The sequence below is a fragment of the Silene latifolia genome, chromosome X, assembly GCF_048544455.1.
Source record: "Silene latifolia isolate original U9 population chromosome X, ASM4854445v1, whole genome shotgun sequence".
In the NCBI taxonomy this organism is placed as follows: Eukaryota; Viridiplantae; Streptophyta; class Magnoliopsida; order Caryophyllales; family Caryophyllaceae; genus Silene; species Silene latifolia.
The window spans coordinates 188,852,072-188,924,160 of NC_133537.1; the positions used below are offsets into that span (position 1 = coordinate 188,852,072).

General features: G+C 39.6%; 1 protein-coding gene across 1 annotated transcript; it reads right to left on the bottom strand.

The window, feature by feature from the left end:
- Positions 1-37,137: 37,137 nt before the first annotated feature.
- On the bottom strand, positions 37,138-38,746 carry LOC141618948 (uncharacterized). Its single transcript, XM_074436000.1, has 2 exons — positions 38,597-38,746; positions 37,138-37,767 (listed from the first exon to the last, which is right to left on the bottom strand). Exons 1-2 carry the CDS (start codon positions 38,744-38,746, stop codon positions 37,138-37,140), a joined length of 780 nt encoding a protein of 259 aa, XP_074292101.1.
- Between the last annotated feature and the right edge of the window lie 33,343 nt (positions 38,747-72,089).

Genomic DNA, 72,089 nt, shown 5'->3' on the forward strand with positions numbered 1-72,089 from the left:
AACCGGGACAGGTATAAACCACACGTTCCTTTGAGTCCAGCGCAAAGCCCACTCACGGCAAGTCTCAGACATATGCGCCAAAGCCACCCGTGGAACATTGTCAAGTTTCGGGATTTTATGCCTCATGCCAATCTGCCTCATTAGCTTCTCGGGGAAAATATGGACCATGAACTCCAGGCCTGGGATACGGACGGATCGAGTAGGATCCAGGGATGATACTCCTGTCAATGCCCTGAGATGCCACCAAGGGACAACCCATCTAATCAGCGGACCTCCTTCATTCTTTAGTTTGTTCACCCAGTAGTTGCAAACTCGAGTGAAATCAACCATGTATAACCTCATCCTCATCACGATCGATCGTGATTGATATCCAGGCACGCCAACTGGGGGCTCGATCAATCGCAGCCTTTCCATCAGCCAAATCTGCAAAAGGAGACAAGTATTAATGTCTTCGTCTCTAAAAAAACAGAAAAGTGAACGAAAAAGAGAGAAAAGACGGGAGCGTTTTACTTGTAAAATGATAGGACTTCCAAGATACGGGAGCTCACGATTAGCCTTCCGATTATCCAATCCTAAGGAAGTCTCTCCTAATACCAGGCCAGCTGGGCTCTTACGCAGTTCCATTTGCTCGATAATACCCAAAAACCGCGGGTCGCCGCTCATTTACGCCTCAACATGGCCCTTTAAGACAAAACAATGAATAAGGCAAAACCCGAAGGCTCTGCGCCTCACAGCATAATAAATAGAAGGGTCCTCCCTATCTATGAAGCGGTCCATAAAATCGAAAATCCGTACACCCTTGGAAGTTACAAGACGATCAACTTCAGCTTTGGTCAATCAAAGAAGATCCCTAAATTTATTCTTATACCCTTGGGACCTAGATGGTAAAGCCGGAAGACTTTATGTATCCCATCCTCTAATTGCTGAAATTTTTTCGGGAAAAGGACAAATTTCACCTCCAGGAAAGGCAAAAACATGATACTACGGATTCCAATATTCAAGACAAGCATCAAGAAACGGTCTTACCACTTTCACCTGTTTAAAGCAGATAACGAATACAAAAACACCCATGTCATACTTCTCCGCGCTTGAAAACTCATTGGTCCATTCCTTGAGTCGGGATTCGAAAGCATCCATATTTTTCTTGAAAATCTTTTTTTAAGAGAAATATTATATTTGATGAATTGTGGAGTAATAAAAGGGAAAATTGTGAGAATAGAAGCTAACCCGAGGCTTCTATTTATACTATTCGGCCTTTCCAAAAATCGCTCAGGAAGGGAACACTTGGGGAGAAAACGCAGTAAATATTGCGCCCTTTGGAAACGCCGCAGCTCATGTTGTGCCTCTTCCCCAGCTCGATTTCCTGCAATTTCCGTGAGGATCTTTCCTAAATCCGGATTTGGTTTAAACTTTCCTATTACTATAGGAATATGTTTTTTTCTAATATACGAATTTTTTTTATTTTCTTACTTTTTATTCCGAATTCGTTGCGGAATCCTATTTCAACGCGGGTTCGCTTTTCGAGACGATATCGTCATTTCACATTTCGTCAAATGGACACTTACCCTTTTTTTTCTTTTTTTTTTTTAATTTTGGGGAATAATTTCAATCCCTCACTCGTCTCAAAATTTTATAAACTCATTTTCTTTTATTTCTTTTTTAGGGGGAAGCGCTCCCATTATCCGTCACGCGTCAAGTCTTTTTTTTTGCTCACTAAAATGGGGCACTCTTTTTGTTCTTTTCTTCTTTTTCAGCTTGATCAAGTTACATTTTGTGCTATTTAAAGCCAAATTCTTGTGCTATATGTGCTATGTTTGATTTTTCTATATGAATTTCGGCATCATGACGGCGTAAACCGTCAAAATGCCAAACCTGTTTCCAAGCTAACCTGCAGGTACCAAAATACTTCACACCCAGCAGCAACGAATGGCTCGCATGCCATGACATATATACAACAAAATTCGAGCTCATGCCCGAAAGCATAAAATGTACAAAATACAAAACTAGCCGCGGCGATCAGCTAGACGATCGCTCAACTCAACTCCCTCGACAAGCGAGCCGTGTGCTCACGTGACTCCTCGAGCTCGCGCTCCGGCTCACGCTCCCTCTGAAAGGAAGGAAGTTTATAAATAACAAAGCGAAAGAAGCCAAGTACTCCGAAAGTGCTTCAAATGTTCATACATATCAAGAAAGAGAAAAGAGAGGTTCATACCTGCCAACTCGGGCCACCCGAAAGGGCCTCCACAGCCATCGCTCGCAGCCGGTTGGCCATCCGCCATAGTTCCGCGTGCCTCGACGGTGCCACCCGTATTTCAATAATAAGACAAGGATTAAAACCGTGTTCTTACACAATTATTTCAAAAAGGGAGAACAAGCCTAAACTGAGGGCTTACCCTCCTCACGACGTGCTGGCACTCGTCGAGTCCAGCCTCTGTCACCGCCTTAGTAAAAGACGGAATCTCCATCAACACCGTTGTACCAGCCGGCCCAGAGTACTCAAGTGTCTTGGGAAAAGCTGGGGGCTCGGCGCCCGCCACCTCGATCTCCTGCCGAGATAAAATTATCATCTCCAAGCTATATTCGAGTAAGTCATTTAAAATAGTCAAAACAAGGCATACTCACCACGATCGGCCAGTACGCCAGGCTCCTCCGTGCAAACTCCGAGTACTCAAGCTTGGGAAGGAAGAAAGTGTCACCACTCGCTCCTGCGAGGTCAGCCGTCCTCTCAGCCTCTGAAGGCTCTGAAGGCTCCCTAAACATTATCCGTGCAGGATCGATAGGACCCACAAAAGTGACACAGAGGCACTGTCGAGCCAACCGCTCACCCAGGTACCACACAGGTCCCAGGGGCGTCGCTAGAAGCAACCTACTCGAACTCATAGGTCGGAGAACATCGGCTACGAAGGCTGGAGCGCCAGTGTAGTCCTCCCAAGGTCTCGACACCCACTGAAATGGATACCAGGGGGTCATTCCTAAGATCAGTATTATTTAAAAGCAAGTAAAAATCAAGAGTAAGAAAAAATGTGTACACTGTCAAGCTGCACGACATTGACACCCCTCCTACAGGTGTCGTAAGAAGACCGCTGGCTCTTCTGCTGGCACATGATCCAGTCTCTAACTACGGGTTACTCTCTCGGCACGTCTGCAACCCTCTTGGGAGCGAAGCCAGGGAAGTACGAGTATAACCTTGCCTGAAACGCAGAAATGATTACATAATCCTTTATTCAATTTCAAAATTTCATTTAAATTCCTATTTCAAATCAAACAAAATGATATATAAAATCAAAACGATCCATCGTTTTTATCTCTACTTGGTGTATCAATTCAAATTCAATTAGACTCCAAACATCAATTTCTAATTCAAATCAAGAATTAATAGTTCAATTCAAAATTCAATTCAAAAATTTCAAATCAATTCAAATTCAAGTCAAATTTCTACTTCAAATCAATTCAAAATTTAATTCAAAAATTCCAACTTCGATTCAAAATTCAAATTCAAAATTCCAAAATCAATTTCCAATTTAAAATCAAAATATTCGAGCTAAAAAATTCCAAATTCAAAATTCAAAAATTCCAAATTCAATTCAAGTTCAATTCAAAATTTCAAATCAATTCAGATTCAAGTTAAAAATCTCAAGTTCAATTCAATTCAATTCAAATTCAATTCAATTCAAGTCAAGTCAAGTCAAATCTCCAATCCAAATCAATTCAAAATAATCCCCCAGTCCAATTTAGTTCAATTCATCTTGTTTCATGATTCTAAATGATCTTTCATTTATTAGCAGTTCTATCATTTCTAGGAATTAAAAGCAAAGATAAAGGAAGGTTCATACCTCCAAAATGAGACCCGGAGCGACAGTAGCAGGAGAAGTCCCCTTGTCCATCAGTTCGCGACGAACCATGGCCCTCATGTACCGTATGAGGACCGCAAAAGTAGGGGTAACCTAGTCCCAACGACCTAGGCTACTGAGGTTAGTGTGGAAGGGAAGAACCGTCGTCGACAACCTCTCCCCCTTGTCTCCGAAGTAAATCGAAAACAGAAACTACCAAAGGCACAGTCGGGCTCGCAGCTCGGCTGTACATGGTGGGGGAGGCACCATCTCACCACCTGAAGTCATCTGCACTCTCGCCGGAGTCTTACCGTCAAAGTATTCTTTGACGTAAGAACTCGGGACTAGGCCGGGTACCCTAGCCTCAGCCTTGGCTAGGTTCCAGCAGATCAAACCTCTAGCCTTGGCTGAATCTGCTCTCATGGCCGTCGAAGGCCAAACTATCAGCTCATCTCTGCAAGGCATGTAATCCTACGTATTTATGAGTCTCTAGGTACTCTATCGAGTAGGCCTTACTCTGTCGAGTAAGGGCGAGTTGCAGATTAAAATAGTTTCTGACCTGTTGGGTACTCGATCGAGTAACGTGGATACTCGATCGAGTAAGGGGGTACTCGATCGAGTACCTTAGCTACTCGATCGAGTAAGCCTAGGTTTCTGGGGATGATTTCTCGGGATTTGTTAATAACGCGATTAAGTATATAATAATTTCCGTCATTGTTCTTAAACACTTTTTAAAACCTAAATTACTGTCAAGAGAGAAAACAAAGTACGTCATTCGCTTTAATCGCATTATTGGCAAATCCTGGAGCTTGGAAGGTCGGATTTCACCTTTCTTTATACCGTTGTGATCCTTGCGTCGAGGGTAAGACCTATATACCATTTTTATGATGTTTCTTTAAAGTTGGTTAAACCCTAATTTGGGGATTTGGGGGTTTTGTTGTTTGTATGATTGGTAGTGATTATATGTTTGTATGATAGGAGGAGGATTTGTAGAAGAGGCTTTTTGATACAGCTGTTGAGACCGTCTGATAGTTGTGCTTTCCAGGTAGGGTTTCCCTACTCAGATTACTTACATAATGTGTGGTGATTGTCTTTAGTTAGTGTTGTTGATTGATTGACGGTTGTGATATTGTATTGTGATTGTGATTGTTTGTCTCTGGTTCTCGAGATGCGTTCTCGGTGAGTGGAGTAATCATGGGAGTGGCTTCACGCCATAGTTTTGCCCTTCCCGGAACCCGCCACGGAAGGGATGTGCACATTAATGGGATAGGGTTATCGCTCCGTATGATGAGCGGGGATTTGGTGGGTACGTGCCGCGGTCCCCCCGCGCGGTGGTCCGTGGGACGATCGGTGACGGAGATGGAGTGGAGTAGATGATTGTGTATGACTGTTTGAGCTGTATTGGTTACTGTATTGTTGGTTATGTAGATTATGTAAATAGTATTGACCCCGTTTATTGTTTTAAAACCTGCGGTGATCCATTCGGGATGGTGAGCAGATATTGAGCAGGTATGAGTTGAGTACTGGGATAGCTGGGATGTGCCATGGTCTGATGATAGAAGTCTTCCGCTGTAGCTAGTAGTTTTCATAAACATTTCAGTTAAATCAGTAGACAGTCAGTTTGAGAACATGTACTCGTACTTTTGGTTTTGGTTGAGATTGTAACCTTCCACTAAAGTATTTCTATTTAAACGTTGTTTCATTATTTTTTATTTGATTATCATTGCCTCGGGTAACCGAGATGGTAACATCCTTATACCTAGGTGGTCCTGGTAAGGCACTTGGAGTATGGGGGTGTTACAAAATGGTATCAGAGCGGCGATCCTGAAACCTGTAACCAATGAACCTAATGAATATAAGGAGTCAATTAAAATGAACCCGGGGTAAAGGTTGTAGGAGCTAATGCAAAGGCTTGGGAGACGTCCTAAAGTCGCGAAATCGCCCTACAATTTTGAACCGGTCACATGGGGGTGTATGTCAAGTCGTATGTGTTGTTTGTTCGCTTGTGTGTGGATGTGATGAAGTATGTTGTAATTGTTGGATGTTTGGAGTAGAAGGTTGAGAATATGAATGAAAGATTGATGAGACATATAGAACTGTTGTTGGAATAAGGAGCATGTTGGATGTTTACTATGTGGCGTTTGATAGCATGATATAGTTGTTTCGTTAATTATATGAAGAGTTGAGTAGCATAGTATGCTTAACTATGATATAATGTTGTGTTTATAAAGTTGTTTTATATGTTGGGATATGATATAGTATGCGGGTAGCATATTCGAGTTAGCATGACTCGATCGAGTGGGTCTGACTCGATCGAGTGGGTATTTGACGATTTTGAAACCAGAATCGAGTTTTTGGGAAATCGATCGAGTACCTCGCGCACTCGATCGAGTAGGGGGTCACTCGATCGAGTAGCCTGGCTACTCGGTCGAGTATGTTAGAGATCAGAAGGTCTGTTTGGGGTCTGATGTCGAGGCACTCGATCGAGTATAGTGGGCCCTCGATCGAGTAGCCTCTTACTCGATCGAGTAGGTTTAGGCACTCGATCGAGTGTGTGCTGGGCAGTCCGCTTTCGTGTTTTGAAGTTTTAGTGCGTATGTTTATATCTACCCTTTCTTATATAGTCTCAAGATGTCGCCCAAGAGAAACGCTTACTATGCGAGAGCTGAGACCATGAACATAGATAATGTTGTTAAGATGTTGGAGCACCAAGATGCTCTCACTGAGGCTTTAAAGAAAGTGAATAAGGATAAGGATAAGGAGGTTGATCACTCTAAGATCAGTCTCTATATAGCGAGGTTTAACCCAAAAGAGTACACGGGAACCGGGGAACCAAACCTTCTTGACAACTGGCATCATGAGATGGAGAATATACTAGACCTGGTTCACTGTCCTGATCAGATAAGAGTAGAACAAGCTGCGTTCTACCCGAGGGAAGCAGCTGGCAAGTGGTGGGATACGGTGAAGGTGAGTGCTAGGGAGATATATGCGAACCAGGGCTTACCTGCTATACCTTGGGAAGAGTTTCGGAGGGCTATGAGGAAAGAGTTTGTACCAGAGCATGTGAGGAGTAAGCTGAGGGAGGAGTTTGATGGGTTTAAGATGACATCTGATATGTCAGTTGCTGAGTACTACAAGTAGTTTAATGAGAAGTCTAGGTATGCTGAGGATATAGGTTTGAGTGAGGAGAACTTGGCGCTGAGGTTCGAGAGAGGGTTGACACCCAAGATTATGGATAAGTTACCCGTGGGAGTCCTTACCGATGTTAAGGAAGCTTATGAGAGGGCTGGGAGAGCTGAGAGGCTGGTTGAGATGGCTCAGGAGAGAGTGAGTGAGAAGAGAAAGGCTAAGAGTGAGGGTGGAGGCCAATCTAGTCACAAGAAAGGCAACCACAATAAAGTTAAGGGGTTTTCTTCTGGGTCAGGATTCAGTGCTGGGGCTTCCTTTGGGCGTGGCCGTGTGAGTGGTAGTGGTAGTTGGGGGATGACTTGTTATGGCTGTGGTGGTGTAGGCCACAAGAGACATGAGTGCACGAGTGCACCGGGAGCTTTTCAGGGATCGGCTCGGGGGAGCTATTCTCAGGGACCTGCATAGAGTTATGCGAGTAACAGACCAGGTGGGTCATGGTCTAACCGGGGAAGTCAGAGCTATCAGGGTGGAGGTAACCGCAATGGCGGTAATTCTTATTAGAAACCAGCTACGAACAACAACAACAATCAGGGGTCGGGTGCTAAGCCGACCACATCAGCCAGTACTGTCCAGGGAGGTAGACAGAAGACCAGTGGAAAGCTGTTCATGATGGACAAGAAAGCAGCAGAGGAGGATGCACATGTTATCACGGGTACCTTTCTTGTTAACGGTATTCATACCTTTGGTTTGTTTGATTCGGGGGCGTCTCAGTCGTTTGTATCTTCGAGTCATGTTAAATGGTTGGGTTTGAGGGTATATGAGTCTGTAAGTGAGAAAGTTTTTATACCTTCGGGTGAGTCTGTATCATGTGGGAGGTTGTTTAGAGATGTATCTATGATAGTTGGGCAAGTTGATCTACCTGTAGACTTGCTAGAGTTTTCTTTTGACGGTTTTGAATGATAGTTGGGATGGATTGGTTAGGAAAGTATAAAGCTAAGATAGACTCTCATCAAAAGAAAGTGTCTTTGAGAGGGCCTAAGGGTGTTAGTGTGTCTTATCGTGGGTTTCTAGTCAAACCCAAAGTTAAGTTGATTGCAACTGTCACCTTGAAGTCTTATCTGAGGAAGGGATGTCCTTTGATCTTGTGCCATGTGAGAGATGACCGGATAGATAGTCCGACGAGTTGATCGATACGGTGGTGGGAGAGTTCGCAGATGTTTTTCAGAGGAGATTAGGGGTTGCCACCGAAGAGGGAGATAGATTTCACCGTTGAGTTGAAACAGGGGACGGGGCCAATCTCTAAGGCACCGTACCGGATGGGTCCTAAAGAGATGGAGGAGCTCAGGAAACAGATTAGATGATCGATAGAGAAGGGATACATTAGACCTAGTGTATCGTGGGGAGCACAGATTCTTTTCGTGAAGAAGAACGATGGGAGTTTGAGGTTGTGCATAGATTACGAGAGTCGAACCGAGTGACGGTGAAGAACAAATATCCTTTGCCAAGGATAGATGACCTGTTTGATCAGTTGAGTGGTGTATCAGTCTTTTCTAAGATTGATTTGAGGTCGGGGTACCATCAGGTGAAGATTAGAGAGATGGACATACCAAAGACAGCTTTCACGTCGAGGTATGGTCATTATGAGTACGTGGTGATGCCGTTTGGGTTATCTAATGCACCGGCTGTGTTTATGGAATTGATGAACAGAATCTTCAGACAGTTTTTAGACAAGTTTGTGGTGGTGTTTATCGATGACATCTTAGTCTACTCTAAGACTAAGGAGGAGCATGAGGAGCATCTGAGGATTGTGTTGCAGACTCTGAGGGAGCATGAGTTGTATGCTAAGATGTGCAAGTGTGAGTTCTGGTTAGAGAAAGTTGCTTTTCTGAGGCATGTGATCTCTAAGGAGGGAGTAGGTGTGGATCCGGCGAAGATTGAGGCAGTGACAAAGTGGGAAGCACCAAAGAATGTTGCTGAGATCAGGAGTTTCTTGGGTTTAACTGGATACTACAGACGGTTCGTGAAAGATTTCTCCAAGATAGGTAGACCTATGACAGCGTTGATGAGGAAAGAGAACAGGTTTCGTTGGGATGAGAGTTGTGAGAAGGCGTTCCAAACATTAAAGGAGCGTTTGACCACAGCTCCTATCTTAGCATTGCCTGAAGGGATCGAGAACTTTGAGGTTTATACAGATGCCTCAAAGAATGGGTTGGGATGTGTGTTGATGCAGAACGGTAAGGTGATTGCCTATGCTTCTAGGCAATTGAAGCCGTATGAGGAGAATTATCCTACGCATGATCTAGAGTTAAGTGCAGTGGTGTTTGCTCTCAAGATTTGGAGACATTACCTTTATTGGGCGACCTTTAAGGTATTTTCAGATCACAAGAGTCTCAAGTACATCTTCACTCAAAAGGAATTGAACATGAGACAGAGGAGGTGGATGGAGCTGATTGGCGATTATGACATGGATATTATCTACCATGAAGGGAAAGCCAATGTTGTTACAGATGCTTTGAGTAGGAAGAGTGTACACTCCTTGTGTACAGCTCTATCTTTGATGAGGTTGAGAGATGAGGTGGGGAAGTTTGGGATACATATGATGCAGAGAGGGGATGTTGTGGGAGATTTGACAGTGCAGCCTGATCTTTTTGATGATATTCGAGGTAAACAAGCTTTGGATCCTAAGATGCTTGAGTGGAAAGCTGGAGTAGAGAAAGGGACAGTGTCTCGATTCTCTATTTATACAGATGGTAGTTTGAGGTTTGATGGTAGGTGGTGTGTCCCTAATGATGAGGAGCTGAAAAAGACAATCATGACAGAGGCACACTGTACACCGTATTCAGTACATCCAGGTGGTGACAAGCTATACAAGGATTTGAAGAACACGTTTTGGTGGCCTGGGATGAAGAAAGAAACAGCTGAGTTTGTGGCCCGTTGTTTGACATGCCAGAGAGTTAAAGGGGAACAACGACGACCACAAGGTAAGATTCAGTCTTTAGAGGTACCTGAGTGGAAGTAGGAATCCATTTCTATGGATTTTATCGTGGGTTTGCCAAAGAGTCAACAGGGTAATAATATGATATGGGTAATAGTGGATCGACTGACCAAGTCAGCTCACTTTGTGCCAATGAAAGAACATGGACTAAAGCATAATTGGCTATGGCTTATAAAAAGAATGTGCTTAAGTTACATGGAGTCCCTAAGGACATAGTATCTGACAGAGATGCGAGATTTATCTCAAGGTTTTTGGAAAGAGTTGCAGGAATCTTTGGGAACAACTTTGAAGATGAGTACAGCTTTTTATCCTGCAACTGACGGTCAGACTGAGAGAACGATCAAAACTCTTGAGGATATGTTGCGATCTTGTGTGATGGACTTTGGTGGTAGCTGGGAACAAAGGTTGGATTTGATAGAGTTTTCTTACAACAACAGCTATCACACTAGTATTGGCATGGCACCGTTTGAGGCCTTATATGGGAGGAGATGCAGGAGTCCGATTTGTTGGGACGACAGTGCTGAGGCAGTGGTTCTAGGACCAGATATGGTACATGAAATGGTTGAACAGGTAAAGATGATCAGGGAACAGATGAGAGCAGCTCAGGATAGGCAAAACAGTTATGCAGATCTACATCGCCGGGATATAGAGTTTCAGGTTGGGGACAAGGTTCTTCTGAAAGTTTCTCCTATGCGTGGGGTTATGAGATTTGGGAAGAAGGGCAAGCTGAGTCAGAAGTTCATCGGACCTTATGAGATCTTAAAGCGAGTTGGGGAAGTTGCATATCGTCTGGCTTTACCCGCTGCGTTAGAGAGAGTGCATAATGTGTTTCATGTATCGCAGCTGCGGAAGTATGTGAGTGACCCGTCACATGTGTTAGAGGCAGAGAGCTTAGAGCTAGAGGAGTCCTTATCATATCTTGAGGTACCTAAGCAGATTCTTGACCGGAAGGTTAGGAAGACTAGGAGTGGTGAGACAGTTTTGCTTAATATCCTTTGGTCTAACCACGAGACTGAGGAAGCTACATGGGAGGCAGAGGATGCCATGAGAGAGCGTTACCCTTTCCTTTTTTATCAGGTATGTATGGTTACGGGGATGTAACCTTGTTTTTTTTAGGGGGGTAGGAGATGATCGCAAAGAGTTTTTACACCCTTTTTATGTTATGTCGGTATAGTTGTTGTCGTTGAGTCGGGTTGAGTTTGAGTTAGTAACATGTTTTATGTTGAGTTTTGTTTTGGTTGTTGAGTCGGGAGTGCGTAGTGTGTGTCTTTGTTTCGTTGTGGTTTGAACTTCGGGGACGAAGTTCTTTTTAAGGAGGGAAGACTGTAATACTACGTATTTATGAGTCTCTGGGTACTCTATCGAGTAGGCCTTACTCTGTCGAGTAAGGGCGAGTTGCAAATTAAAATAGTTTCTGACATGTTGGGTACTCGATCGAGTAACGTGGATACTCGATCGAGTAAGGGGGTACTCGATCGAGTACCTTAGCTACTCGATCGAGTAGCCGGTTTACGGGGGATGGTTTCTCGGGTTTTGTTAATAACGCGATTAAGTATATAATAATTTCCGTCATTGTTCTTAAACACTTTTTAAAACCTAAATTACTGTCAAGAGAGAAAACAAAGTACGTCATTCGCTTTAATCGCATTATTGGCAAATCCCGAAGCTTGGAAGGTCGGATTTCACCTTTCTTTATACCGTTGTGATCCTTGCGTCGAGGGTAAGACCTATATACCATTTTTATGATGTTTCTTTAAAGTTGGTTAAACCCTAATTTGGGGATTTGGGGGTTTTGTTGTTTGTATGATTGGTAGTGATTATATGTTTATATGATAGGAGGAGGATTTGTAGAAGAGGCTTTTTGATACAGCTGTTGAGACCGTCTGATAGTTGTGCTTTCCAGGTAGGGTTTCCCTACTCAGTATTACTTACGTAATGTGTGGTGATTGTGCTGTAGTTAGTGTTGTTGATTCATTTAGACGGTTGTGATATTGTATTGTGATTGCGATTGTTTGTCTCTGGTTCTCGAGATGCGTTCTCGGCTGAGTGGAGTCACTTGCGGGAGTGGATTCACGCCCTAGTTTCGCCCTTCGTGGAACCCACCACGGAAGGGGATGTGCACATTAATGGGACAGGGTTATCGCTCGGTATGATGAGCGGGGATTTGGTGGGTACGGCTGCGGTCCCTCATCTGGCGTGGTGGTCCGGTGGACGATCGGTGACGGAGATGGAGTGGAGTGGATGATTGTGTATGATTGTTTGAAATTTGTATTAGTTCTTGTATTGTTGGTTATGTAGATTATGTAAATAATATCGACCCGTTTATTGTTTTAAAACCTGCGGTGATCCATTCGGGATGGTGAGCGAGATATTGAGCGGTGGTATGAGTTGAGTCTTGGGATAGGGATGTGCCACGGTCTCATGATAGAAGTCTTCCGCTGTAGCTAGTAGTTTTCATAAACATTTCAGTTAAATCAGTAGACAGTCAGTTTGAGAACATGTACTCGTACTTTTGGTTTTAGGTTGAGATTGTAACCTTCCACTAAAGTATTTCTATTTAAACGTTGTTTCATTATTGTTTATTTGATTATCATTGCCTCGGGTAATCGAGATGGTAACATCCTTATACCTGGGTGGTCCTGGTAAGGCACTTGGAGTATGGGAGTGTTACAAGGCAAGCCGGAGATCATGCCATAATCCTCCAAACTGACCCTGATCTCCCCAAAAGGCATATGGAAAGTCGAGGTTGTGTCCCAGAAGCGATCTAGGAAAGCTCGAATCAGGCACATGTTGGCCCGAATCTTCTTTTCTTTGATCTCTCGCTAGCCCCTCACCAAGGATCCCAAGGATCCACGCTCGATGATTGCCTTCTCCTCCTCTGATAGCTTTTCGTAGGCCTCCATCATGGTCGTGTACCCGGAAAAGTACCTCTTGTTCCCGCCCTCCTACATTTTTAACAAGTTTTATTAGCTTCGTAGCTAAGTAAAGCAGGTAATATAAAAAGATCTAGGACGACGCAAGACGGGATTAAAGTTTACCATGCTCCTTGTCGCGCGATACGACAAGTGACTCTCCACTGTCCAAATGAGATGTCAGCCATCCCATTTATCTACCCACTGAGGCGCAGGCACAAGCTGACGCCCTCTCCTTCTCACGTTGACCCTACAGGCCACCTCTTCCTCCTCCTTCATATTCTCCTCGTGAACTACCAGGGTCGAAAGGGGATCAATGTCCACCTCCATGGGGTCTCGCTCCGAGGTAGAAGGCATGTCCTCTGCAAAATAAAACAAATGAAACATTTAAAAGCCGCTTTTCAAGTAATTTCTCAAGCCCTCCCATCAAACAAGTCGACAAAGTGATAAAACTACGTTCCTACGTAGCTAAACTAAGCTTAGTTATGGTCACGAGCTGAAAATTCGGCAGGACTTCGCTACTATAAGCCTAAACCCATACGAAAGTGTCCCTGAAGATCTGTTACAAATCAAAATTTCAACATGGTAGAAAGTTTACCCATCATCCAAGGATTCCAAAACATCAAGTTTCACAAAAAATCGATAAGTTTTAAGCTATTTTCGAGCCCTTTGAAGAGGTTTAACAAAATCGTCTTATTTTCGTATCATTTCACCAAAAAACAACGAAAATTCTAAGTGAATACATGGTTATGCTCCTATCATGTTCAATTACGCATTTCTAATGTCAATTTCAAGGGACAGACTCATTTGGGACAGAATCCCCAAATTTTTCGACTAATTTGGGTATTAAAACCCTAATTTTTCTATTTTATTCAAGCTACAAATGCAAATTAAAGAAAGAACATGATACATACCTGGATTTGTCATGATTAATGGCAGATTTTGATCAAATGTTTGTAAAATTTGGTTGGCTTTTTGGTGTTTGTCGAGTGCAAGAAGAAGAAGAAAGGTTTTGGTTTAAATGAACAGAACTCGCGCTGAGTTCTGTTTTACTCAGGCACGGATGAACCCGGGTCTGTTGTCTGCTGCGCCTATTCTCCAGTAGGTTTTGCAGCAGCTTTCCTTTCAAGACGTTATAAATTCATTATGGGTGGACCTAAGCCCTATATTTTCCCGCCTTTGGATATTTCCACTAGTGGTACGGGTATTTTTACTCCCTATATTTTCTACGGGCATATTTTTCACCCATTTGGTCTACATTCCCCCCAGTAGTTGCAATATTTTATTCCCCAGCGAGAGTTCATTACCGCTATACAGCCCATGTATTTCTTTAAATACGAGGTCTATGCAAATTAATTATTCACGATTCTCGGAAAGTCTCGTCCTCTATAAATGAATCTCAAACACCTGGTTCTCGGAAAGATCCACGTCCTTCAAGTCAATTATTCGTCAGCGTTTCTCGGAAAGTCTCGCCTTCTACTCAAGTCAATTATTCTCTAGCAGTTCTCCGAAAGTCTCGCCCTTCTACTCAAATCAAGTCTCGTCAGCGTTTCTCGGAAAGTCTTGCCTTCTACTCAAGTCAATTATTCTTCGGAACTTATCGGAAATTTACGCCTTCAAAATTATCGGTTAGCTGCTCTCAGAAAGTTTCGTTGCTTCAAGCGTTCTCAGAAAGTCTCGCTCTTCTAAGACGTCAAGTTTGCTCAGCAGTTCTCAGAAAGTCCTGCTCTTTGTCTCAGGTATGATTTCGTCTTGTGGCTGACGAGCCTCCTTACGTAGTCTAGTATACTTTAAATGACCCTCCCCGATAGTCGACATACTCTAAAATGTTCCCAACGACAGGTGTTTGGCTCAGACTCCTTGAGACGCCTCGCGTCGCCGTAGTCTTTAGGTTGTAATCTTTGATTGACCTGGAGGCTATACTTTGACTTTTGCCTTGTCCAAGGCTCACTCAAAGGGGGGGCTCTGTAGACACCTCATTTCTGCACCTCCCGCCAACCACCCAATGATGATTGGGACGCATGTCTGATTATGCGGAGCAATTTATGACATTTCATAAGTTCCTCGACACGTGATAGCTCAAACAGTCAAGTCAACCTCATGGTCGTCATCACGCACCGATATGGTCGTTTTGACTGTAATTAGAGTTCATTTGGAGTCCGGGTAAAAAACCGCTTCCATTTTCTAAACCGTCTTAAACCTGAGTCGGAATTTTTTAGAATTTTCCGGGGTAATATTCCTAAATTTTGTCTATTATCACGAAAATATCTACCTTGCGGAATAAGGAAGCCTACATCTTCCTTAATTCCTAAAATCAACCGCGGAAATCTTTCTTGCTGAGGAGGAAACTGCCCAAGAGAAAATGCAGCAGGTACTGCGCCTCCTGGAAGGGTCGCAGTTCCTGCTGCGCCTCTTCCTGGGTTGCTTTTTCTCCAGTTTCCAGATTTCCTCCGGATTTCTTTCCTATTCCTATATTTACCATAATTCCTCCGTGCGATTAGTATAAATAGAGGCCTCCGCCTCACATATTCTTCACGCGAGTGTCCGCCCTTCTCTTCTCCCTTTGAATTCTTAGACCGCGCTCTTGCTTTTCGACGCCTGCATGTTTGCTCCATGCGACCACGTAAGCCAAGATCATTCTGGGTACCAGTCACGTTTGCATGACCGACCAATTTGACCACTACACTTTAATCAACTCAATCAACTTGTTCTCAATCCTTTTTCAAGGGCACTTTCATATTACATCGAGTCGAGCAATCACAAATACGACAACTTAGTTAATCTCTCTTCATCAAATATGTAAGTCTGAGGGTATAAATCCTAATTTATTTATTGTATTTTATTTTGTATCCATTAATGTACGAGTTTACGTCATAAGTATGCTCAAAACTGTTTTCAAAATCGCGTTTTAAAACCTTTTTAACGGAACAGCAGAGTGGCACCATCGAGAAGAAACACAACAGCTGTTGTGCCTCCTGGAATAGTCGCAACACTTTCTGCCCCTATTCCAGAGGCTGCTTAGCCGATGTTGCTCTTCTTCTTATTCCTCGTGTTTCTTCATTGTTTCATTTGAAGGTCTTCTTCCGTCTTATTCCTTATACCTTTCAAGTTTTCTTATATTTTCCAGTTTACAAATTTGTTTTATAAAATACTTTTCAACAATTCCGACTTAAATTCCTTATAATCGATATTTGCGGGTTTTCGTCATTAAATTCGAACCCGGATTTAAGAGGCTCGATTTATTCATATCAAGTCCCTTGAATTCGTCCCTGATATATGATTTTAATTCTATTCCTTCATCAATTTTTATCTTCTAATTTCCACCTCTAATTTAAGGTTCGTATATAAACCCGCTTCCGACATCGTAAATAATAATTAACTTGTAATACTTCGTTTCAATTCGTTTTTATTGCTTTACAACGGTTCCCGACGCATATAATTTGACTAAATCACCATCACTCGAGTTGTAAATCAATAATCCATGCAAATCAAACAACCAACGATAACAATTAACGAGTCTGACTTTTACAGTCAGAACCCAACTCAAGAACAGTCGCATGAACTAATGCGCCTCTTCTAAAGGACGCATCAGATGTTGCGCTTGTTTTGAGGTGGTTTCTGCCTCTCAACTCATCTTGTTTTGACGTAGGCCATTTAATTAGGTTTTAATCGGTTATTACCCTTATTATCACTACTAATTTGACGTATTTTACAATCTTCTAATTCTTTTATTTTCTTTTCAAATCTCTTTTTCAAGCGTACTTGTGACGAAATTCAATTATTCATTGTAATTCCATTGTAATTTATTTCCTTTGCAATTTATTTATCTTGTATGATTTACTTACTTGGAAATTCACATGTAATGAATCTAACCTCCTACTTCGATTCAATTGATTTCTAAATTGTTTGTGAAACCGACTTAGTTAATATTCACATGCTAAGATTAATATGTTGGATGTTGCATTGCATATATACAATCGACGACATATCAAGTATAAACAATTTCCCTGATCATTATGAAAGGCCGCTATCGAGGCGGGCGGGATTAGGTGTTCAAATAAATGAGCTTCCTAATACGTACCCTCACCCCTTACTCAAGATCTCTGTGAACATCCGTGTTCATTAGCATCACGAGAGTCATTGTAGACATAGAATGTTAAGGCTAACGAATTTCTTAGTGTTCATGTCACTACTTTGTGTCTTGACATGACACGAAATATTCGAACGGTTCCAATTTTCCATAAAAATTGGTGGCGACTCCACAAATGTGGGCTTGTCAAACCTTTCACCGGTTTCAATGCCTTTCAAATAGGTAATGACCCATGACGTGCTACGGCCCTCGCGCCAGTGTTCCGTGGGAGAAGTGTCGCCACCTAAAAACCAATGCGCGGGTGCGCGCGGCGCGGGTGGCTGTGTCCATATAACCAAGGGTGATTTCCATTATGGTCAAGACAAGGATGAAAATAAAATAAAATAAAGAGAAACATTTTAATTGAACTAAATATGTTAAGTTCATTTGTTCGTAATTAGTCAACATTTATAATCGTACTCGGATTAAACCGACATGTTATAAAGAACCAAGGATGATTATGAATATGACTAAAATACTCGCAAATATGAATAAGTGAGGAAAAATGCTAAGTAAAAGAAAAGGGGTGTTAAAATACCCGCTAATTTATAATTAACCAATAATATTATGATGTTTACATCCTTAAACTTACATGTTATGATGTTTGCGAGGTAGACGACTTTATAGACGGTTTTCTCGTTATGCGACTACTCGGTATCAAAAGAAGTTTAAAAGAGTGCCTTAAAAAAGGATTTTGTTTTGAAAATTTGTTGAAAATATGTTGTTGAAAAACATATTGATTAATGTATTGAGTTGGTCGAATGGGTCGGTCGAATGCATGACGGCGGTACCAAACAAATGTGTAAGGCTTGTGATTTCAATCGGTAGGTCGAAAACACGTGTCGATTTGTGACTTAGGAAGTCGAGTCTAGAATTTTAAGGGAGAAAGAGAAGGAGGACGCTCGCGTAAGTATTAAGGTGTGTGAAGGTGGGTATTTATAAAGAAATGTGGGGTGGTAGGTCGGTTGAGTTTGCTTGGAAGTTAAGGAGGAGGCCTAAAGAGGTACGAGCCACCTAGTGCCTCAAGGGGGTGTCCTGTCCTTTTTAATTTGGACGTGGCCTTTGTTCTAACCAATGCTTATTTTATTGGTTGTGATTTGTGATTTTATGTGATTTTTTAGCCATGTGAGCTTGCTATTGGGTGTTATTTGGGGTAGGTATTTTGTGTGCTCGACTCGAGTTTGACCCGTGTTGAGACGGGATTTGAATTTTGAGTCGGTTTATGGCCCGGGGTCGATTTTGACTCTAATTAGTGTCATTTTAATGTAAATGGCATGATAAAATCATTTATGGCATTATTTTTGACATTCGAGACTCGGGTTGACTTGGGTTTACTCAGATTGACTCGGGTTGCGGGTTTATGAGTTGGGTTTGGGTTCGAAGACGGCTTTAACTCTAAATAGTGTTGTTTTAATGCAAATGAAGTTAGAAAACCATTTTTAAAATAATTTTTCATATTCTAGTAATGCATTAAACCGTCTCATGAATAGCCAATCCACTCACGTATATCAAAAACATGTTATAGTCTGATCATCATCGGGTGGTTTTTGGAAGGTGCAGATATTGGGTATCTACAGAGCCCCCACTTTGACTGAGGCTTGGACGGGGCGAAAGTCAAAGTATAGCCTCCAGGTTAATCGAAGATTACAACCTGAAGACTATTGCGACGTCGAGGCGACTCAAAAGGGTTTGAGCCAAGGACCTGCCGTCGGGAAGGACGACGTTGAGGCGAGTTGGGGATTCGAGGCAAGGACCTGTCGTCGGGAATAGTTTAGAGACTGTCGACTACTGATGCGGGTCATTTAAAGTCTATTAGACTACGTATAAAGGCATGCCAGCCATAAGAAGGGGTCATACTTGAGGCTTCTTCGGGATATGTCCTTCAATTGCTTCTTGTTCGTGAGAGGCTTGCTAGCTATTGAAGGTGGCTGATTCGGTTGAAACTTTGTCGTCTAAGCATACCAATCAAAACTATATTTATAATCTCAACAAACTACTCTTAGTAGAGCGGTATGTAAAGATAGGATCCCAAGGGACGGGTATCGTATTAATTTATCGGTTATAGAGAGCTATGTCTTTGGTGTCACAATTTGGGTTGAGTTTGAGGTTTGCAATCTAAACTACTTAACAAAGGAAAGGTAAACAAATGAAATTAAAACAAAACAAGTAAATGGGGTTTGTAAACAATTGATTAAGGCACTAGGGTATCATGGGTTCATAGGGGAATCATGTTGAGATCACATAAACAAGTTTCATAGATACAAGCAAATTATTGTTGTAGTGGAATCGAGTTAGTGTATATCTTATAATTCCTAGGAAGTTTTGGGTCTCGGAGCCGAGTCGGTCAAGACTTTACAACACCTACAAGTCGACTTAATTCTTCCTATTCAACTATATGCATGGTCTAACAAGCCTTGAGTTGGTTTATGTCTTACAAGTCTTGTTGAATTGATAAGAGATCCATGCTAGGTTGCCAATCAAGCATTTCATCAAGCATAACATGTGCATGAGTTGAAACTACAACAAGCAAGCAATCATATGAACTTATTAAGTAAAGATATACCCCATGATTAACTTCCCTAACCCCCCATTAACCCTAGTTAGGAGACTACTCACTCATGATCATGGAAAACATGCTAACAAGGGTGTCAATCATATTAACAAGGCTAAACATGATGGATGAGCAAAACAATAAACAAGGATTAAGTAAACAGTAGAGAAATTGTACCAACTTAGGATGACCAAATAGAAAGCAAAGAATAATAGAAGAAAACTTGACTGATTGATGAAGAGTTGTCAATTCTCCAATAATAACCCAGTAATCTTTAAATTACCCAACTAAATCTAAGAATACTTGAACAATAATTAAAGAGGGTTTAATGTGTAATTAATCTAATGTAGTGTAATAACTTGATTAAAGCTTCCCCCTAATCTCTTAATACAATGGATTATTTATACTAAGTACTAGTATTAGGGTAACTAAGGGCTTAAATGACGATTATCAAGTCCTTAAAATGAAGATTAACGCCTTGTAAGTCCCTCAAAGAGACACTCGACCTGCCCCTGTTGGACGCTTATGCTGTAAAGGAAAATGCCAGTCTTGCTTATGGGACGCTCGGGCCGAGTCTTGGGATCCCGTCTTTCTCATCAGGACGCTCGGGCTGAACATGGGATGCTCGTCTCATAGGTCAGTTTAGCTTCTTCAATTGGCTGCCTCATGATCCTTGGGGGTCCTTCATTGTGGTTGATCTTGCTTGGTGGATTGTCTTGATATTGGATTCTCTAGTGGATAATATACTAGCGAGACGGAGCTAGCGGCATTGGTGGAACGTATTCGGTAGTGTATGGAGTTAGTGTCGAGAGGCTATAATGTAGTTGATATGATATCGTGAGCCATGTTGTGGAGGTAGGCATAGTTGGTGGAGTTAGTGTTAGGAGTTCATGTTTTATAGGCTGGGTTTGAACTTCGGGGAAGAAGTTCGTTTTTAAGGAGGGAAGACTGTAATACTACGGTTTTATGTACTATTGGGTACTCTAGCGAGTAAGGCTTACTCTGTCGAGTAAGAGAGTTTTGGTTTCGTAACAGTTTTCTATCTGATGGGTAATCACTCCACTTGGGGTCACTCGATCGAGTAAGTGACTTACTCGATCGAGTAAGCCGGTTTTATGGGTTATTTTGCCGTGTCTTGTTAGCAATGCGAGAAAGATATATAAACACCATTCGTCAGTTTCTTTTTCACTTTTACCTTTTTCTAAACCTTCTCAAGAGTTAAACAAGTTACGTTGCTTTCTTCTTCGCATTGCTATCAAATCCTAGAGGCTAGAGTCGTCGGATCATTATGTTCTTTATGCCGTTGAGACCGTCACATCATGAGTAAGATTCTAGTATGATTTTTATATCATTTCAGTGTTTTTGATTGAAACCCTAATTGGGTATTTTGGGGGATTTTGGGAGTTTGGTGATTGTTAGATAGTAATGATATGATATTGTGATTATAGGAGGTCGTTTCGTAGAGGAGCAGTTTTGAATAGCTGATTTGTGACGATCTTGGTGATTTGCCTTTCCAGGTAGGGTTTGTTGGAACTTGTGTCCTCCACAAATTAGTGTGATAACATTTGTAAATCTCTTACAGGTTCACAAGGGTATACTTCGTATTTTAATCAGTTGATTAACGATTACCAAATAACGGTTGGCTTGCTAGAAAGTTTGACGTTATTATCATACAGATGGCGGTGATCAACTGGTCCCTAAAGGTCACACCTATAGGATGTGTTTGAGAGATGTGGTTATAGAAATATAATCACTTTGATGCCTTATATGACTAAACAGTTAGTCAATGTGTTGATGAGACAATTATTTAATGAAGATTAAATAATATTAGTTGAGACGAATTAACTGTCAATTCGTAAATTGAATATAATAAGTTATATTTAATTAAATGTATGTAATGTTAGCTTGGACGAATTAATCTGTTAATTCGTAATTAAATGTAATCGGTTATATTTAATATCAACAAGATGAATGTGTCATAGTGGTAATAGTGAGGGTACTCAAACCAAGAGGTCATGGGTTCGATCCTCACTAGATGACAATTTATATTTAACACATTTTTACATTTTTGGAAACCAAAAATAAGGAATTAAAACTCCTTATTGTTTCGGTAATTGGGCCGGAAATTAGAGGATGAAAAATCCACCCTAATCTACCCTTATACACGGTTTAAGAGGGTGAGATGGGGGAATTGATTCTAACCTAATTTTTGCCCTAACTAAACCTTGCCTCCTCTCATCGAAAAAAACACAAAAAAACCTAAAAATTAATCAGTTAATTTTTGGATTGATTCTAGCAAAATCAAAGGGCATTTCTCATATCGTCTTGGGTGCAACTGATAGGAGAATATCATTGCGATATTGTTCATAGGCCATAAAAGCTAGGACCGAAGGTTATTTCTTAATCCTTTACGTTTTGTTTATGCATTTTAGTTTTATGACCCGTAATCATCACTTTATAATTCGTTATAATCCTTAAAAATAAAAGGATGCATACAGATAAATCCCACAAGTGGTATCAGAGGAAAGGCCACCTTTTTTTTCTTTCTTTCGGTTTCTCCTGAAAAACCGATTAGTTTTTTGCGGCTGTTTTTGTTTATGCCGATTTGAAAAGCATCCGGGAAAAGAATTTTTTTTTCCTGTTACTGTTCACTTGGTTACTGTTCACAGAGGTCAGATTTAAAAAAAAAAAAAAAATTGTCTTGTTTCGGTTTTTACAGATAAAACCGTGTACAAAATAAGGAAAGTTGTTGTCTGTTTTTAGTTTAGCCGTGCTGAAATTATAAAAAAAAAAAAATTGTTTTTTTTTACTGTTCAGCCGAGACCAAAAAGATAAAAAAAAAGGATTTTGTTATTTTTGTTTTGGCCAATTTTGTTTATACATTAAATTTATAATGTATGATAATTTTTGTGAAGCGGTTCACAAAATTTAAAGATACCTAATTATTTTAAAGCAGTTTAAAATATTGATGGATTAAATTCATATTACAAGTTTAATATGAATCAAGATTAAAATTAATGTGATTAATTGAGGAATTATCACTTAATTTGTTAATTTAAATAGGTGGTTTGGATAAATTAATCAACATAATTAAGGAATTGTGTCATGTATGTTTAATTTATTTTAGTTGATGCATTTTTTTTGTTGAATGAATCGTTGAATGAATTTATTTACGTATTTTTTTTGCAATCGGTTGTAATTTGTAATACTTAGTGTGGCCTTAGTCAAATTATGTTTTCGTAATGAAGGAAACATAATTTTTTATGTAATTATGAGATCTCGTATCTCCTTTTATTTTTCTTTAGTTTTGGGTTTTGAAATTAGAATGTAATAAATAGGTTAATTATGTAATTTATTTATTGTAATTTCAAAGAAGACTAAAGATGGAGATTGGAGCTCACTCCCGCTACATGGATCAAGATGGAACATCGAGACAAGCTTCTCGGGTCCAAGGATGGATTCCAAACTTGTATTTAATGTTCATTTTGATAGGATAGGCCACACTAGGACTTTATTATTGTTTTTACGTTTTCATTCCTATTGCTTTTCATTCACATGATAGTTTATGCATCATATTCCGCCTAAACCAAACCACCTACTACTAAAATGCATGAAAATTGACACATATAGGTTGTATGTTAGTTTTCATAGACATACAGATGTCACATGTTTATTAAGCCATCACCTTAGTTTATTCATTCACGCATGCTACATATTAGTTCACTTAAAATGAATTAAAATTAAGTTGATGGGATCTTCCTCTAAAACGGAAATTGAGATTAGTCTTTATAAGGGCAAACAACTATGAATCCCTTCTTCGTCGGTAGGCATAATATGACCCCTTCTACGTTGGGTAAGTAGTTTGTGTTGACTTAGTTTATCTCAACATTATAGTCCGAAGAGTTTCTCGTGATTATGATGGACTAAAGATAGAATTTACAGAAATTTATCGACCAAGAATTCTAACGGTAGAATTAGCTAAAAGGTTAGCTTATCAATTTACAGATAATTGAGTCTTGGGATCATTTATATAATTCTTGAGGAAGGTCAATTGTATAAATGTTTTGAGACTTCGCGTTATGACACTAGTTCATTAGACTTAAATTAAAATCGATGCACATGCTTATTATTTATTCTTCTTTTCGCAGTGTAGAACACGTTTTTTTACTGTTACAACATAATGTCTGGAAATAACGCAATCCAAATGCCTAGTGCCACACTTGGACGCGAGTCCTGGCTGAAAATATTCATGGACCAAATGAATCAGTTCACACGTCTGAAAAACGACGGGTCCAACTTTGCGGACTGGGAGGCGGCACTACGGAATGTTGTCATTGCTGACGGTAAGCTCAGGTACTTAATTGAGCCGATACCGGTAAACCCAGGCCCCAATGCAGGAATCAACGAGTCACTCGCTTATAGTGACTTCGTTATGGAAGCGGGTGCGATAAAGAACGTACTCATCTTTGCAATGGAAACCAATTTGCAGAGACGCTTCATTGCCCTAGGTGCGAACAAGATTTTCACCACGCTCACTAACGAGTTCTCGAAAGCACCGAGGATCGTTACTTATGAGCATACATGTCGCTTCTTTGATGCGAAACTCCAAAAGGGCCAACCGGTTAGCCCACACATTCTTAACATGATTGAGAATGTCGAGAAGTTGGAGGCACTTGATTGCAAAATCAGTGAGAGCATGGTCATTGACCGAATGCTTCATTCTCTTCACGATGGTTTTGCCCTTTTCAGGGCGAACTACTACATGAATGACTTGAAAAAGAGTCCTCATGAGCTACACTCCCTTCTTGTACAGACCGAGAAAGATATGAAATTGAGTGAGAGCATGAAGCAGGATGTTCTCACGATTTCCAACAAGGGTAAAGGTAAGGGCAAGGCTCATGGCGACCTAGCTGTAGGTAAGCCAAAGTTTAAAAAGCCAGGAAACGGTAAGAGTGGGCCTAGTGAGACTAGTGGCTCACAAGGCAAGGCAAAGAGTAAGGGCGGTGACATTGAGTGCCACCATTGTCACAAGACTGGACATTGGAGGAGGAATTGTCCCGTGTACCGTGAGGACATTAAAGCAGGCCGCGTCGTTCCTGTTGGTATGTCATCTTATATTCATATGATTGAGATTAACCATACAAGTTTCGGAACTTGGGTACTTGATACTGGTTGTGGTTCTCATCTGTGTAATAATTTGCAGGACCTAAAGAACATCATACCTCTCGAAAAGGGTGATGTGGACCTGCGAGTCGGGAATGGAGCACGAGTTGCTGCAGTCTCGAAGGGAACATATGTAATCCAACTCCCTAGTGGTTTTGAGTTATTTTATATAACCGTTACTATGTACCCAGTTTATCTAAGAACATTATTTCTATTTCCGTACTCGATATAGACGGTTTTGCATTTTCAATAAAGGATAATACCTGTATTTTCTTTTTAATGAAATGATTTATGGCAAAGCAGTTTCCATGAATGGAATTTACATCTTAGATCAAACCACGGAAGTATTACACGTGAATAGTAAGAAATTAAAGGTTGGTGACAAAGATCAAACCTATCTATGGCATTGTCGAATGGGACACATAAATGAGAAACGCGTGAAGAAACTCGTCGATAGCGGGACTATTCCCGCATTCGAATTTTCTACAGATGGCACATGTGAATCATGTCTCATTGGCAAAATGACTCGAATTTCCTTCAAAGGTGTTGGAATGCGCGCTAGTGACCTATTAGGACTCATACATACTGATGTTTGTGGACCTATGTCAATTACCGCTAGAGATGGCTATAGATATTTTATCACTTTCACGGACGATTTGAGTAGATACAGATATGTCTACTTAATGAAGCATAAAAGTGAGTCCTTTGAGAAATTCAAGGAATACCAGAACAGGGTTGAAAACCAACTGGGTAGAAAGGTTAAAGCACTCCGTTCAGATCGGGGTGGCGAATATCTTTCAAATGAGTTTGATCAACACCTTAAAGACTGTGGAATCGTTTTGCAGTTAACTCCACCTGGAACACCTCAATTAAATGGTGTGTCCGAACGGAGAAATCGAACCTTACTTGATATGGTTCGATCCATGATGAGTCACACGGTAGTGCCTGATTCATTATGGGGGTTTGCTCTTTTGTCAGCTGCTCTTATACTTAACCCAAGTCCGACTAAAGCTGTCGACAAGACTCCATATGAAATGTGGAAGGGAACGGTCCCTAACTTGTCCTTTATTCGGGTTTGGGGCTGCGAGGCTTATGTCAAGTGGAGACACGAGGATAAGCTCGGCCCGCGATCGGTCAAGACATACTTTATAGGTTATCCAAAAGGAACATTTGGTCATTACTTCTATTCGCCTACCGAACATCGAGTTTTTGTTGCGGCTAGTGCGACGTTCTTAGAGAAAGAATTTCTCGAGAACAAGACAAGTAATAGAACCTTCGAGCTGTCGGAGATTCCAGAACCAACAACCGGGGAATAGATGGTGGAAGTTGTTCCTCCAACTGATGATACGGTTAATATTCCTGAGGAACCTAGGAGGTCGGGTAGAGTCTCTAATCCTCCGGACAGATACATTGGTATGGTCGAGGAGAATTACGTTTTACTCCTTGAGAGTAATGAACCCGCTACCTATAAAGGTGTTATGGCCTGTTCCGACTCAAAGCTATGGCTCGAAGCCATGCAATCCGAGATGGACTCCATGTATGAGAATAACGTATGGGATCTAGTTGATTTACGTAATAAGGTAAAACCTCTAAAGTGTAAATGGCTTTACAAAATAAAGCATTCTGTAGACGCGCAACCAGATACCTATAAGGCACGACTTGTGGCAAAAGGTTTCACTCAAGTGCACGGATTGCATTATGATGAAATTTTTGCACCCGTAGTCATGTTACGTTCCATTCGGATAATCTTAGCGATTGCCGCATTTCATGACTATGAAATTTGGCAAATGGATGTGAAAACCGCCTTCTTAAACGCTTATTTGGAGGAAGAGTTGTACATGGTGCAACCCGAAGGTTTCATAGATCCTAAACATCCTAAGAAAGTATGCAAGCTTAAGCGTTCCATTTATGGACTTAAGCAAGCTTCTCGGAGTTGGAATCATCGTTTCGACCAGGTGATAAAAGAGTATGGTTTCACTCGATCGGTCGAAGAACCATGCTTATATATCAAGTCGAGTGGGAGCAAGATTGTATTCTTGATATTGTATGTTGATGACATACTCTTGATTGGGAATGACATTCCTTTCCTATCTTCGGTTAAAGAATGGTTGAAGAACCATTTCTAGATGAAAGATCTGGGTGAGGCACAACGCATTTTGGGAATCCGTATCTACCGAGATAGATCACGACGGACGTTATCACTAAGTCAGGAGTCTTATTTGGATAAGATTCTTGAGAGGTTCAGCATGACCAACTCCAAGAAGGGGAACCTTCCAATGACGTCTGGGATGCAGTTGAGCAAGTCTCAGTCATCCACGACGCCTGAAGGGATTGATCGCATGAGTCGTGTTCCTTATGCATCTGCAATAGGATCAATCATGTATGCCATGATATGCACACATCCAGACGTGTCATATGCATTGAGTATGACGAGCCGGTACCAAAAGAATCCAGGTGAAACACACTGGATAGCAGTTAAAAATATCCTCAAGTACCTACGGAGGACTAAGGATAGGGTATTGACTTATGGAGGCGATACTAAGCTATGCGCAATCGGTTACGCAGATGCTAGCTTCCAAACGGATCGAGATGATTAGAAATCTCAGTCTAGATTCGTTTTTACTCTTAATGGTGCTGCGGTCAGGTGGAATAGTTCCAAACAGGAAGTTGTAGCAGATTCTACTACCGAGCCATTGAAATATGATAGGCATGGAGGGCACGTTATTTTCATGAGAATTAAACGTGTACCTGAGTTATAGCAGTTGATTATGAATTCGATACGTTATCTTTTTCATATACTATTTATAACTTCATCGTTTTAATATAATATTTTGTTTTTCATGTGGATTGTACTGACAACATTGAACGCCACAAAGTGAACTGACTTACATTATATTTTGTTTGGTCCGTAATCGCCTAAAGAGCTGATAACTCTGGCTATTATATTGTGAAGTCGATTGATGGTGGGTTCAACGAGCCATAAGTCAAACGGTTGACTAATCGTTCACAAATACGAGATTATAACGATACCTAATAACGGTTGGCTTGCTAGAAATTTTGACGTTATTATCATACAGATGGCGGTGATCAACTGGTCCTTAAAGGTCACACCTATAGGATGTGTTTGAGAGATGTGGTTATAGAAATATAATCACATTGATGCCTTATATGACTAAATAGTTAGTCAATGTGTTGATGAGACAATTATTTAATGAAGATTAAATAATATTAGTTGAGACGAACTAACTGTCAATTCGTAAATTGAATATAATAAGTTATATTTAATTAAATGTATGTAATGTTAGCTTGGACGAATTAATCTGTTAATTCGTAATTAAATGTAATCGGTTATATTTAATATCAACAAGATGAATGTGTCATATTGGTAATAGTGAGGGTACTCAAACCAAGAGGTCATGGGTTCGATCCTCACTAGATGACAATTTATATTTAACACATTTTTACATTTTTGGAAACCGAAAAAAAGGAATTAAAACTCCTTATTGTTTCGGTAATTGGGCCGGAAATTAGAGGATGAAAAATTCACCCTAATCTACCCTTATACACGGTTTAAGAGGGTGAGATGGGGGAATTGATTCTAACCTAATTTTTGCCCTAACTCAACCTTGCCTCCTCTCATCGAAAAAAAAACGCAAAAAAACCTAAAAATTAATCAGTTAATTTTTGGATTGATTCTAGCAAAATCAAAGGGCATTTCTCATATCGTCTTGGGTGCAACTGATAGGAGAATATCATTGTGATATTGTTCATAGGCCATAAAAGCTAGGACCGAAGGTTATTTCTTAATCCTTTACGTTTTGTTTATGCATTTTAGTTTTATGACTCGTAATCATCACTTTATAATTCGTTATAATCCTTAAAAATAAAAGGATGCATACAGATAAATCCCATAGGGTTTCCCTACTCGGTTATTGATTACATAGTATTTGATGGTTGTTTGGTGATGGTTGTGATTGTTGTTGATCTTTATCATATTGGTATTGTAATTGGTAATTGTTGTTGTATAGTTGGTTGGATGTGTTTGTCTGTGGTTCGCGAGGTGCGTCCTCGGCTGAGTGGAGTCACTTGCAGGAGTGGCTTCACGCCCTTGATTCGCCCTATGTGGAACCCGCCACAGGAGGGGATGTGCACATTAAGGAACTTTGGTTTTCGCTCGGAATAGATGAGCGGGGATTTGATGGGTACGGCTGTGGTCCCCCACTGGCGGTGTGGAATATCTGTTACGATGGATATTCTGTCAAGACTTCACACTTTAGTGTGTAGTCAGCCGTGTGGAGATGCGACAGAGTTGGATGATCATGTGTATTGTTATTCTGTTTATCTTGTATTGTGTAACCAGTAACTGACCCCGGTAATTGTTTTAAAAATTGTGGTGATCCATTCGGGGATGGTGAGCAGTTATTGAGCAGGTATGAGATGGATTGCGCAAGGGATAGCCGGGATGGAGTCATCACGTGTCATTAGAGTCTTCCGCTGTGTCTTGAACTTATATTTACATTTAGTAGGTTTTGGATTTGGAACATTTCTATTTTTCTTTAGACAGTTTTTGTTTTGGATATGTAATCAGTTAAACTCATTTATTTAATTATGTTCTTTCATGGTCAATTTGATATACATTGCCTCAGGTAACCGAGATGGTAGCACTTCCATGCAGTATGTGGTCTTGGTAAGGCACCTTGGTGTATGGGGGTGTTACAAAGTGGTATCAGAGAGAAGATTTTGGAACCTGTAACTAATGAACCTAATCTATCTATGGAGTCAAAATAAAATGAAACCGGGTAGGAGTTATTAGGAGCTCATGCAAAGACTTGGGAGACGTCCTAAAGTCGCGAACTCGCCCTACAACTTTGAACCGGTCACTATGGGATGTCATGGGATTGCTATGTGTTTATTAATGTTATATTGCGTAAGTTGGATGATATGTTGTATAACAATGTTGGATGAATGATTGTGGCGGATTGGTGAATGTGGTGGAAAAAGATGAAGAAGATGTATATAGTAATATGTTGTGGATGATCATGTTGTATGGTGGAACTGATTTATAATGTGGCAATCTTAGTAACATGTGATTAGGGGATGTGATATCTTATACTAATTTGTTATGACGGAAGTTATAGAATAAAAGCATGCGGGCATTACATGTGGTAAGTTGAATACTATATGATCATGATGGATATATTTGTTTGGCTTTTGTAGATAGTAACATGTGGTTAGGGACACTAGTAGAAAAAACCCCTACGGTGGCGGTTATAAATGACCTTTTGTGGCGGTTTTTAGAGATTTAGGATCCGTCGTTTATCACGGCGTCGTATAAACTTTATGACGGTTTTTGGTGGTTGTTCAACCACCACTATAGCTCTCCTATAATGGCGGTTGTTATACAAAACCGCCATTATAAACTTATATAATACGACGGTTGTTAGACAAGATCCGTCACTGTAATTCAGTTATTTTGTGGAAACCGCCACCATGGGTATTTCAATAATAATTTTGTACCACAACCCGCTACTACAGGTTCCCTATAACGTCGGTTGTTGTTAAAGAACCGCCACTAAAGGTAATTATGACGTCGGTTGTTATTAAAGAACTGCCCCTATAGGTGAATGAATAGTGGCGTTTCATACATAAGAAACGCCGCCATAGATAGCTATTTTTTTTAAAAAAAAAATATTTGCTACAAAACTTTGGCAGCAATATCGTATAGATTTAACAAACCAAATAGCGAAATAAACAAACAATATATACAAAAGAATACCGACCAACGAACTTGCATATCATCTAACAAAACAATAATGTCGATGTTCAAAATTATAGATCCAAGTGTATAAATAATCACATACACGTCTTAGTTAATAAACTAATCAACATTTCATGTTCTCTAAACATATAATAGCCCACACCTCTTTAACATCTCCAACATGCTTTGTTGTAACAAATAATCACACAAATTGTTTTGTTTCAACTCCATGAAGAGTTGTTACGATAAACGCACAAGAGCTTGAATGGAACAATCAGCAATGTCTGCACAAATCCCTACAAGAGAAAAACACTTATATCATCTAACATACCATATTACGGTACTTTACCTCAAAACATCATCAATTTATAGCAAACCACACCATATTAGAGCATTATATATCAAGACAATAATATTTGACATCATCTTACACTAAAAATACCATTTCAGCATATAAACTAAATCTTATTCTTTTTAGGCATCATAAACAAAATTCAGAGTAAAGAGTTTAGTGTTATTACTTATAAGGGGAATCCACACGCTAAAGTAGAGTTCCTATTTGAGAAACAGGGACTGCTACATTAAAAAAATTTGTTGTGTGTTGGAACAACATAAGTTAAAGAATGAAGGAATATTGTGGACAAGGGAAATTTACATCCACGCGAGAATATGTGATTTAGAGTCGCCACTAAATTTTTAAATGGAATTTAGAAACCAAGTAGAGATTTTAGGTTCGTTTGAGTTTACGTGTTAGGAAGTTTGATTAAATTCTTTAATTAACACCCAACCCCGCCCGTTGCAATAACGGTCTCTACTAATAGAAAACAATGGCTATATTGGCTACGAGTTCATATGTGCAATCGTTGTTTTAAAACCCTAGCATGTGACACAATTCCATGTCGATTTAATGCAATTAAATTTCGTCCAGTTATTTAGCATGTAAAGTTCATTAACTATTCTAGTAAACAAACAAAAAGGAGATAGAGAAGATGGTTTACTTATCTTTACCATAAGATAGATTAGCGAATATTAGTTGCATAACAATTACAATAACAATTGCAAATCAAACAACAAACGAATTCAAAAGAGCAAGCCAAGGAGGGCACGCATAACGAGGTAGGCCGAGACCTATTCGGTCAACTTGGGATCGTACAAGACCTATTCTAAGTCAAGTCGGGTTTCATTTATGTGACATGTGATAAACAATCAAATTAGACTAAGTTATTTCATAATTAATTTGATTAAAACAAACATGCAATCTTGACTTTAATTATTTCATAACTAAATTAGACATGTGAGTAATCATGTGAAAATAAGACTAATTCTTAGTCTTAGAAGGAAACGTGACCTATGAAGGATTCAATCATATGAAAAAAAAAAATCAGCACAAACAATTCTATTCATGCGATTTCATGCAGTTCTAATTAATCATATCCAATTAATTAAAGCAAAACATGTTAATTAATAAAAAAAGATTTCATCTTTTTTATGTTAACATGCCAAAAATATCAGATCTAAACAAATTCTAAGATAGATCTAACAAAAGAACATAATTAAACAAGTTCTATGCTTAATTGAAATAAACATGCGATATGTGCAACAAGATTGTCAGAAATCATTCTAATTCCTAACAGAAAACAAATCCACATATAATATAAGCCATCCATCGGTATTAACAACAACATATGATATCCCATCCGCCTTCATACATAAATTATATCACAATAATATCAAACTCAACATGCAAACGAGTTAGTTAGCGATATAAACAATATATGATAATAATTGAAGAAAACGAAATAAAGGAGGAAAAAGAGAGGGATTATTGCACCCTCAACCTATATGTATCGTTGACAAAGTCTTCGTGTCGTAATCGATTGTAGATATTGTCTTGAGGGGCCGTCTTCGACGAGTTTGTTTGCAAAATCGAAATCTTCTTAGAAAATAAAGGTTGATTTTGTTTTTAGCTTTGTGAATTCGTTACTAATCCGATTTTAGATCCGAAAGATGTTTTATAAACCTAAGAGAGTCTAGTTTTCGGATCTGAGATTTAGATCAGGTCGTTTTAGGGTTTGAGGTACGAAATTTTAGGGTTTGTGTTTCGGTGTCTAGTGATTTGATGAGGGTTTTAACTTTGAATTGTATTCGCTTCCAATCCCCGAATGAAGGATGAATGAAGGGTATTTATAGTGAAAGGCTTGCTTGGGGAAGGGTTTATGTGAGTTGGATGGTTCACACAAAAAAAAAAGAGTATTTTCCTATTTAAACTCCTTCCAGATTCAGATACATTCTCTTAACAAAAGAAAAGATATCGATTTAATTATGGAAAGTAAGGAAGTCTTACTCTCACACGTTTTGAATAAGCAATGCGAACGAGATTTACAAGCTTATTTTAGCGAGTTTTAACTTCCTAAAAGAAAATTTATCAGGTATGGAAAAGATACCGACAAATATTTTACCTTAAAGAAAGATTGAATTGAAATTAGGAAAGCGAAATAAACTCTTTTTTGACAGTTTGTGTTGTCCAAAATTTTGGAGGCTTTTTATTATTATTTTCGGAGTTAGAAGCTCCTAAAATAATATTAATTAGTCTTATTAATATTATAGATAGGTTTCCTACTAGAATTGGAAGATTTGGATTGAATTTATGGAAGGAAGAATAACAACTTCTTAGAAGTTGTAATTCACGGTTTGGCAACGAATTAGGAGTAGTATTTGACTGATATTTTTAGCTGGATAAAGCTTAGTAGGTAGGATTGAGTTTCTATTTTGGATAGGTGTTGGTTCGAGCTCGAGCTTCGAGGCCTAGGGTAGGTCGATCTGACCGTAAGTGAGCAAAGGTCGAGGCTCGAGCTTGATTTGGGTAGTTGTGTCGATGGGAGGTATAAAGTGGGCTAAAAATGGTAGGTTGTGTTGCGAGCAAGGATATTTGAACACTAGACTCTCTGTAGATTAAAATGGGTTAGAAATCTTTCTGAAAATCGGATTAAAATGTGCTCAAAAGCGAGCTCCAAATCGAGCTGCTTCGAGCTAAAGATCGTAACGAAACTCGAGTTTTTCCAATCGAGATTTAAAATGCAATTTAAAATGATTTTTCAAATAAAAATAAACTAAATGACGAAAAATAATATTTATTTTATTTTCAATAAAATAAATATGGGTAAATAAATTCAAATTAAGGTAAAATAAAATGAATTCATTTGAAATGTGAAAACTAATTTAAATTTCATTTAAATTAATTAAATTCCTCGTCAATAACGCCCATTCTACATCGAAAATGAGCACAGAATAATGACTAAGTCGAGCAGTTGTGTACATATCGTCCTATCATCATCGGGTGTTGGTCGGAATTTCTATAGATGCCAATATCGACAAATACGGGTATCTACAGAGCTCCCACTTTGACTGAGGCTTGGACAAGGCGCTAGTCAAAGTATACTCCAAGTCCAACGACCTGAGGATTCCGCAGGTCGTTTAAGGTCCATTAGACCACGTATATAAGCTCGCCAGCCAAAAGAAGAGATCATACCTGAAACTATTTGTTTCTCCCGCCTCTGATTGGTTGTCTTCGACCATGATATTTGAATAAATGATGGGTTGAACCTTATTCTCAGGCGCCTACGTATCCGTTTGTGACGGAATCAAACCCACGATCGTAGTTCGGTATTGAAGGGCACGCATTTCTTACTAGTATGCCTGGGTGAACGGATTTATTTCCAAAAAGATAACCGTTGCTTCTGTTGTTGACGGAGATTTCCGATTTTCTTAAAGTAGGTCTCTAAAGCCCACGGCTTTAGAGCCCCCAGTTGAAATGGTGCCTGCTATATTAGGAAAGGCATATGCAGCAATCGCAACCATATAAAGCATGTAATTGGATCTTAGATTCTTGAAATTGAAAGGTTTGAAATATTTGAAATGTTTGAAATGAAACTCTGCTGGGGAGTTGTAAAATGAAACTCTACTGGGAGTTGTAAAATGAAACTCTGCTGGGGAGTTGTAATAAAATTGATTTGCACGGGCGGTCGACCCGAGATTTGAAAGTTGGTAACCCGCTGGGGGTACAAATATTTTTGGATCAACGATCTTTGAAAAATGATTTTAGGCCTTAGGCCTGTAATTTTGAAAACGTTGGGTCATTGACCCGATCTATCGTCGAACATGAGATTTTGACTCCGACAGGACTCAAGAAATTGAAATGGGCTTAGCCCGTGCTTATGACTCATAAAATGTGCAAGCTTTATACTTAAATATTGACTCGCTGGGGTTGAAAAATGTAGATTGGACGATTCGACACCCGAACATAAATTGAAAAACTCGCGAAAACACGCGACTCGAGGAGGAAGAGGGGCGGCGGCCGGCCCGAACCGACTTGGCCCGTGTCCGAGGCCCACACGGCCTCCATGGATGGTAACTCTTGGAGTTTCCATAAACGGATCCCCTTGTTTCCTATATAAAGGTGATCAAGGCTTTCATAATTGCATATCTTTTGCAACTTTTCTTCTCAATCTTTTTCACAAAAAATTCCTCAAACATGAGTTCACTAATTGGAATTATGAAGGGTTGGGCTAATGATTTTAGAAAACATGATACCCAAATACTTGTGGAGATGGGTATTCAACAAATCCTTGTCTTTGGACAAATTTCTCCTCAAATTGCCTTCTTAGATGAATGCTTGAAAAGATGGGATCCTGCCCATCATGTCTTTAACTTTCCCAAAGGGGAAATTTGCCCTCTTCCTGAGGAATTTACCATTCTAGGAGGGTGGAACCCTTCTCAAGAGCCTTCTATCCCGGATTTCTTAACAAGATGGGAAACAAAATTCCGTGACTACCTTAACTTATCTCGTTCTGAGATTGACAATATCATTGATGGAGGGCCAGTTATCCTACTTGCCTTAGCTTCCAAGTTTAAAGAGACTAATGATCCCGAAATTGCTACTGTTTACCGACGACGGGCATTTGGGCTTATCTTGCTTCACCTTTATTGTTTTGAAGGTAGCATGAATGACTTATCGAGCCAGGGTCAAGCCCGTCTAATTTGGATTGTTGAACAAATGGAAAATGGTTTAAACCCAGCTTGGGTTATTCTTTCTGAAACCATAAGAGGATTGGATACTCAGAAACACAATCCCGCCTTGCCATATACTGGATCAACCCGAATTCTTCAGGCTTGATTTTTTCTCTTTTTCTTTTTTCTTTTTTTTTCGGAGTTTTTTTTTTGCCGTTTTTTTTTGCTTTTTTTCTTTCTTTTTTTGCCGTTTTTTTTCCCCACCGCCTCCTTTCTTTTCAGCGGACTTTCCATTTTTTTTGATGTCGGGTTTTTGCAGGCCTGGCTCTTCGAGAGGCTTGGATTGATTGATAAACCAACTTCAAAGAAGTATCGAGTAAGTAGCTTTCCTTCTCAGACACGAAGATGTGGATTTGGTATGGCCGCAAGCTATTGGCACGATGTGATAACTATTGGAGCTGGGTCCCATATTCGTTGGACTTTGCCTTGGCTATCTTTGGACTCTCTTACTGGCCTCTCTGATATGGATAAGACTAGGTATACTACCTTACTGGGCTTAGATCATTCGACCTATATTTATCCGGACCGAGTACTTCGCTAATTCGGTCGTCGACAGATTGTCCCTAAGATTGAGGCTGCTAGAGGCCCAGTGTTTGATGTTAGCCGTTCTAAGTGTCAAAGTTGGTTGCGGGCTTGACATCCACGGACCATTTGGCTTATGGTCAAACCCGCAGAGACAACATGGGTTTCTAATCCTTATTCCGCATGGACTACTGAGAAATGCTTCGAGATCCGCAAGAAATTGCAGAAAGATGATTTTCGAGCTTGGAAGTATCGCCAAAAGGAACTAGAGAACCGGGCCTATTTCAAAGACATTTTCCCGACTCTGGATGAGACCGAAGCTGAGACTGGTGAGAATTGTAAGACTGGCTCTAAGACTTCAAGCGTTTGGCAAAGATTGGGTTCATCGACCACAATTGGGCCGACACTAGCTGACAGGCTCGGCCCTCGACTTAGTGTGAGAGACCGACTAGGCCCGCGGGAAGAAGATGTGGGTCCTTCGGTGAAACGGGCCAAAGTGAAGATGGGTGAGACATCGTCTCGTGGTGATAGGCCGCGCGACCTGGGTTGTAGCTAGGCTTAAGACTTAGTCTTGGCTATTTTACTATTATTATTTATATTATGTTGTGTGTTTTCCTTCTCGTTTATGTGATAAGCTTTGCTCGGAAATAAAAGTTGTAACGGGCTTCGCCCGGAATTAGAAATAAATAAAAAACTATTATTTATTAAGAATCCCCAATTTCTTTATTCAAAAAATTTCATTTTTGTATTACAAAATTGATGTTTCGGTTGTACTCTTTTCAAGAGTTGCCTACGTATCTGCTTGCGCAGAATCAAACCGAGTCCGTAGTTCCGGTTACAAAGGTATTTAATCTAGTGTCGGCAAATACCGACAACTTATGATTTATTCTAAATGCATTGCAATTTCAAATATTATTTCATAACATTTGAGAATGAGGTCCCTTTTCAAGGGTAGTAGTTCTTCAGTTGATCTAAGTTTGTTGGGTTTGCAAAGTCGTTCCCATCCAGATCTGTCAATTGAACGAAGCCACCCGATAAAATCTTCTTGACCAAATATGGGCCGGCCCAATTTGGTTTGAATTTACCCCTCGGGTCTACCGGCAACAATGCACGCACGGATTTCAAGACCAAATCTCCTTCTTTGATTCCTCGGGGTTTGACCTTTTTTGTTAAAGGCCCTCTCTATCCTCTTCTGGTAGAGTTGTATATGATATAAGGCATTTAAATGGCGCTCATCGAGCATTAATAGAGAATCATATCGGGCTTGGACCCAATCCGCTTCTGGGACCTCACTTTCAAGTAGGATTCTTAGAGACGGTATTTCTAACTCGACTGGTTGAACCGCTTCCATCCCGTACACCAAATAATATGGGGTTGCACCCGTTGCTGTCCTTATTGAAGTTTTATACCCCCATAATGCAGAGGGTATCTTCTCAGGCCATTCCCGATAATTATCGGTCATTTTCCTTAGAATAGTTGCAATAGTTTTATTGGCAGCTTTAACCGCACCATTTGTCTGTGGACGATAAGGTGATGATTTGTGATGTTTGATCTTATATTTCTTGAGTATAAGTTCAGTTTCAGCTTGAAAATGGGTACCACGGTCACTTATGAACTCGTTTGGGACCCCATATCGGCAAATAATGTCATTCTGAATGAACTTTGCCACTTGTTTTGCATTGAGAACCTTATAGGATTTAGCTTCTACCCACTTCGTGAAGTAGTCAATGGCAACTAGAATGTAGCAATACCCTCCCGTTCCGGAAGGGTTTACCTTTCCAATTATGTTGATTCCCCAGGTTGAAAATGGTCAGGGAGATGTCATAGTGTACAACATCGAAGGAGGTACATGTTGGATATTCGCGAAAATTTGGCAATTATGACAGTGCCTAACATATTTCCGACAGTCCGCCTCCATCGTGTCCAATAGTAACCCAATCTCATGATTTTCCGGGCTAACATGTGTGCGTTCATGTGTGGCCCACATTCTCCGTCATGGACTTCTTCCATAACCTTTTCGGAAGTTGATTTATCGATACATCGTAAAAGAACTCCTTGGGCGGTCTATTTGTATAACTGCCCGTCATTGGTCTTGATAAATTGGGCCGCCAACATTCGAAGGGCCCGCTTTCCTCGTGTGTCGAGGTATGAAGGTTATTCTCCCGTCTCTTTGTATTTCAAGATGGCGGTATACCAAAGATTGGTTTCACTTTCCTCGGGATTGTCGATTGCATTCATATATGATGGTGCGGATCTCCTTTCCACACAAATGGACATACTATCCATATGCTCGGGAATATTGATTAAGGCTGCCAATTTTGATAATGCATCGGCAAATTGATTTTCATCTCTCGGAAGATGAACATATTTGACATCATCAAAGAATCGTTCCAATTCCTCGATCCTCATTTGATAAGGAGCCAAACTTTCACTTTTGAATTTCCAGGACCCGGTTACTTGATTGATTACCAAAGACGAGTCCCCGTACACTAGAATTCGTTTCACGCCCAGGTCTAGAGTGCTACGTAAACCGAGCAAACATGCTTCGTATTCGGCGGCATTGTTGGTGACATTGAAGTCCAATTTGATTGAGACTGGCACATATTCACTTGTTGGGGAAATGAGGAGAATTCCGACTCCATGTCCCATGTAGTTGGATTCTCCATTGAAATATAGGTCCTACACGTCATCTTCGATATGGATTACGTTCTCATCGGGAAATGACCAAGTGTCGATTGCCTCGGTTTCTTCAATTGGATTTTCGGCAAGGAAATCGGCCACTACCCTTTATTTTATAGCTTTTAAGGGTACGTATTTGAGGTCGAATTCGGATAGCATAAGGGTCCATCTTGACATTCTACCATTTAGTACCGGTTTTTCAAACAAGTACTTGATCGGATCCATTTTTGAATAAATGCTAACACTATAGCTAAGCATGTAGTGTCTTAACTTCTTTTTGGCCCAAACCAAAGCTAAGCATGTCTTTTCAAGTGGAGTATATTTCACTTCATATTCTAAGAACTTTTTACTAATGTAGTAAATTGCTCTTTCTTCTTTGTCAACTGTTTGGGCTAGCATAGCCCCCATTGCAGTATCCGTAACTGTAAGGTATAGTGATAAGGGCAACCTAGATACAGGTGGGCTTAGAATTGGAGGTGATGATAACACTTCTTTGACTTTGTCAAAAGCAGCTTGACATTGTTCATCCCAGATTTCATGTTTTCCAACCTTTAGTTTCTAAAGATCGGCTCGCAAATCATTGTCAACTTCGCGATAAATCGGCTTATATATTGGACTCGGCCCAAGAAACCTCGGATTTATTTCTGAGTCCTGAGAGGAGGCATTTCCACGATAGCCTTGATCTTGGATGGGTCCACTTCGATGCCACAGTGGCTAACGATGTGGCCCAATACTTTTCCCGAAGTGACTCCAAATGCACACTTCTGTGGATTTAATCTCATGTTGTATTTTCGCAATCTTTCGAAGAACTTTTTTTTGGTAAAATGTAAATTATATTAAAAGCTCAAAAAGGGACCATATACATCAATATATCATGAGCATGCTAGCTCATCGACTCAGCTAAAAAGACTGCACACACACTATTATATGAAATTACATAAGCTTCTCAATCCACTGTCTATCTTTCCTAGACATATTCCCTTTGCTTATTGCTGAATTCGAACTTTAATGTCTCCCTGAATCATGGCAGCACATCTTCTAGGACTGATGACCTTATATTCATGCCTGCTCGTATTTCGCTGCCTCCAGATACAGTACATAGTAGCGTTGATGATGCTATTCAGAATCCCAGTTTTCAGTCTGGTAAATCTCTTGTGTTGCCACAAGTTCTGAGCATTCTCAACAGACAGTTGCACCCCAGTCCAATCCTGGATTCTCTGAATCACTCTCCTGCTGTATTGGCATCTAAAGAACAGATGTTGAGGAGATTCTTCCTCTTGAGCACAGATGCAACAACTACTATCTGGGCTAATACCAAGTATGTGAAGCTTCTCCTTAGTGTTAAATCCCTGTTGATAATACAACCAAGCAATGAAACTATGTTTAGGAATAGACTATTTGGTCCATACAATATGATGCCAGTCCACTTCTTGCCTGCCAGGCCTCAACCAGACATATTTTTCGAAGAACTTTTGAAACGCTTCGAGATGACCACTTCATTCTTTGGATTTCACGATCATGTCATCGACATAAACTTCTAATTCTTTGTGTATCATGTCATGTAGCAACGTCGTTGCTGTCCTTTGATATGTTGCCCCGGAATTGATCAAACCGAAAGGCATCACGGTATAACAATAGGTTCCCCATTGCGTTGTGAACGCGGTTTTGTGCATATCTTCCTCGACCATTTTTATTTGGTTATATCCGGCATACCGATCCATGAATGATAGAAGAGCGTGATTAGCGATATTGTCGACCAAAATGTCAATATGAGGAAGTGGGAAATCGTCCTTCGGACTTGCCTTATTTTGATCACGAAAATCCACACAAACTCGGACTTTCCCGTCTTTCTTTGGTACTGGAACGATGTTAACAACCCAATCTGAATATTCCGAAACTTTGATAAACCTGGCTTTGAATTGTTTGTCGATTTCTTCCTTTACCTTTAAGGACAATTCGGTACGTATTCTACGTAGCTTCTGTTTCACCGGCTTAAAACCCGGCTTGATCGGGATTTTATGTTCTGCAATTTCCCGGTCAATTCCCGGCATGTCCTTGTAGGACCATGAAAATACATCTTTGAAAGCCCCCAGTAGATTGGTAAACCCTCGTCTTTCTTCGGGATCTAAGGTAGTTCCTATCTTAAGTTCCTTCGGTTCGACTAAGGTTCCCATATTAATGGTTTCGGTATCTTCGATTACTGAGCTTCTTTGGTCGTATTCTTCCAACCCTTTAACCAATTGTGGAGGCAGTTCTACCTCCTCATCATCTTCAATCAATTCGCCTTCGGCCTCATTCTTAATGTCATTACTAAAACAATCATTTTCAAAAATTGAATTGCAATGTAAATAAAACAAGTCATAAGCAAACTGGTTCATTTTATTATTAATTTGAAAATTCGCGAATGCGATAACATTTGGGCCAACTGATCAGAATTCATTTGTAGAATAGGGGTCTTCGGGACAGGCCCCGGAATAGCAGCATGAGAAGGAAAGACTGGGGAGAGGGTGTTTTCAACACTTGACTCCTTAGACTTAGACTTAGGACTCGACTCGGACTCAAACTCGGATTCGGACCCAGACTCGGAACCAGTTTCATCATCTGGATTGAATATCTCGCCTTCTCCAGTAGTCAATTTGAATACAAGCCCTTTGTTGTCGGTCCATTTAATGGTTTTCCGCCATCCCGAGCTAGTCCTTTGAGGATCTACCTCGGATATGAGGGTAGATGGATCGAACCTTTCACTTCTAAGGATCATGTTTACCAAACCTTCGTTCGGTATCTTAATTTTCTTCTCTTCTCCGAAGAGAAGGCCTAAAGCCCTATTATCAGTGATTGGGGCCGGTTTTGTCTTAGCCGGCATCACGGTTAAGATGTCCTTAGGGATGTAGTAACAATCTTGGAATATTTCAATCTCGGGAAGTAGTCTCTTATGCTTCCAATCATAAATGGGTTCGGGAATATCCAAAAAAGGCTCGGCTTCGCCAGCCCTCGTAAAGTATCCATTTAAAGTAAGAAGATACGGTTCCATTTCGATTTCCCGGTCTTCGATCGGTTTCTTACTCTTCTTAAGATAATCTTTCTCGGTGGGTTTATATCCAAGCCCAAATGTCATCCCTTTGTCCATGGGTAGTTTGAATTCGAATTTATCTTCTCTTCGAGGGTATAATGATAAACCAACGTATTTCCCAGTTTTGAAGATGACCTCGCAAATGCGACTATTTGTGTATAGGTCCATATTCTCCAACTCGGGATTGAGCTCGATGGTGTTGGCTACTTCGAACCCACACAGATCGTTGGGGGGATCGTCCCTCACTTCGGAAGTGATATCCCCTCCAGCCACTACAATTGGAGTAGCATTGATGGTAGTGACCTCACCCTTGAACGGGATTTTAATTTTTGGATGTAACGTTGAAGATACGGCCCTTACCACATGGGTCCAAGGCCTACCCAATAACAAATTGAAGGATGAAGCGACATCTATCACTTGACATGTTATTTCTCGTTCCGTGAATCTAACCCGAATCATCATATTGACTAGTCCGGACACTCGACGTACTGTACCATCGAAAGCCCGAACCGTTTGATTGGTTGGTATGAAGTCATTCCTTTAAAGGCCCAAAATGTGAGCGGTATTCAAAGGAAGGACATTTACAGCGGACCTGTCATCCACTAAAGTCATCGGAATGTGTTTGTTCCGACATATAATAGAAATATAAAGGGCCAAGTTGTGTTGAGGCCCAAACGGAGGAAGATCCTCATCTAAAAATGTCACGGCATTGGTGAGCCTTGGTTGGACGATGGAAGTAACCATGTTTTCGGGAGTGACATTTGGTGACACGGTCATATTCATAAGAGCTTGAAGTAAAGCTTGTCGGTGTTCAAATGAACTCAACATGAGTTGCCAAATGGACACATCGGCCTTAGTCTTTTGGAGTTGCTTGATTAGAGAAGTCTCGGAGGTCGTCCCTTCACCAAGAACCTCGACTGTTGCAGGCTCTTTGGAGGACACTTTTTCAGGGATGTCCTTAGGACTAGAGACATGGCTTGCCTTCTCGATGCGAAATAGGCGCCCAGATCGAGTCAAATGATTAGACTCATGGTCTTCTTTCCTTACTCATTGGATTTCTGCTTGTGTGTGAGGAACAGTAGCACCCTTAGTAAGGTATATATCATCCTCATCATCGGCCCAAATACCGTTAACTTCGTTGGTATTTCCGGAGAGATAAGGAGTACAATCTATAGCAAGATTCCCAATTTGAATTTCATTCTTTGGACTTGGTAGGTACTTAGAGCAATCCACAAATATACTCCCAATGTACACTCCCTTTAGATAACACGAGCGAGTGGAACGGAAATGATCAACATTGTCTTCGATAGTGATGAAATTGACATGGTCACCAAATGGGTTAGTGACGTTGTTGGGCTTAGTAGTTGGCATTGGAAGCGTTCCGTTCTCAATCATATCTTGGATTTCATGCTTTAACTTCAAGCAATTCTTGATGTCATGACCCTTTCCTTGATGGTAGGCACAATAAGCATCGGGTTTGTACCATTTCTTTCGTTGTTCAACCGGTATATCCGGGATCGGACCAATGAGCTTTAGCTTTCCTCGGGCCATTAGTCTTTGAAGTGCATAAGCATAGGTACACCCAATATCAGTAAATACTCTTGGGCTTTGGCGTTGTGGCCTTTCGGACCCATTTTCGAGTGCATTAATGGCTTCCGCAAATTTAGTAGTTGCGAGAGCCTTACTCTTAGAAGATGATCCCGGGTATCCCTTAGGTTTTTCGACTTCAGTGGCTCTAAGATCGTCTTCGACTTTCCTTCCACTTCGGGCCAATTCTTTAAAAGAATTGAAGTTATGGTACTTCAGAGCATTTCGGTAGACGGGTCGTAAATTCTTTATGAACCTATCCACCATTTCAACCTCATCGGGCTTCTTAGCTAGCTTCACACTTTCGCCACGCCACCTTGAATAGAACTCGGTGAAACCTTCCTTTTCTTTTTGGGTCATCACCTTTAATGTTCCCATAGAGGTTTGGATTTCCACATTATCAGCATAGTGTCTGCAGAATTCCACTGTGATGTCTTCAAAAGTGGGAAAATTCTTTAGGTCTAAGTTGTAGAACCATGCTTTTGGGTGAGTACCCAAGGATTGAGCAAATATTTTAGAGAGCATTTCAGCAGGTACTCCCTTCAAAGCTAGGTAATCCTTGTAGGACTTAACATGATGCACTGGATCCTCAGTACCCTCAAACTTTGGAATATCAGTAAGTGCAAAGTTTGCGGATAACTTATCTAGAACTGGAGTATAGATCCTTGCATTTTCGAAATGGATACTTTTCCCTTGGGCTAATTTCAATCTATCTTCGATAAACTGAAACCGTTTCTCCAAATCGGATTGAGGTGGGACAGATGAGTCGGTAAGCTTGGACTAGATATTCTCCATCTGAGTCATCATAAGTTCCATTGTCTCACTAAGCTTGTTGATTGCGTCTTCCATTACTTTAAGTCGGGTATTCGGCGGCCTTTCTACAAGAAAACCCGCACCAATCAATATTTTGGATAAAACCTGCACACCTTGGACTTGACCCATATGAGAAGACTCGGACTTGAACAAGACAATAGGTTCGACCCCTAGGTTTATTTTGACATGGGTTAGACTTATGGTTGACTTTAGACATCGGTTTGACCCAAACTTGGGATTTTAACGAGATTTGATGACATAACGACTCGATTTTAGACTGGCCTTGGTATCACCAAACCCGTGATTGGACCGTGTATGGCCCATGGGTTCGATGGAGTGACGCCTATGTGGGCTAGTTGAGGCGTTCCTTGTGGTTTGACTTGGACTCATGTGATTTGGACCCAAGATTTTAACGTGTGTGATCCAAATTTGTCATATCCTAGATTTTTTGGGATGCGGGGTAGATGACCTTGTATAGTTAAGACACTACCTTAGGCTCGACTCAATCTCATGCTTGATTAAGAATCGGGAATTTAAATGAGTTGGATAAATTTGAAAAAAGTTGTATTGAATTTTCAAATCAAAATGGGCATTATAACGGCCTAAAAATGTCCTTTTTAGATCATTTTTGAAAATTGAGATATTGAAAATGCTATTTTTCTAAAATTCGGATCGAAAATAGAGTTAAAATATGGGTAAAAATCTTAACTCTATTACTTCACTTAGGAAGTGATCCTTTCGAAAGTTCGGGATTGGTAAATAGAGTTAAAATATGGATGAAATCTTAACTCTATTTGGGTATTATTTCGTCTTGGAAAATGGATCTTTTTTTTTTTCAAAAGATGATGAGTTTAAAGACTCGGGATTGAAATAGGGTATGTAATTTTCTGAAATTTGGGTAAAAAAACAGACCAAAATTTCGAGTTTGACTGATTGAAATTAATTTGAATTTTCGAAAACATATGCCTATTCTAGACACGGGATTTTCGAAAATAGGTTTGAAAAATATGACTCGGGATCAAGCAATCATGTAGTCATTCACATATTATGGATGCTATGCATGGCCTAGACTCTTCTAAGTCTCGGTCGGTCTTCTAAAATGGGTCTATGTCAATGATTCCGCTTCATTAAGGAAGAGTAGACCCGCCATAAGTATTGTACAAAATAGTCGGGAATCCACTTGCTAACCTCCACGAAACCACCTTGGACTTTAAACTGGACATAGTGGACGTCATCAAGTAACAATGCAATCGATACACGGGCTTGATGGTCCTCCTAAAGTCTCAATTAGGGTTTATGCATAATAAAAAAAAATATGAACTAGGTAAACCTAATAGCCATTATTTTCTATTTTCAAGCTTCAAATCCCCAGCGGAGTCGCCAAATTGTGGACAAGGGAAATTTACATCCACGCGAGAATATTTGATTTATAGTCGCCACTAAATTTTTAAATGGAATTTAGAAACCAAGTAGAGATTTTAGGTTCGTTTGAGTTTACGTGTTAGGAAGTTTGATTAAATTCTTTAATTAACACCCAACCCCGCTCGTTGCCATAACGGTCTCTACTAATAGAAAACAATGGCTATTGGCTACAAGTTCATATGTGCAATCGTTGTTGTAAAACCCTAGCATATGACATCAATTCTATGTCGATTTAATGCAATCAAACTTCGTCGAGTTATTTAGCATGTGAAGTTCATTAACTATTCTAGTAAACAAACAAAAAGGAGATAGAGAAGAAGGTTTACTTATCTTTAGCATAAGATAGATTAGCGAACATTAGTTGCATAACAATTACAATAACAATTGCAAATCAAACAACAAACGAATGCAAAAGAGCAAACCAAGGAGGGCACGCATAACGAGGTTTGCCGAGACCTATTTGGTTAATTTGGGATCGTACAAGACCTATTCTAAGTCAAGTCAGGTTTCATTCATGTGAGATGTGATAAACAATCAAATTAGACTAAGTTATTTCATAATTAATATGATTAAAACAAACACGCAATCTTCACTTTAATTATTTCATAACTAAATTAGACATGTGAGTAATCATGTTAAAATAAGACTAATTCGTAGTCTTAGAAGGAAACGTGACCTATGAAGGATTCAATCATATGAAAAAAAAAAATCAACATAAACAATTTTATTCATGCAATTTCATGCAGTTCTAATTAATCATATCCAATTAATTAAAGCAAAACATGTGAATTAATAAAAAAAGATTTCATCTTTTATATGTTAACATGCCAAAAATATCAGATCTAAACAAATTCTAAGATAGATCTAACAAAAGAACATAATTAAACAAGTTCTATGCTTAATTGAAATAAACATGCGATATGTGCAACAAGATTGTCAGAAATCATTCTAATTCCTAACAGAAAATAAATCCACATGTAATATAAGTCATCCATCGGCATTAACAACAACATATGATATCCCATCCGCCTTCATACATAAATTATATCACAATAATATCAAACGAGTTAGTTAACGATAAAAACAATATATGATAATAATTGAAGAAAACGAAATAAAGGAGGAAAAAGAGAAAGGGATTATTGCACCCTCAACCTACATGTATCGTTGATAAAGTTTTTGTGTCGTAATCGATTGTAGATATTGTCTTGAGGGGCCGCCTTCGACGAGTTTGTTTGCAAAACCGAAATCTTCTTAGAAAATAAAGGTTGATTTTGTTTTGAGCTTTGTGAATTCGTTACTAATCTGATTTTAGATCCGAAAGATGTTTTACAAACCTAAGAGAGTCTAGTTTTCGGATCTGTGATTTTGATGTGACCATAATTAGCTCATATTTAGCCCCCGAATTAGCCTTGTTCCCATGCTTTTTAGTGAATTTTTGGGTCATTTATTATCTTTAGCTCTTTGTTTTGCATATTCTTTGAGATTTTGATCCCTTGGTAGGAAAGGAGTAAGAATATTGCATTTTCATGGCAAAACAAGACTAAATTGATCGAATTCAATGACCAAGCATCAAGGAGAGACAAGATTAGAAGGCCTTTGTACATATGGTAGTAGATGAGCAATGTTGAGAAAGGATCCTTGAGTCCCCAAGGAAATCCCCAAGGAATTTATGAAGAAAAGGGAAGAAAAGAAGAAGAAGCCTTGCTGAGGCACAATCCGTGCGGATTGTCTACAATCCGGCCGTCCTTCACCCGCACAATCCGTGCGGTTTTCCACCAAGACGCCCGGGTTTCATCACCACAATCCGCCCGGATTCTCTTGAATCCGCTCGGATTCTATCGCCAGAATCCGCCCGTCCCGACCCTAATCCGTCCGGATTCCTCTACAGCGCGATTTCCTCTTCTCCAAGCTACGAAGAAAGAAGCCCTTCCTTCGGAAAATACCGGCTCCTCCCTGCTCAATCTAAAAAGTGTAATTACTAGTTTAGCCTTTAGTTAACCCTAATGCATCCCCCTAATTTCCACTATAAATACCCCATTAGTCTAATTAGAAGAGCATGTTCTTCTTATCAACAATTAGAGTACTTAATATCAATCAAATCTCTCTTTAGTTTTGTAATCAACAATTTATCAAGTTCTAATACAAGTTTTATTTCCTTAATCTCTCTTTTGTTCATCCTTTATTTTGGGTAATTGAAGATTATTTGGGTTATTATTGGGAGATTGACAACCTCTAAATCAAGCATTCAAGTACTTCTTTTGTCTTTGCTTTATTATTGGAATCATTAGTAGGTATAATTCTCTTAATCCCTTTTTAATTATTGTTAATTACTTTCATTTATTCATCATGTTTCATTTTGTTGGTATGATTGACAACCTTGCTAGCATGATCAACATGATAATGAGTGAGTAGTCTCTTAGCTAGGGTTAATGGGTGATTAGGGGAAACCAACATGGGGAATGATTCATGCTTAAATTAATATGCTTTCATGTTTTATTTGCTTGCTTGTTTTGATCTCAACTCATGCACATGTTATATTTGATGAAATGCTAAGCCTATGAATCCTTGCCTTTACTACCATCTCCTATCTTTTCAATGAGACTTGTAAGACATAACCCAACTCGAGTCTCATTAGACCATGCATGTTGTTGAGTAGGGAAGATTAAGTCGACTTGTAGGTGTTGTACAATCTAATCGATTCGGCTCCGGACCCAAACTTTCCTAGGATTGTAAGATATAACCCAACTCAATCCATCACAACAATAATTGCTTGCTTATAATTTGAGAACATGTTTGTATGATCAATTCCCATGATTCCCCTATGATCCCATGACACCCTAGTGCTTTTTAATCAATTGTTTACACCCCTTTTAATTCATCTTGCTAGTTTATTTTCATTGCTATTTTAGTTAGTAACCTTCTACATCAACCCAATTTGTGACACCCCCAAGACACCACTAGTTTCAATAGAAATCTCATTTCAATACCCGTCCCTTGGGATCCGACCTTTACTTGCCTCTTTACTAATTGTAGAGTTGTTTGTGAAGCTATAAATTGTGTTTTGATTCGGACGTGACCCAACGACCACACCTTTAATTGTGAACACGAAACGGACCGATCAAAAATGGCGTTTCGTTGTCGGGACGGTGTTTTTTTATTTAGATTTCCTTTTTATTGTTATTAGTTGTGTCTTTCTTCGCCTTGGGGAAGTAAAACTCCTCAAGGTTTGTTCTAATTGTTTTCAAGTTGTTCGATATTTTGCGAGATGGATCTTATAGATTGTTTTGTAGAGGACCACTTGAGGATACCTTTCTTCAAGGATCCCATGCAAGCATTGGAAGCCTTGGAAGCAAGTGAGGCTAACAATATGTATTGGGAATTGGAGGTGGATCTTTTTGAGGCCGCTCTAGCTAACAAGGAACTTACTCATGCACAATCCGAATTAGTGCATAACATTCTAGTGGAATCATGTCAACCCATAGAGGATGAGCAATCCATCCTAGAAGAGATTTTACAAACTCAAGAGCAAGAGGAACCCATCATGGAATTTGAATACGATGAGGTTGAAAATGAAGTTGAGTATGCTATGAGAATGGAATGTCTAATGGAGATGGAGCAAATTCTCAATGAAACTCCAAAGGAGGAAAGTAAGGTACAAACCCCCACTTTAAAACCCCTTCCCCCAAATTTGAAATATGCTTACCTTGATGAATCAAAGACCAAACCCGTGATTGTTAATGATAGACTTGATGATGACCAATTGGGAAAATTGCTTGATGTGTTGAAACAACATGAGAAGGCTATAGGTTATAGTCTAGATGACCTTAAGGGGATAAGTCCCAACTTTTGCATGCATAGAATTCATCTAGAGGAAGACCATAGACTTACCATTCAACCCCAAAGAAGATTGAACCCCCACATGCAAGAAGTTGTCAAAGGAGAAGTCATGAAATTACTTGATGCGGGAATCATATATCCCATATCGGATTCTTTGTGGGTTAGCCCCGTCCAAGTGGTACCTAATAAAGGAGGTACTACGGTAGTGACAAATGAAAAGAATGAACTAATACCCACAAGAATGATCACCGGTTGGCGTATGTGCATTGACTACCGGAAATTAAACTCCGCAACAAGAAAGGATCACTTCCCCTTACCAATCATTGACCAAATGCTTGAGAGGTTAGCCTCCAATAAATTCTTTTGTTACCTTGACGGGTATTCGGGATTCTTCCAAATCCCTATACACGCGGATGACCAACATAAGACCACTTTCACATGCCCTTATGGCACTTTTGCATATAGGAGGATGCCTTTTGGTTTATGTAATGCCCCCGCCACTTTCCAAAGATGCATGATGAGTGTCTTCTCCGATTACCTAGAGACCATAATGAAAGTTTTTATGGATGATTTTAGTGTTTATGGAAAGGAATTTGACTCATGTTTGCATAATCTTTCTCCTGTGTTGCAAAAGTGTGAAGATGTTAGTCTTGTTTTAAATTGGGAAAAGTGTCACTTCATGGTCAATGAAGGAATTGTCTTGGGTCATTTGATTTCGGAAAAAGGCATCGAGGTCGATAAAGCTAAAGTTAAGGTGATATAGAAACTCCCACCTCCCGTGAATGTTAGATGGGTGAGAAGTTTTCTCGGTCACGCGGGCTTTTATCGTCGTTTCATAAAGGATTTTTCAAAAATAGCGAAACCCCTCACTCAACTTTTGCTTAAAGATGCCCAATTCCTCTTCACTGATGAGTGTGTTGAAGCTTTTAATAGAATCAAAGAAGCACTAATCTCGGCACCAATTATCCAACCCCCGAATTGGGAGTTACCTTTCGAGATTATGTGTGACGCTAGCAACTACGCCATTGGAGCGGTTCTTGGCCAACGGGTAGGGAGAGCTCTTCACGCCATCTATTACATAAGCAAGACCCTCGATCCCTCCCAAGTGAATTATGACACAACCGAAAAGGAGCTTCTTGCCATTCTATATGCTTTGGATAAATTCCGTTCCTACTTGCTTGGATCCAAGGTGATTGTATTTTCGGATCATCGCGCTCTCCGACATCTCTTGATAAAGAAGGAGGCAAAACCAAGATTGTTGAGATGGATTTTGCTTCTTCAAGAATTTGACTTGGAAATAAGAGACAAGAAAGGAGCCGAGAATGTAGTGGCGGATCACTTGTCAAGGATCCGGTTTCATGATGAAAATGGAGAAACCCCGATCAATGACTCATTCCCCGACGATATTTTGATGGCCATTCAAACACAACTTGAAAGGCACATCACCCCATGGTTTGCAGATTATGCCAATTATATTGTTGGAAAGGTACTCCCTCCAAACTTGAATCACAACCAAAGGAAGAGATTCCTATTCGAAGTGAAGAGGTACTTTTGGGATGACCCAAACCTCTACAAGGAGTGTAGTGATGGGCTCTACCGGAGATGCATCCCTCAATGGGAAACCCAAGGAATCTTGGAAGGATGTCATTCATCACCCTACGGTGGGCACCATGGAGCAAGGAGAACCGTTGCAAAAATTCTCCAATCGGGCTTCTATTGGCCTACAATGTTTCAAGATACAAGAGAATTCATCATTCATTGCGACGCTTGTCAAAGAACGGGAAATATCTCGTGGCGGAACGAAATGCCACAAAGGGGCATTCTAGAGGTGGAGATCTTCGATGTTTGGGGAATCGACTACCAAGGGCCCTTTGTGACATCCAATGGGAATAAGTACATTCTTGTGGCCGTAGATTATGTCTCAAAGTGGGTGGAGGCAATTGCCACCCCAAATGATGATGCAAAAACGGTCACCAAGCTTTTCAAGAAGATAATTTTCCCAAGATTTGGAGTTCCTAGAGCAATCATTAGTGATGGAGGAACGCATTTCCATGAGAAGAAGCTTGCATCCCTTTTGAACAAATATGGTGTCCAACATAGAACCGGCTTGGGATATCATCCTCAAACAAGCGGTCAAGTCGAGATTTAAAATAGAGAGATCAAGCAAATCCTTGACAAAGTTGTGAACAAGACTCGGAAAGATTGGAGCACAAAGCTTGATGATGCTCTTTGGGCTTATAGGACGGCCTATAAGACTCCCATAGGAGCCTCCCCTTACAAGCTTGTCTATGGAAAAGCATGCCATTTGCCAATCGAATTGGAGTACAAAGCTTATTGGGCAATCCGAGCACTTAACCTTGATCTCAAATTGAGCGGTCAAAAGAGGATGATTCAAATCCAAGAGTTGGAGGAGTTCCGACTACAATCCTATGAGAATGCAAAGATTTACAAAGAAAGAACGAAATTGCTTCATGATAAGAGAATTAGACAAAAGGCCTTGCACAAGGGAGACAAAGTCCTTCTATTCAATTCCCGCTACCGACTCTTTCCGGGAAAATTGAACTCTAGATGGATGGGTCCCTATGTGATAACCGAAGTTGGAAAATATGGAGATTTCGAACTCAAGGCGGAAGATGGAAGCAAGTTAAAGGTAAATGGTCAAAGGTTGAAGCCATACTATGAAGGATCGTTTGTTGGAGAGGTCGAGGTCACCTACCTCGGGCCTCCTCACCCTTGAAAGGACCATCTAAGGGAGAGTTTGGTGGAGTCCTCCCTAAACCACCACTTGTAAATATACTAACCCCTAACTTGTATTTATTTATTGCATTTGTTTTAATAAATAGCATGAACTCTTTTCATGAGCGTAAGTGAGGGAGGGTTACTAATGAATTTTGAATGAAGGAAGGAACGAATTCTCGAGTGTGGGGACGCATCAAAGAGAGGAGAAAAAGTCAAGGAAGAAATTCACGGCCTGAATCCGTCCGGATTCCGGAATCCGGCAAGATTGCTGGAATCCGGACGTTCGGAGGAGAAATCGTCCGTCAGCGGCTACGCCGAGAATTTGAAGATTTTTTGGCGAGGTCGAATCCGAGCGTCCTAGGAAGAAAAACGCCCGTCTTGCGAGAATCCGACGGATTTGAAGAAAGACGCCCGTCTTTCTACCCGTGCATTTCAAGGAAAATCTCCGTAGAAGAATCCGTCCGTCTTCAAAAGGAGACGCCCGTCTCGGTGAGAAAGAATCCGAGCGTCTTAAGCGCGGGACGCCCGTCTTTGAGGCGTCAAAATTTTGGGAATTTTTCGTCGTGATGAATCCGGGCGTATTGCCCGTAACCCGCCCGTCCCGAAGAGCACGAATCCGAGCGTCTTCGATGCGAATCCGCTCGTCCTCCCACGCTGTTTTGACCCGACTTTTCCCTAATTAAATTACACCCCACCACACATATAGTGACACATCACTACTCCTTCCACTTGCACTATAAAACCCACCTCCTTATGACTCCCATACTTACCCAAATCATTCTCTTAACCCACAAGATCAAAAAGCCCCAATTTTCTAGGGTTTCAAAAAGGGCAACACTCAATCAACAAGGAACATCCTTACCCTTTCACAAATCAAAAGAATCCAACAAAAGAATCAACAATGGCACCAAGGAGATCCTCTTTTAGGAGTGCAAGAAGACCAAGGATGATGGGAAGTTCTTCTACCTCCCATCTCAACACTTTAAGAAGGGAACATGAAGAGATTGTAGATCTTACAAGGCTTGATGACTTCTCAAATGTAGAATTCCTCAATGATGTGCAAAGATTAGTCTTCCACCGGCTTCTAAGTAAGAATATTCTTCCCACTAAGTTTTTATGTCATGCTACATTGAAGAAACTTGGGATTTATCACCAAGTGGAAGCTCTCTTTGAGGTTTTCGGTCTTTCAACCCTTTTTCGCATGTATGAACCAACCTATCGGTCTCTTGTGCTTGAATTTTTGAGCTTTTTGAAGATTACGACCTTGAACAAAGTGATATGCATAGAGTTTAGGTTGGAGAATGTTTCTAGGATGATGACCCTTGTAGAATTCGCAAATGTGTTTGGACTTGATGTTTCGCCTACTCGAACATCGAAACCCAAAAGGTATAGTGTTGAACCTTTGTGGAGGGCCATGACGGGCCGGGATTTCATTCACACCAAGGAATGTCTTGCTTTTCATATCCAAAACCCGATCTTGAGGCTTACATATCGATTTCTCTCGGGCACTCTACTTGCCCGCCGAGATCCGGCCATCGTGAACCAATTAGACCTTGTGTTTATGGAATCCTACCTCAACATTCAAGGGAGAAATGGGTATCACTTCAATGCACCTCTAGTTTTGCTAGAGAAATGGGCAAAGTTTATAAATGGGGATGATGATGGAATGAAGCACATAGTGAATGGAGGACTCATTACTAGACTTGCAAAGCACTTCAACCCAAGGTTCAATGAGAACAATGAGTACATTCCACTTACGGGAAACACGAGAATTAATGAAGATCTCCTTCTCGTCCATCACCATTGGATAACCCTTGAGGGGGTCGATAAGCGGATAAAGTGGTTGACAAAAGGAAGCGATCCGATTTATCTTCCAATGGCCGATCTACCACGGATCTCCCTAAGAAGAGGAAACTTGTCCCCAATGCCATCCTACCTCATCCCAAGTCAAACAAGGCAAGCACCACCACCATCAAATCCACCACCACAACAACAAGAACAACAAACTCAAAATGAGAAGATAAAAGTGCCTCCCTACCCTTTCCCCTACCAACCGTATAACCATCCAAACCCCTTCATCCTCCCCCGTGACGACTTTGTCACGGGAATCTTACAAGATCTACACTACCGTCAATACGAGACCTCCGTGGACACTTACTATGCCCTCTATCCTCAATATCACGAGATGGTTCGAAGAGGACGGATTAGTGAGGAAGGAGCTTTCCCGTCATGGGCTCAAATGGATTTGCTCTTCCCCAACTCGGAGAGAGCTAATGAAGGGGCGAACGGTAGACAAGAGGAGGAGAGTGGCAATTCTTGTGGAGGTGACACGGTGGAACTTGAGAGTGAGGAAGACGAATTCATGGACCCAAGTTTGAGTGATGCTTCAAAGGATATTTGGGATAGCGATATAGAGGGAGATGATGCCGATGTCTAGAAGACTATTTCATCACTAGGTGGAGCGGGCGAGAGGCACCCACCTAAGTTTAAGTGAAGTTTTCTCATCTCTCCTCTTTATCTTTCAAAGTTTCATGAAAAGAAGTTTGTGTCTTGTTACCTTGTATTTTCATTTATTTTGATCATTGTTGGAGTAGTCCTAGCACCATAGAGGACTCACACCTCGGTACCATTGAGGTGTTCTCTTTTTATTGTTCCCATTTTCAAAATCCAAAATGACAAATTAGTTTCATGCATTGCATAGTGTGTGCATGAACTACACCCAACCTTGGACATTAGCAATAGTGTCTAACTCGGTTTGGGGAAGTTAATGCATACACAACGGGAGGTAATCTAAATTATCCTCTCCGTCATAACAAAAACCATGCATCATGTAGTGTAGCTTAGTATAGATTGCATTTAGTATAGAAATCATGCATCATCTTTGCATAATTTCCATAATTTTGGCCATTGAGGACAATGCCCATATTAGTGTGGGGATGGGAATTCTAACATTTAACTCTTATTCAAAAAATCCAAAAAAATTGAAAAAGTTCGAAAATCATAAAAATTTGAAAATTGAAAAACCCAAAAACATGTTTATTTCCTTTTGTAGTCTTGTGTATATATTGTTTTGTATATATTGTGTTTGTTCTATCCTTGTTCACATTGATTGACTACGCCACATCCGAGAGACATGAGGATAATGAAGACCGCATGGTATGATCTTTCCAATCTCCTTTTTCCTCTTTATGTTAATGACTATGTGGCTTTATTTTGATTGATGCGGTATAACAATGTGAATTTAGGACTTGCATGTAGTTTATATGTCATATTAGTTGATAGAATCACTTGCATTAGGATGTTTATATTAGTTGCATCATGGCATGTAGTTGCATGTTAGAAAAGTTTTGAAAAATGCCTAATTAGGAACTTTGACAAGAGCAACTAAGCCATTACAAATACTTGTTCAACTTAAGACTTTGCCTACTAGAATGGTTGTAAAACACCCTAGATAGTGTCATACTAGTATCTTTTGACCCATGACTCAAGGCCTAGTCAAGGGTTTGCATGTGAGTCACCTATCCAACCCCGTGATGCGATGTGGACTTGGTTAACTTGTCTAGGTGACCTTGATTGACCTTGTGGTAAGGCAACCCAAAAATATTTTCTATCAATATGCTTGAAGTGCTCATTTCAAAGAATTTTGTCATGTGGAAGTAATTTAATGCCAAGGAAACCTCAAATGTTATGAATTGTTGAATGTTGAGAAATTTAAGTTGTTTTGATGGAGGCGTACCACTTCGATGTGCTTTGGTGCGGGATCCATTGAATTGGGCCCCCACACGGTTGTGAATTCGGCCGCCCAGAGACAGAGTGACTATCACCCCGAAAAGCTATTGTCTAGAGGTTAACCGGTTGCCTAATAAGCGATTGGCGAAAGCAAAGGGCACTAGCCCGGAAGGGACAAACCCCATCTTAAATTTTTGAATTGTGAAAGTGAAATGAGGACAATTTTGAATACTAGTCATATCCACCCATTGTGTATAAAGATTTGAGCATTTCATTCCCAAAAAGCCTTTTTGTCAAGCCACTTCGTCGAGCTTAGGACGATCCTTGACCTTTACTTTTGTAGAGAATTCGAGACTTGTCATGTCATATGCTACTAGCATCATAGGGATCATCATTCCACCACCATCTGATCGCTCTTGACGAAAGCATTTGGAAATTGAGGACAAAAGTAGTCTAGTTTAACACCATTTGGAGGTGATTTAGTGCCATCCTCTTAGCCTTAGTAATTTATTGAACTAGTATTTGTGAAGGATTACATGCTCTTAAATTTGTTCCTCTTTAGTGCCTCCGCCACCTGATGAGGAAGTGGCTATTCTTTTGTAGATGCATCCATTATGTGATTTTGTGTGCTTAATGTTTGGATGTGTCACCATTTTGGCAAGACCCACCTTGCCTTGCAAGAAGGCATCCTACCTCATGGTTGTCTTGTTGTGAGTTGAAGGGGCGGAGTGAGACCCGCTAATTGTCTCATATCGGATATGCTATTAGGTTAGTTTAAATAATGGTCCTAGTCTTTGTCACCTCTTTACTCGGGACAAGCAAAGGTTCGGTTTGGGGATATTTGATGTGACCATAATTAGCGCATATTTAGCCCCCGAATTAGCCTTGTTCCCATGCTTTTTAGTGCATTTTTGGGTCATTTATTATCTTTAGTTCTTTGTTTTGCATATTCTTTGAGATTTTGATCCCTTGGTAGGAAAGGAGTAAGAATCTTGCATTTTCATGGCAAAACAAGACTAAATTGATCGAATTCAATGACCAAGCATCAAGGAGAGACAAGATTAGAAGGCCTTTGTACATATGGTAGTAGATGAGCAATGTTGAGAAAGGATCCTTGAGTCCCCAAGGAAATCCCCAAGGAATTTATGAAGAAAAGGGAAGAAAAGAAGAAGAAGCCTCACGAGGCACAATCCGTGCGGATTGTCTACAATCCGCCGTCCTTCACCCGCACAATCCGTGCGGTTTTCCACCAAGACGCCCGGGTTCCATCACCACAATCCGCCCGGATTCTCTTGAATCCGCTCGGATTCTATCGCCAGAATCCGCCCGTCCCGACCCTAATCCGCCCGGATTCCTCTACAGCGCGATTTCCTCTTCTCCAAGCTACGAAGAAAGAAGCCCTTCCTTCGGAAAATACCGGCTCCTCCCTGCTCAATCTAAAAAGTGTAATTACTAGTTTAGCCCTTAGTTAACCCTAATGCATCCCCCTAATTTCCACTATAAATACCCCATTAGTCTAATTAGAAGAGCATGTTCTTCTTATCAACAATTAGAGTAGTTAATATCAATCAAATCTCTCTTTAGTTTTGTAATCAACAATTAATCAAGTTCTAATACAAGTTTTATTTCCTTAATCTCTCTTTTGTTCATCCTTTATTTTGGGTAATTGAAGATTATTTGGGTTATTATTGGGAGATTGACAACCTCTCAATCAAGCATTCAAGTACTTCTTTTATCTTTGCTTTATTATTGGAATCATTGGTAGGTATAATTCTCTTAATCCCTTTTTAATTATTGTTAATTACTTTCATTTATTCATCATGTTTCATTTTGTTGGTATGATTGACAACCTTGCTAGCATGATCAACATGATAATGAGTGAATAGTCTCTTAGCTAGGGTTAATGGGTGATTAGGGGAAACCAACATGGGGAATGATTCATGCTTAAATTAATATGCTTTCATGTTTTATTTGCTTGCTTGTTTTGATCTCAACTCATGCACATGTTATATTTGATGAAATGCTAAGCCTATGAATCCTTGCATTTACTACCATCTCCTATCTTTTCAATGAGACTTGTAAGACATAACCCAACTCGAGTCTCATTAGACCATGCATGTTGTTGAGTAGGGAAGATTAAGTCGACTTATAGGTGTTGTACAATCTAATCGATTGGCTCGGGACCCAAACTTTCCAAGGATCGTAAGATATAACCCAACTCAATCCATCACAACAATAATTGCTTGCTTATAATTTGAGAACATGTTTGTATGATCAATTCCCATGATTCCCCTATGATCCCATGACACCCTAGTGCTTTTTAATCAATTGTTTACACCCCTTTTAATTCATCTTGCTAGTTTATTTTCATTGCTATTTTAGTTAGTAACCTTCTACATCAACCCAATTTGTGACACCCCCAAGACACCACTAGTTTCAATAGAAATCTCATTTCAATACCCGTCCCTTGGGATCCGACCTTTACTTGCCTCTTTACTAATTGTAGAGTTGTTTGTGAAGCTATAAATTGTGTTTTGATTCGGACGTGACCCAACGACCACACCTTTAATTGTAAACACGAAACGGACCGATCAGATTTAGATCAGGTCATTTTAGGGTTTGAGGCACGAAATTTTAGGGTTTGTATCTAGTGATTTGATGAGGGTTTTAACTTTGAATTGTATTCGCTTCCAATCTCGGAATGAAGGATGAATGAAGGTTATTTATAGTAAAAGGCTTGCTTGGGAAAGGGTTTAGGTAAGTTGGATGGTTCACAAAAAAAAAATAAAGAATATTTTCCGATTTTTAAACTCCTTCCAGATTCAGATAAATTCTTTTAACAAAAGAAAAGATATCGATTGAATTATGGACAGTAAGGAAGTCTTACTCTCACACGTTTGGAATAAGCAATGCGAACGAGATTTACGAGCTTATTTTAATGAGTTGTAACTTCCTAAAAGATAAATTTATCAGGTATGGAAAAGATACCGACAAATATTTTAACTTAAAGAAAGATTGGATAGAAATTAGGAAAGCGAAATAAACTCTTTTTTGGCAGTTTGTGTTGTCCGAAATTTTGAAGGCTTTTTATGGTTATTTTCTGAGTTGGAAGCTTCTAAAATAATATTAATTAGTCCCTATTAATATTATAGATAGGTTTCCTACTAGAATTGGAAGATTTGGATTGAATTTATGGAAGGAAGAATAACAACTTCTTAGAAGTTGTAATTCACGGTTTTGGCAACGAATTAGGAGTAGTATTTGACTGATATTTTTAGCTGGATAAATCTTAGTGGGTAAGCTTGAGTGTTTATTTTGGATAGGTGTTGGTTCGAGCTCGAGCTTCGAGGCCCAGGGTAGGTCGATCTGACCGTAAGTGAGCAAAGGTCGAGGCCAGGGCTTGATTTGGGTAGTTGTGTCGATGGGAGGTATAAGGTGGGCTAAAACTGGTAGGTTGGGTTGCGAGCAAGGATATTTGAACACTAGACTCTATGTAGATGAAAATGGGTTAGAAATCTTTCTGAAAATCGGATCAAAATGAGCTCAAAATCGAGCCTCAAATCGAGCTGCTTCGAGCTAAAGATCGTAACGAAACTCGAGTTTTTCCAATCGAGATTTAAAATGAAATTTAAAATGATTTTTCAAATCAAAATAAAATAAATGACGAAAAACAATATTTATTTTATTTTCAATAAAAATAAATATGGGTAAAGAAATTCAAATTAAGGTAAAATAAAATGAATTCATTTGAAATGTGAAAACTAATTTAAATTTCATTTAAATTAATTAAATTCCTCGTCGATAACGCCCATTCCACATCGAAAATGAGCACGGAATAATGACTAAGTCGAGCAGTTGTGTACATGTCGTCCTATCATCATCGGGTATTGGTCGGGATTTCTATAGATGCCAATATCGACAGACACGGGTACCTACAAATATACATAGAATGAACTACGTCCTTGCTTGATAATTATCGCATAACTTAAAGATGTCAAATGTTTTTTAATCCTCCATCAATGCAACTCCGCTAAAAGTTTAAATCCTATAGGCACCTATTTGATTATAAAGATCTCAAAATTGAAAGCCACTTACCGAGCATATTGTACAACTGTGCAAAAAGAAATGAAAGAATCCAGTCGATACTCCTCGTTTTCTTTTAATCAAAGCTCTAAAGAAGAAGAGAAAGAGAAGTTGTTACAAGATACTATCACAACTTATATGAGAAAGTATGAAGTATAAATAAAATTGTATGATATGTAATGAAAGTTTTATTTTTTGACAATATGTGTATAATGATTAGTCTTTAAGCTACTTAGCTAGAAATAGGAATTTTATATTAATTACCCTTCTAGAGACATATAAACAAGCATATTTATGAGCCAAACGCACCTCAAAATGCTAATTAGCATGACACTAACCTATCTACAATTGCTTTTTCTAGGTACTGTTTTCAAGAAATCTCGACGAGGAGAGAACAGATGCGTCACCTCACAAGCTGTATAAAAGGAAGGAGAATCAAGCGAGAACCCAAGCTTTACTAATGCCTGACAACAAAAAAAGATCGAAAAACTCAAGTATCTTCAAGCAAAGACCTCATTGAAACATGGGAGGTTGAGATTGATTAGACTACCTTGTAAACATCGTCATGGATGAGAAATCCTCGGCCCCTCTGACACAAAATTCCATTTAGATAAGCTTTTCAAGAGAAAGGTTGCAATATCTAAAGATTTCAATATACAAGGATAAGCAAAAATTGTGACTTTTAATTATTTCACTAACATCACCTTTGTGTATGTGCACATAAACTTTCTCTATATAACAAAGCTATATGTAAACTTTGAATAACGAGATAGCTCCATTCATATTTATACCCAACAACCCAGGTGATATGACATGATGAAAATAGCATCATATGCCACTCAAAAGAAGGAAGAGTAAAAGCTACTGACTTCAAAACAAGAGGGTGATTTGAGAAACCAATGGACAGAAACCCGAAATTTTAGAAAACTAGGAAAAAACACTTTAAGCCCTAAAAACAACATTATAAACCCCGAAAACAACAGTAAAAACACACTTAATGCCTAGAAAACAACAGTAAGATGTTTTAAAAACATAAAACAGCACAACTAACGCACTTAAACCCCAAAAAGCAGCAGCTAAACCATGTATAAACCAGAAAACAGCAAAAAAAAAAATGAATTACTTAACATAAAAACTCGAGCTACTACAAATGGACAGATATATACGAGTAAGCATTAAAACTTTTAAAAGCAACTGATTTGTTCTGACCAAAGAATGATTGACAGTGGATTTGACTCAAGAGCTCCTTTATTTGTACATTATTTTGTATCAAAGAAAGAGTTTAAGTTGCTTCAACGCAAGAGCTCTTCTATGCTAGACTTCCTATTTGTGGGGTGAAATCTTCTTTTTTCAGCATATCCTTCAACTAACATGTTAAGCTGAACAAACACCAATCTATTAAATTACTGACAGAAGTTTAAAAGAGCAATAGATTCGAACTGATCAGCTAACTATCTCAAATATGGGTGGATTAATTCTCAACTCACTGCTTAAAGAACATAATAGCTCCATTAGTAAACGCACCCCATTTATTACTAACCTTAAAAAATCCTCCTGTTTATCTTCATTATTCCTCTCCGAAAACACACTAACTCAACAAACATTGTACACCAACATTTTTCCACTTACAAGGTTCTTTGGCTGCTTCCATGCAACTCAATTATTTACTTTCTTAGTCCTTGCAAGCCTCTTCACAATCACAAACTCAATCTAGAACAGTATCATGTATCCGATTTCATACTGATAGTCCGCACTAAAAGGCTACAAATGAATTATTCGTGTCGCACTAAAGGTCATAACTACTCACAAGCATCTCTACTGCAAAATAATACCCTCTTAATAATTCAAAAGAATCGAAGTAATCACATAATCAACATAAAATTAGAACATATGCCATAATTGGTGGAGTAGATTACTAACATCATCTTATATATACAGTACAATTGAATCCTCTCCCTAATGGATAAGAACCGAAGGTGAGCAAAAACTCGTGCGAACCAATGGCATAACAGCTTTCACCTACCATTCAATCAAAATCTTACCGAAATGGAGCCATGATTTGTTATTATAACACTCAATTAGTAACGCAAATTAAAATTGAAAAAAAGAAAACCCTAATTTTCAGCATAAAAATATCATAATTTTACTTTAACTAATACCTCTATTGAAACTCTAATTAATTGAAGAAATTAATTAAGAAATCAAACTAGTTCGCAACAATTTAAATAGATTATTTAAAGGAGTAGGGAGAACCTGAAGGAGAGACGGCGGTGTTGGTGGTGGCGCGATGGCAATGGTGACAGCGATGGTGACGCGATGACGATGATGGCCACTGTAAAAAAAAAAAGACCGAATGAAAGAATTCGGAGAAGAGAAGGAGAAAAAGGAGAAGATAAAGAAGAATAAAAGGAGAAGAGAACAACACCGACGACTTTGTGCTGAGTGCAAGGGAGAAGGACGACTTTGGAACACATACTTCGTAACTGAGAGAGCAGTGGGGGTACTCAATGAAAATTGGTGAGATACGTTTATGCTTATGGGAATACAATTGGGTTTTTCAGTTCTTAAGTTTAATGTCGGTTGTAGTTACAACCGTCATAAATACGTATGGTGGCGGTTTTTTATTAAAAAATAATTTCATTTATCATTATCTTTAGCGTCGCTTTTAACATCTTTTGCTAATACAACCGCCACAAAGGACTTATTGTGGCGTTTCTTATTTGAAACCGCCATAAATAACTTCTATTAACGCGTCGGTTCTTAATTTAAACCGCCACAATAGACCTCCTACACCATAAAAATTTCATTCCCGCCAATTTTTTTGGCTTTTTGCGTCGGTTTTGTTAAAACTGCCACGGTAACTGTGTCACGATAGGGGTTTTTTCTACTAGTGGGATACTGGTTTTACGAATATCGAGTTGGTTTTGTTTACTTTGTTGTTGTTTAAGTTGTTTGGAAGTAAAAATCAAGTAGTTATGTTGTCTGATTACAGAGAAGTTGTCTTTAAACTGTTATAACTTGATATACATATATGATTTTGATGTGATTCCACTAGAGGTGATAACTTGTTCTTTTATAATTCTAACGATAGGTCACACGCCAAAAATGACCAAGAAACGAGTGAGATATGACCATTTTACGAAAATTGGACAGTGCTGAGAACTGCGTAGGGTACTCGATCGAGTAGCCCTTACTCGTTCGAGTGCACCTCTTGTTACTCGATCGAGTACACCTTACTCGATCGATTAGCCCTGATAACTTATTATGCGTGCTTATGGTCTTCACCTACTCGATCGAGTAGGCTGTACTCGATCTAGTGACCCCTGTTTCGATTCATATGCTTATCTTTTTACCTCGTCGCATATCTCATTTAATTAAAGGGTGTTCTTTTGCCTCTTTATGCATTGTTTTACATATGTGTTTCTCTTGATGTGTGAGTTATCCAATCTTATGATGAGGGGAGTAGCACCTTATGGTGGGTATGAGTTTGGTGGGAAAGACATGAGTTATATGTTGTTGTGATGGATAGTGGAAAGGAAAGGGAAGGTTGATGAGTTTATTGAGGCATGGAGCATGTTTTGTGAGACGGGGTGAGTGATATAATTGCGAGTTTGAGTAATGCAAGGTAAGTGAATATGGGCTAGGGATGATGTAAGTGTAAGGAACGTGAGAATGAAAGAATTGAGATGAGGGATGCGAATAGTTGCAAATTGAGATGTGTAAGGATTTATGGAGGGAGATGGTTAGGAATGTGGTGGTTACGAATGTATGTAATGGAAGGTCGTTGTAAAGGGATGTAGAAGAATGGTGTATAAAGAGCTTAGATTGATTTATGCTGCGATGTGGATTTGTAGATAGAGATTGAGTTTGGGAATTTGGATTATCAAGAGGTGAGCCTAGTGTGTAATTTCCTTGGGCAATTAACGGTATAAAATAAATTTTGATTTCTAGAGATGTAAAAGGGAGATGCAATTGATTGAATAGTAATCATTGATTTTGTGGATTGATTGGTGACAAATGTGAGTGATAGCATGATGAGAGAAGATCCATGGTAAGAAAGAATGAGATGATACTGATATGAAATAAAGGGATTTGAGTTTTGGAGCAATGAGAAGGTAAACGGAGCACTGAAGAGTTAGGTAGAAGGAATAAGGAGTTGAATTGTTAATTGATTTTGTTGAGTGTAAAAAAAAAGAATGAGGGGAGTAAACTAGGAGAATGTTGATCGGGGTTATGTGATATAGAAATAACGAATCGTCGAGATGTATGATACTATCATGACGATGTGAGTTAATGGTTATATAGGAGTTTCAGGACAACATGTTAGCCATGAGTTTCGAGGAATTAAGGGGAGTAAAAGTTGGTAGAGTATTTGCACGATATGAGATTTTGATGGTGAGTTAGGTGACGATAAAATTAAGGATAGAATTGAAATGAATGCTGAGGTAATTTTTATTAATGGAATTGATGCTCGTTATTTGGAATGTTAACCGAAGATAGGAAAGGAACTGTTATATTTAGAGGTGAGTTTAAGAGATTTGTTATACGAACAGTGGTGGTGTTGTGGTGTTGTCGCTAGTGGTTAAGGGTGATGATTAATAGGAATGGTAGCCATTTTAAAGAGGTTGATTTTGTAGAGGCCGGATTGGTATGTATGGTTGTGAGGGGGTATACGATGTGATTATAGGAGGCGGTTGCTAGTACTTGGGTATTAATGGTATGGATACAATTATCAAGAGGTGATGGTTACACGAATGGGATAATGTGTTATGAGGGGCATACGAGTTAAGCTCAGACGAGAGGTAGCCGTTATCAGGTGGTAACTTACGTGATCATGATTGGTTAGTTAGATTCGATTATGGATCTATGATTCGTGTAAGTGTTTGTGTGAGGTTCTGACCTTACGAGTAGTGGTATAATGCGATAGTCATAAAGTTGTTATCTGAGTGTTCCGTAATATATGTTGTGTACGGTAACCTAATAAGATGATATTAAAAAAAATGATAATTTGGATGATCTGGCATGGCTAGTTGTACTTGTATGTGCATTTATGATAAATGTAAGTGATAGTATGATGTTCCGACCTCATGAGTAATAGTATGGATGACATTTGTATGCTTATTATCTGTTTATTCTGTATGATTTGTTGAGTTGTGATCCAGTAGAGCGGTTATAAGGAAGTTTTCTTGTCAAGGAAGTTGTACTGAGGCAGTGTTTATGGAATTGTATAAGTTGTGATAACTATCGATGTGGTTGTTGTGCTTCGGGTGGTGATCCGGGCATGGTACTTCGTGTTGCGATGCGGGTACTTTTGCGCTACGGTGCGGCTTGGTGACGGTGTTGCAATGCCGTCATCGGTTGTGGTGGAGTAGACGTGATACTTATGAGACGAGTTTTCGGAAGTGTATACCAGTTATATAGATTGTTGTTTTGGTTGTTGATGTTTCTTACCAGTTTCGGCTTGGGGGTGAGGGTAGAGTATGATATAGAAGAGAGTTGCGTATGTTTTCGTTGTTGTCATGGTATAGTGATATTCTGTTAATGGGACACAGTTGTGAGAGGTTGTTAGAGTACTTTTGATCTTGTTTTAGGTGAAGTATTGGTTGACATAGTTGAGGCAAGAGAATTGTGGAACATGTGTTGTACTGAACTGGAATTTACAGGTGGTTTATAAGCTTTTATTGGGACAGTGAGTACGAAGTGTTAGGAATTAGTATCATGTTAAGTTATGGGTGAGTTTTGCGGTATCAAAAGAGAGAACTTGAGGATCTAGTAAGAGTGTGTGTAACAATGGTGGATCGTGAGTTCTGATTATGGAGATAAGCGCATGTATAGAGGAGTATGTCATTTTGCGGTAAGGTTGAAGAGTTGGTGTGGTGGTTTTGCTGAGGATTTTATGGTATTGGTAAGATTGAGTGCAGAATAATTTGAGGTATGAGAACTCTTAGAGTAAGAGAGCCTTGGAAATAGGAATGGTACAGGTGTTGAGGTGTTGAGGTTATAGGCGGTTATCTTTGACATGCGGTGGTGATGAGGGTAATGAAAAGATATAGCTAAGGATCTAGTATTAGTGAGTTATGAGGGCGTAACATTTATCTTAAGAGGAGTAGTGATGTAGAGCGAGTCATTGTTCACTCCCATCAATTAAATACATTTATAAACACAACAAACAACTAGTTAGTGGTTAAGTCGAGGTCGATCCACGGGACGGTGTGCTTTGGGTCCTAAGTCTATCTATCTCAATTTATGCTAGTGTCACAATTGTTGGGGTTTGAAGTTGATGAGTCTAAACTAATGAAAGCAATAAAGTAAAGCAAGCAATAAATCAAAAGATATAAACAAATGATTAAAAGCACTAGGATGTCATGGGATCATAAGGGAATCATGGTGAGATAGCATAAATGAGTTATGTGGATCCAAGCAATTATTATTGTTAGAATTAAGTTAGTTCAGGTCTTATAATTCATAAGAATATTTGGGTCCCGGAGCCGAGTTATTTGTGACTTTACAACACCTACAAGTCGACTTAATTTTTCCTATTAAACTACATGCATGATAAACCAATTCTTAGGAAAACTTACATCTCGGAGCCGAGTCGGTTAAGACTTTACAACACCTACAAGTCGACTTGGGTTTTCCCTATTCAACAATATGCAAGGTCTAACAAGGCTTGAGTTGGTTTATGTCTTACAAGTCTTGTTGAAAAGATAAGAGAAACATGCTAGGTTGTCAATCAAGCATTTCATCAAACATGATATATGCATAAGTTGAAGAACAATAAGCAAGCATTCATATGAACTCATTAAGCATGAATCTATTCCATGATTAACTCCCCTAATTCCCTACTAATCCTAGTTAAGTAACTACTCATTATTATCATGGAAAACATGTTATCAATGGTGTCATTCATCACAACAAGTATAAACATGATAAAAGAGTGAAGAAATAAGCAATAAAGAGTAAAGATTAAAGAGATTATACCAATATTAAGATGGACAAATGGAAAGAAAAGAATAATAGAAGAGAACTTGATTAATTAATGAAGAGTTGTCAAATCTCCAAAATAATAACCCAATAATCTTCAATTACCCAATAATAAAGCTTGAACAATAATTAAGGAAAGATTAATAGGGAATGATTGAGATTAATTTATTCTAACCTAATCCTAATCTAATTTAAGGAAGGTTTGCCTCCACGAAGAGGGCTTAGTCCTTTGATTATTATAAATGGAGTATATATAGTGGTACATCATTAGGTTAAGGAAGGGTAGATTAGTAAATAACCTTCTTAAGTGTTGAATAGAGCTTTGCAAGTCCCGAGGGACATGCGCGGATCATGTAGCAATTCCTAAGAAGATCCGTGCGGATTGGCTTGAAGCACGGCTTATCCTGTGAAGGGGTCCGCTCGGACTTGGCAACGAGACGCTCGGATTCTCTGCCGAGACGCGCGGATCCTGGGTAAGGACGCTCGGATCTTAGGCTGAGATGCTCGTCCAGAGCTTGGGATGCACGGATCCTGGGACCGTGTTCCATTTCCTTGCTTTTAAGCCTATGGCCCCTTCTATACACTCTTTATTTCTACATCCTTGGTCATCATTCTTGTCTCCTCTTCATACTAGTCCATCCAAGATCATCAACAAGCTTACGAATATGCGCGAGAGACAGGAATTCCGCCTCATTATCTTGTTTCCTACAAGACATATACAATGCAATAGGAAAGCAAAATAGGAAGGAATTGACGGATAAAATGGCCATGAAATGCTATATTAGTATGCAAAATAGGTTGAATTAGGGGACTAAATGTGCGCAATTAAGAGTCACATCAAGTAGGATGCGACAAAGAGAGTTTGATGGTTGTACATGTTGTAGTACATTTGGAAGTTTGAGTCTTGGTGGAGAATAAAGGATGGATTTGTATTGTGGTTGATATTGTTAAATGGGTCATGGCTATGCTTGTAGTAGTGTGATGTTCAGGAGTGTGACAATACTTCGATAGTGTTGACAGTTGGATGATGATGTTCATGAGTGTGAGTAAACTTCGAGGACGAAGTTCATTTTAAGGGTGGTAGAATGTAACATTCCGTTTGGTGGTTGATCTTGCTTGGTGGATTGTCTTGATATTGGATTCGCTAGTGGATAATATGTTAGTGAGACGGAGCTAGCGGCGTTGGTGGAAGGTATTCGGTAGTTGATGTGAACATTATTTGTGCACATTTAGTCCCCTAATTGAGCCTATTTTGCATACTATTATAACATTATATGGCCATTTTATCCGTCAAAACCTTCCTATTTGCTTTTCTATCGCATTTCATATGTTTTGTAGGAAAGGAGATAATAAGGCGGAAATTCCCGTCTTTCGTGCATATTCGGAAGCTATTTGACGATGTTTGATGGACTAGTATGAAGAGGAAGCAAGAAATAAAGACCAATCCCATAAAGAATAAAAAGGAAGTGAAGAAATAAGATGCTGTCACAGAAGACGAGCGGATTCCCACGAAGACGCCCGTCTTGCAGTGACAACCCGTGCGTCCTAGCAACCAAGACGCCCGGATTCCTCCAGAGAATCCGAACGGATTCCCATGAAGATGACCGTGCACAGACCACCGAATCCGCCCGTCCCGTGCTAAAGACGCCCGGATTCTCTTACAGCAACTTTCGTCATCTTCTTTCTCCGTGAAAGATGCCCATCCTTCTAAAAAGACTAGCGTTTCCCTGCTCTAAACTAAAAAGTGTAATTACTAGTTTAGCTTTAGTTAACCTAATGAAATCTCTACTATATATACCCCATTTGTAATAATCAAATCATCAAGTTTTATTAGATTAGAAGATATCTCTCTTAGCTAGAAAAAAAACCTTCCTTAGATTAGATAGGAGTAGATTAGAATAGATTACTCCTTAATCTTTCCACAAAATTACACATTAATCTTTCCTTAATTATTGTTCAAGTTTATTATTCAAGTTTATTATTGGGTAATTATAGATTATTGGGTTATTATTGGAGAATTGACAACTCTTCATCAATCAATCAAGTTTCTTCTATTATTCTTTGTTTTATTATTTGGATCATCTCAAGTTTGGTATAATTCCTTTTCTCTTTAATCTTTATTGTTCATTTCTTCATTCTATTATCATGTTTATACTTGTTATGATGATTGACACCATTAATGACATGTTTCCCATGATAATGAGTGAGTAGTTTCTTTAGCTAGGATTAATGGTTAATTAGGGGAAACCAACATGGGATTGATTCATGCTTAATCTAATATGTTTTCATAATCAAATTGCTTGCTTGTTGTGATGTCAACTTTATGCACATGTTATGTTTGATGAAATGCTAAGCCTATGAATCCTTGCATTTACAACCATCTCTTATCTACTCAACTTGACTTGTAAGATATAACCCAACTCGAGTCTTGTTAGACCATGCATAGAAGTTGAATAGGAGGAAAGTAAGTCGACTTGTAGGTGTTGTACAATCTAATCGATTCGGCTCCGGGACCCAACTCTTCCTATGAACCGTAAGACATAAACCAACTCGGTTCCTTTACAACATTAATTGCTTGCAACTTTATAAACATGTTTGTATGATCAATACCATGAATCCGCTATGACCCCATGACATCCTAGTGCTTTTAAGTCATTTGTTTACATTTCTTAGTTCATTGCTTGATTTACTTTATTGCTTTTATTAGTCTAGAACACAACTACAAACCCCATCAATTGTGACACTAGCATAAATTGAGATAGATAGACTTAGAACCCAAAGCACACCGTCCCATGGATCGACCTCGACTTACCACTAACTAGTTGTATGTTGAGTATTATAAATGTGTTTGATTGGATGTGACCCGACGACATCGCACTCCACATCAGTAGTGTATGGAGTTAGTGTCGAGAGGCTAAAATGTAGTTGATACGATATAGTGAGCCATGTTGTGGAGGTAGGCATAGTTGGTGGAGTTAGTGTTAGGAGTTCATGTTTTATAGGCTGCGTTTGAACTTCGGGGACGAAGTTCGTTTTTAAGGAGGGAAGACTGTAATACTACAGTTTTCTGTACTATTGGGTACTCTAGCGAGTAAGGCTTAGTCTACCGAGTAAGTGAGTTTTTGTTTCAAAACAGTGTACTGTCTGATGGGTACTCGATCGAGTAAGTGGAGTACTCGATCGAGTAGGGGTCACTCGATCGAGTAAGTGACTTACTCGATCGAGTAAGTTGGTTTTACGGGTTATTTTGCCGGGTCTTGTTAGCAATGCGAGAAAGATATATAAACACCATTCGTCAGTTTCTTTTTCACTTTTACCTTTTTCTAAACCTTCTCAAGAGTTAAACAAGTTACGTTGCTTTCTTCTTCGTATTGCTATCGAATCCTAAAGGCTGGCAAAGTCGGATCATTGTGTTCTTTACGTCGTTGAGACCGTCACATCGTGGGTAAGGTTCTAGTATGATTTTTATATCGTTTCAGTGTTTTTGATTGAAACCCTAATTGGGTATTTTGGGGGATTTTGGGAGTTTGGTGATTGTTAGATAGTAATGATGATATTGTTATTATAGGAGGTGGTTTCGTAGAGGAGTAGCTTTGAATAGTTGATTTGTGATGATCTTGGTGATTTGCCAGTCCAGGTAGGGTTTCCCTACTTGGTTATTGATTACATAGTATTTGATGGTTGTTTGGTGATGGTTGTGATCCTTGTTGATCTTTATCATATTGGTATTGTAATTGGTAATTGTTGTTGTATAGTTGGTTGGATGTGTTTATCTATAGTTCGCGAGGCGTGTCCTCGGCTGAGTGGAGTCACTTGTGGGAGTGGCTTTACGCCCTTGATTCGTCCTCCGTGGAACCCGCCATAGAAGGGGATGTGCACATTAAGGAACTTGAGTTTTCGCTCGGAGTAGATGAGCGGGGATTTGGTGGGTACGGCTGTGGTCCCCCACTGGCGCTGTGGAGTATCTGTTGCGATGGATATGCTGGCAGGACTACACACTTTAGTGTGTAGTCAGGTGTGTGGAGATGCGAAGGAGCTCGATGATCATATGTATTGTAATTCTGTTTATCTTGTATTGTGTAATCAGTAACTGACCCCGGTAATTGTTTTTAAAACTGTGGTGATCCATTCGGGGATAGTGAGCAGTTATTAAACATGTATGAGATGGATTGCGCAAGGGATAGCTGGGATGGAGTCATCACGCATCATTAGAGTCTTCCGCTGTGCCTTGAACTTATATTTACATTTATTTGGTTTCGGATTTGGAACATTTGTATTTTTCTTTAGACAGTTTTGGTTTTAGATATGTAATCACTTAAACTAATTTTTATTTAATTATGTTCTTTTATGGTCAATTTGATATACATTGCCTCGGGTAACCGACATGATAGCACTTCCATGCATTAGGTGGTATTGGTCTCCTCTTTGTTGCTTGGTCGTTAGATGCGATCCATTTAGCTCCGTTTTGCTCCAGATATGCAAGGTTAGCATTCCTCTCCTACCAAGGACACAAAATCTCAAAGAATATGTAAAGTAGGAAGCTAAAGATAAGAAACGACCCTAATGCATGCAAGAAAGCATAGGAACGAGGCTAGTTAGGGGACTAAATATGTGTAAATATGAGTCACATCAATGGCGTAGAGACTCGCCAACCATTGAAGGTGCGTAGAGGATCGCCAACCATCGAAGGTGCGTAGAGGCTCGCCAGCCATCGATGGTCGAATGATCGACTGCGGGAAATAGCCTGAAACATTGGGCTTATTTCAAGATATTGTTCGGTAATGACTTCCAACCAGGTTGACGTTGATAGCTTTGGCTAGGGAGCAACGAACTCCAACTTGTTGGGGGTCCTAAACGAACTCCATGGGGATAAATCATCTAAGCAAGGCTCTCTCGAAAAGCATTTAGGGAGAGCGCTGCATCGGGATCGTGAATGATGTTGCGAGGATCTTTGAAAGGCCTGTGTGACTTCCATTTGAAAATCGGTACTCGCTAGGGAGTTAGAAACTTCTCAAGACGCGCTGGGGATATAAGTTGCCGCTTGTTGGTAGGTAGCGTATCCCATGTAATCGACGTGGTTAAAGCTA

Coding starts and splice junctions, on each gene's coding strand:
- LOC141618948 (XM_074436000.1), bottom strand. CDS start 38,746: ATGACGTGTAGGACCTATATTTCAATGGAGAATCCAACTACATGGGAC. Junction 37,768..38,596: donor TGCCGCCGAATACGAAGCAT/GTTTGCTCGGTT, acceptor TACTTCACGAAG/TGGGTAGAAGCTAAATCCTA.